At 38.8% G+C, this 72089-nt stretch overlaps 1 protein-coding gene and 2 non-coding genes across 3 annotated transcripts; 2 read left to right on the top strand and 1 right to left on the bottom strand.

The window, feature by feature from the left end:
* The first annotated feature begins 336 nt into the window (after positions 1–336).
* On the top strand, positions 337–410 carry TRNAV-CAC (transfer RNA valine (anticodon CAC)). The gene has a single exon. It is a non-coding gene; the product is annotated as a tRNA-Val (tRNA).
* A 28489-nt stretch (positions 411–28899) lies between these two features.
* Positions 28900–28973, top strand: TRNAV-CAC (transfer RNA valine (anticodon CAC)). Its single transcript has one exon. It is a non-coding gene; the product is annotated as a tRNA-Val (tRNA).
* A 27304-nt stretch (positions 28974–56277) lies between these two features.
* Positions 56278–58575, bottom strand: LOC143598380 (uncharacterized). The gene is made up of 5 exons (XM_077076611.1): positions 58355–58575; positions 57151–57265; positions 56911–57000; positions 56715–56813; positions 56278–56550 (listed from the first exon to the last, which is right to left on the bottom strand). The coding sequence occupies exons 1-5, from the start codon at positions 58420–58422 to the stop codon at positions 56452–56454; spliced, it is 471 nt and encodes a 156-aa protein (XP_076932726.1). The 5' UTR covers positions 58423–58575; the 3' UTR covers positions 56278–56451.
* Between the last annotated feature and the right edge of the window lie 13514 nt (positions 58576–72089).

Below are 72089 nucleotides of genomic sequence, written 5' to 3'. Positions count from 1 at the left end.
CTATCCGAATGGATCCTTTATATTACGAGACTATAAGTCTATAATCAAGGTGAATTAGACAAGCAAGTCTGGGTGGCGTAGTCGGTTAGAGCAAAACTTTTTAGAAACATGATTTATATTTTTTCTAAAATGAACTCCCTTGGTGATGAGATGTTAGGTGACACTTTATTTGCAAGCATTTTAAAGGCTTTATCTTGCAACAAAATGATTTTTATTTGTGGGCAGATCAAGAAAAAAGAAGCAAATCAAAAGTGTATTGTAACAACTAGTCAAGCTGGCATGCTGCGCCACATAATTCAAATTGATCTTTGGCGAAAGCGAAAGTTAAACAAGCTAGTCTGGGTGGTGTAGTCGGTTATCACGCTAGTCTCACACACTAGAGGTCCCCGGTTCGAACCCGGGCTCAGATATTTTGTTATTTTCTCTGTGTTATTTTGGTTGGGATTTCATAAGAGGTCCCCGGTTTGAACCCGGGCTCAGACATTTTGTTATTATTTCTGTGTTATTTTGGTTGGGATTTCATATGTGGTCACATGCGTGTTAACATTTGAATAATAAGAAATTTATTTCTGATATTTTGGTTGGGATTTCATATATGTGGTCGCATGCGTGTTAACATTTGAATAATAAGAAATTGCATTTGCATGTCTTAGTAACATAAGAAAATATGTTAGGGTTTTTAATTATATTTTCACATTATTTTATGATTGGTTAATGGTTAGGGGTGTTATTCGGGTTATATCTTTGGGTTTCAGGTTACTCAAGTTTCTCAAGTTGTGTTCCCTGGGTTTGACAACCTTATTTCGAATACTCATACTTAACCCTAATCTCCCCGGGGTTATTCGGGTTTTATGAGTACGATTTAATCACGCTTCGAGTATTTGAGCTAAAAACTAAAATATATATATAGAAAAAATGAATTTTAATAATTCAAATTATTAACTACTAGCCAATAATAATCTCAACTAACAATGTAACCGGTAAGAATCCCTACTTCAGTTTCATACTCATAACAATCTCAGTCTAACAGAGCGGTAATTGCGTTAGTTATTTCTTTTTAAGTGAGTGTGAAAGTGACCAAATTACCCTTTACGTTAAATAAATAATAAATAATCACTTCAAGTTTTGTTTTTTATTTTTGTAAAAATGCACACCAATGTTTGTTTAAATGTTGCTTCCAAATTTGGCTTTCTTATCAAGTAATAATCTTGGTACATGTTATTATAGTTGATATATAGATTTTTAATTTGATTTACTGATAAGACAACACTTTTTTCTTTAATGCCCAAATGCTTGGTACTCAGGTGTAGTGGGCTACAAATCTGGGCGAAAAGGGGCGCGAACATCGACCCCCAGGCGCGACAAAATGGTCAATAGGGGGGGGGGGTATATTTCTCGCCGGCTTGGTGAAGAGTGATGATGACGTGGCTATCAATTATTGGTGGGAGAGGCGATTTTGGGGCTACAACACCGCCCCCTGGGGCTACATATCGCCCATTTTTGTCACGTGTCAAAAATCGTCTCATTTTGTAGCCCCTCCACTACACATAGCGTTAGTGATTTGTAAACTGTGATGCTAGATTGTTATATTATAGATATTTAAGTTTAGTTTGTTAGTGACTTTATCTTTATATAATAATTATGTATCTTTATATAATAATTATATTGTTAAATATCTTACTATAAGACCAATAATGAAGTTATGGATGATATATGTTTCTTTGTTTTGTGATCTTCTTCATTTGGTTTTCTTTTAAGTTGCTGATATGAAATTGTTTAACTTCTTTAGGGGATGACCGAAACCGCCTCTCATGTAAATGATGTTTGTTGGACAAAACCACGGCGCGTTTGTCAATCAATCAATCAATCATGCCCAGTAAAATCCCACCGACAGCAAAGCTATAAGTAGGGTCTGGGGAGGGTGGGATGTAGGCACACCGTACCTCTATCCAAAGGAATAAAGAGGTGGCTTCCAGAGAGACCCTCGGCTCTAAGTACATGTGTATGAAGCAAAATAAAGGAAATCAAAGTTTAACAATTATATAAAAACTACTACTAATTATAATAATATTAATAATAAGATCACAGTTTAACAGCTATATAAAAGCTAATAATAATTATAATAATAATAATAATAATAATAATAATATATGTAAGGGAAATACCATTATGGTATGTGACCTAAATAAGTTAAGTCTCTAAAAATCCTTAACTTTAATTCTACTTCTCCACGAATTCCTATCCTCAACCATGTCCTCGGAGAGGTTTAGTGAGTGAGGTGACACATGAAATCGAGTTATCATATTACCAAAAAGCCCCTCGTCACAGTAGTGAAATTGAAACGGTGAACGTTTGAAAGCAGAACCAATTGCAGATTTAGACCTTTTCCTTGACATAGTTTATAGCTACTACTGTGGGAAAGGCCTGCAATGCATCATCATAAAGTGGATGGTGGAAATATAATGAGTATCAACGTCGATAAAAAGTTATTCTTTCTTCACTTAACCGTCTTATATAAAAAAGGATTATTGCAAAAAGATTACAAAGGAGTTGCTCGTATTCTCTTGATTGTCCGGTTTGATTAAAGAATAATTTCACCAGACAATATTAGACCCTAAACAATTACAAAGTAATCTAGCAAAATTGACCCTTTATATTTTAGGACTAAAATCAAGCTTGTATTCGGGTTTACCTTAAACCAATTAAAAAGTAATCTAGCCAAATTGACCCTTTATATTTTAGGACTAAAATCAAGGTGAATTAGACAAGCAAGTCTGGATGGTGTAGTCGGTTAGAGCAAAACTAATTTTGTAGAAACATGATTTATATTTTTCCTAAAATGAACTCCCTTGGTGATGAGATGTTAGGTGACACTTTATTTGCAAGCATTTTAAAGGTTTTATCTTGCAAAAAATTATTTTTATTTGTGGGCAGATCAAGAAAAATGAAGCAAATCAAAAGTGTATTTTATCAATAAGTCAAGTTGGTATGCTTTGTCATACTTTCTAATAAAACTTTGGTGAAAATTAAACAAAATAAGTCTGGGTGGTTTAGTCGGTTATCATGCTAGTCTCACACACTAGAGGTGCCCGGTTCAAACCCGGGCTCATACATTCCAGTTTTTTCTATGATAAGAAATTGCATTAGCATATCTAAAATCATAGAACATACGTAAGAGTTTTTAATAATATTTTCACATTAGTTTATGATTGGTTAGGGGTGTTATTCAGGTTGTATTTTCAGATTTCGGATATCTCGGGTTTAACAAACTTATTTCGAGTACTCATACTTGACCCTAATCTCTCCCGGGTTCGGGTTTTATGAGTACACACAGCTGCCACCACAAGAGCAAAACTGTTTGACGTAACACATGGCTACCACTCGAGATCTGAAGTGACAACCCTCGCAAGGCCTAGCTCAAACACTTTATTGGCAATATCCACCTAAACTGACACAAAGTGGTGATCGAACTTGAGTTTCTATTGGAAAACCAAAACCTTCCTACCATTAGATCACAAATGGGGATAAATAATTAGTTAATACATGATAAACAAGTCGAATACAAGCTTGACAAAACAACCTACGAGCTGAGTTCAAGATTTATAAAAGGGGCTATTAAAAATAAAATAACATTTTTTTACAGCGTTTAAAATTGCTATATTTTATAAAGACCCTCACACTCAAATCTCGTTCTCTCTATTTTGCTTGGGCTACACAATTCGTTGCTGAACTCTATTATGAATATAGATATTATTGTGTTTATTATTATGATTATTATCTACTAAATATAGATTGGCTTGTTCCTTAAGTTTTCCTCTCCTTATAAATATCTATTGGTATTTCATTGTATGATACACCGATTAATAATATAAACTTATTATCTCCCTAATTCTCTTTCATCTTTTTGCTAGTAGGCTTGTTATAAAACACGTTATCAGCACGACTTGCGAGGTTGAATTGCATATCATAAGGTATGTTCGACCAAAATATTTTACATGATTTTTTTTATTCATAGTACTCACGCCGTCGTTCATATATTAATCAAACTATTGTATGTAAATAATATTTAACTGTCATATTTTGTTGATATATGTGCTACAAAAAAGGGTTCGGCAATAAAAAAATAATCATTGTAAAAGCATTAACCCTTAATGTATGGTAGAGAAAATAATTTTCTTAAGTGATATGATATATTCTATTATTATTAGTATTTATTTAATGTTATTATTTAAACAATTATTATAACTTGGTTTCAGTTCCGGTAAATAATTTTCTGATATGATATATTCTATTATTATTAATTATAATAGTTATGGACTTCTGGTTGTAGATTTTATAATACGATAATAATATAAATAACTTGTCTAATGATAATATTATATTGTTAGTTGTAACTATATACATATTCAATTAGAAAAAATAAAGGTTATTTTCGTAAGTGATAATTGTTAATATATCAACTTGCTTGCTTACTGTAATGTCAACTGTTATTCAATACAAAATTCATATTAATCTAGAATACATATACACATACGAAAGTACATAAAAGCACCTAACATTGTTAATATATTTTAATTTACTTTTAGTTACAAAGCAAAGAACATGTTCGCGTTATTTAGCAATGATGTCCTTGAAGATGATGGAATTCTATTATTTTTTATAGTAAAATTTTCTTAACTTGCGATGAATGTTTATTATTAATTTTTTTTATATTTGTGTTACATTAATTAATCTTTATGTATTGCTATATTATAGTCCATTATGACGAATCTTGCAAAGCTTGAGTTTTTAGCTCTTGACATTACTGGAAAAAATTATTTGTCATGGGTATCGGATGCTGAAATCCACTTGGATGCTAATAATCTTGGTGATACAATTAAACAAGGAAATAAATCAACTATCCAAGATAAGGCAAAAGCCATGATTTTCTTACGCCATCATATCCATGAGGCTTTGAAAAATGAATACCTAACTATTAAGGATCCACTTGTCCTTTGGACAAATTTGAAAGAAAGGTATGACCACCAGAAAACGGTAATATTACCGAGAGCTCGTTACGAGTGGATTCACGTAAGATTGCAAGACTTTAAGTCTATAACCGAGTATAACTCGGCAATGTTTAGAATCACGTCACAACTGATTATGTGTGGTGAAAACATTACTGATAAGGAGATGTTGGAAAAAACATTCTCCACCTTTCATGCTTCAAATATGTTGCTGCAGCATCAATATCGTGAAAGGGGGTTCACCAAGTATTCTGAGCTTATATCTTGTTTGCTTGTGGCCGAACAAAACAATGAGCTTCTCATGAAAAATCATGAGACCCGTCCAGTCGGTCCAACCCATTCCCAGAAGAGAATGTGGCAACATATAATGGCCAAAGTGGAAATCGTGGACGCGGTCGTGGTCGTGATTACCAACGTGGTCATGGTCGTGGACTTGGATATAACCAGGGGAATCATCATGGTGTTCAGTTTAGAAACCCAAAAGCCCACCAAAAGTGGCATGGTAATGAAAAGAAATCTAATGATGAAAAGGGTAAAAAGAAAAGCGAAACTACACCAAATGCATGTCATAGGTGTGGAAGTAATAACCATTGGGCTCGTGCATGTCGAACGCCCAAACACTTGGTGGAGTTTTAACAACAATCCATGAAAGGCAAAGGAAAAGAAATTGAGACACATTTCACATATGATGATGGAAGTGTTGATACCTCCGGTGGTCAAAAATACCTTAATGAAGATACTCACATGGATGTTGGTGATTTTACTAATGATGCAACTAAATTGGATTATGATGATTTCCTTGCTGATCCAATTAATTTGGATTCTGGTGATATTTTGGTTGATATAACCCAGTTGGATGCTTGCGATTTTTTCACATATGAATGATTTGATTTAAGTTATGCTATTTGCTTAATGTTTATTTTAGACTTTATGTTTGATATTATGTTTTTGTTTTGAAGCACACTAGACATTATCTTTTGGTTTTTTTTATGCTTGAAGTATCTTGAATGTTTTATTTATGCAACTTTATTTTATTTTATTTTATTTTGAAGCATATGGAGTGCGTAACTAAACTCCCTGTTAATGGTGAAGATATATGTTTAATAGACAGTGCAACCACACATACAATTCTCAAGAAAAGGAACTATTTTTTTAATTTAGTTATAAAAGAAGCAAGCGTTAGTACTATATCTGGTAGTACAAAATTAATTGAAGGTTTTGGAGAAGCTTGTGTTGTGTAACCTGGTGGAACACAATTTAAATTTAACAATGCTTTATTTTCCCCATTGTCTCAAAGAAATCTAATAAGCTTTAAAGATTCGTCTACATGGATATCATGTTGAGACAATAAGTGAGGGGCATAATGAGTACCTTCAAATCACAAGTATGAAATCGGGTAAAAAGCATGTATTAGAAAAACTACCCGTGCTTGCCTCCGGTTTGTATTGCACTAAAATTATTGCAATTGAATCTAATATGGTCATAAACAAGAAGTTTATGGACAAAGAAAACTTTATGGTTTGGCATGACCGGTTAGGCCATCCCGGGTCAATAATGATGCGAAGAATTATAGAAGATTCATGTGGGCACTCTTTAAAGAACCAAAGGGTTCTTCAAACTAAGGACATTACATGTGTTGCATGCTCAAAAGGCAAGTTGATTACTCGCCCATCACCAGTTAAAGTGGGGAGTGAATCCCTTACTTTCTTAGAAAGAAAACACTAGGATATATGTGGGCCTATACACCCTACTAGTGGACCATTTAGTTATTTTATGGTTCTAATTGATGCATCAACAATATGGTCACATGTGTGCTTACTACCAAGTCGCAATATGGCATTTGCACGACTACTTGCCCAGTTGATAAGGCTAAGAGCACATTTTCCAGATCACCCCATTAAGAAAATTCGATTAGATAATTCTGGTGAATTTACATCCCAATCATTTAATGATTATTGCATGTCTATTGGGATAAGTGTAGAGCAACCTATACCTCATGTACATACACAAAATGGGCTTGCCGAATCGCTTATCAAGTGTAAGGCCCCGTTACTGGTAGCCCTACTTTGGCGTTGGATTTACTCGTAAACGCAGTTCTAAACATCAGAGTTAATTAAAAACATTCGCGGAGTATTAAAACTTCAACCATAATATATTACATAACCATCAAATCCTTTCTTAGCCAATATTCAGAGTTATTTAAACGTAAAACATAGTCTTTAGACATCACAACATTTCTTCGAGATGCCAGTATCTTCGATTCCCTGCCATGTGTCATCAATCATGCGAGCTGCCTCAACCTATTTGCCTGCGTGTATACTAAAAGTCAGCTACGCTGAGTGAGTTCTAGTTAATCACACATTATAAAATACATACACTTACCTTCAATTATGCAGCCGAAGATACATAATATTTACCTTACTAATTTTACCTTTATATCATAAGGTCATACATACGTTCGTACTTTATTACTTTCATACTATATATATTACTGTCCTTTTCTATCTCGGATATTATTAGGGTCCGATCCCTTCCTTTTCTATCTCAGATATTATTAGGGTCTGATCCCTTTTTCCTTTGTCAATCTCAGATATTATTAGGGTCTGATCCATTTCTTGTCTATCTCAGATATTATTAGGGTCTGATCCCTTTTTACTTCTCAATCTCAGATATTATTAGGGTCGGATCCCTTTCTTCTCTATCTCAGATATTATTAGGGTCCGATCCCTCTTTCTTCATCTTCGTGTATACTGTCTTTACGTACCCATAACATACATACTTTATTTAATCATTCATACATATTCATATATTGTAGATATATCTATCATACTCATACATCTATCCTATAAATACCTCCACTGATAGCACGCGCAATATCCGAAGATCGTTCACGTACCGCCAAGCTTACATTCACATTTAAGACATACATAACATATAAACCATACAAGGCATACACTTACCAGTTAAGGTAAGTGTATTAACTATCACGTCGAGTATGCACACAGCCCCGAAAACATAACAAGAAAATGGGGCTAGAAACTGACCTGAATGCGATTACGTTCACCGTTTATGGTTATTCCTCTCTTGAGCTGTGCACGACTAACTGTATAACAATTACACGTATCAATTAACTATTACTACTCGTATCGTGTTTCTATCTTTATATAACCCACAACGAACGGGGTTCCGGGGGTAGCGCCCCTGGCAGCGGGGTTCTAGGGGCGGCAGCCCCTAGCGGGGTCCAAGGGGCAGAGCCCCTGGCTGGGGTTAAGCATTTTTCATTACCATTTTAAGTTATTTTTCTAAGTTGGGCTTGTTTGTTAAGTTTAAGATAATGGGCTAGCTGATCTAAATTTGGATATGGGCTTAGTTGATTCAGGTCTAGCTGTCCATTATGGTATCTGGGCCCAACTAGGTTCAGGCCCAACAGAACTGGATGGCCGAGAACTCAAGGCAGAGAACCTTGATTTGGCCGAAAACATGTTCTGGCCGAGAACCCCTGTTGACCGAAATCCCAGGTTTGACCGAAATCCCTACTTGGCCGAGAAAGTGGACCGAAATCTCTAACTTGACCGAAAACCCTCGTTACAAGTGGGTTGGCCGAGAAAGTGGCCGAGAACCCTCAAACTTAGTCGAGAACACCCAGTTCAACTCATTTTTCTATCTTATGATTCTGCCTTGCCCAGATTACTTGTTTCATGGTTCAAATCATAAACTTTTAACCCTTTATCATCATCATTCATACCCGATTACACCCATTACTATCATGGCTTCAAGATCTATCCCGTTTAGGCATGAGCTTAGACCTTTATAGGTTTAAAACGTTCTAGGCTAGATCTAGGGTTCATCCTTGAGCCGTATACTATCATTAGACCATTAGGTTCCTTTTAATCTCCAAGTTTGCATTTTTATGATGTATCTAGACCCGATCTACTCTAGGGTTAAGTTTCATGGAAAAACGTTCATAAAAATGTAACCTTTAAACGTAAAGAACATACCTTTATATGGTTATTAGGTCACGGATTGCTTGCTATGAAGTATTGATCTTGTATCTAGATTGTATCCCAAAGATCTATCAATAAAAGGTTTGATTTTTTATCTCGGTTTTCTTGCTCTAGCTTGCGGCCGAAATTGGAAAGGTTGAGTGTGTGTTTTGGAGGTGTAGGGAGAATAAGATGGATAGGATGAATGGAAATGAAAAGATTTAGGGTTTAAGGGGTATTTATACTCCCTTAAGCCCATGGACCTAAGACCCAGCTTTCCTTTCTAGTCCATGATAGTCCCTCTAGTCTAGCCTACTTATCTTACCCCCTATTATTATTATTATTATTATTATTATTATCTTAGGTAAACTTGATTATTACAAGAAATAATATTATTACTTGAAATTTTAGGATGTTACATCAAGCGACTTCAAATGGTTGCAAGACCGATGATTATGAAATCAAAACTACCCATTACTTCTTGGGGGCATGCGATTTTACATGCAGCAACACTAATTCGCATCAGACCAACGAGTTATCATACTTCATCCCCATTAAAATTGGTTTTTGGTCAGGAACCAAATATTTCCCATCTAAGGATTTTTGGTTGTACCGTATATGTTCCAATCGCTCCACCACAACACACAAAGATGGGACCTCAAAGGAGGCTAGGAATATATGTTGGGTATGAATCATCATCTATCATTAAGTATTTAGAGCCATCAACGGGAGATTTATTTACGGCTCGATTTGGTGATTGTCATTTTGATTAATCAACCTTCCCAACATTAGGAGGAGATGAAAAACAGCTGGAAAACAATATAATTTGGAATGAACTATCATTATCTCATCTTGATCCTCGAACTAAACAATGTGAAACAGAAGTTCAAAGGATAATTCATTTACAAGAATTAGCAAATCAATTACCAGACGCATTTACTGACCCGAAGAGAGTGACTAAGTCACATATACCAGTTGTTAATGCTCCAACAAAAATTGGTGTCCCTAATGGACAACCACGTATTGGTAACGCGTCTAATTCCCGCCTAAAGCGTGGTAGACCAATCGGTTCTAAAGATAAAAATCCTCGAAAGAAAAAAGGAGCAAGTAATATAGATGGTCTTGTCGAGGTAACTGCAATGCCTGAAAATGAGCCTCTTGAAGAGACACTAGACATAATGGTTCCAGAAGAACCCCAGGTACCTGAAAATGAAGAGATCTCAATAAATTATATTATGTCTAGAAAGGTATGGAACCGAAATATAGTCGACGTCGATGACAATTTTTCATACAATGTAGCGCTAGAAGTAATGGAAAACAATGAGGATCAAGAACCAAAATCTGTCAATGAATGTAAAAACAGAAATGATTGGCCAAAATGGAAAGACGCAATTGATACAGAATTAAATTCCCTTGCGAAACGAGAAGTTTTGGACCTGTAGTCCATACACCTAAAGGTGTAAAGCCCGTTGGATATAAATGGGTCTTTGTGCGAAAACGTAATGAGAAAAATGAGATTACACGATATAAGGCACGGTTGGTAGCACAAGGATTTTCTCAAAGACCTGGAATTGATTATGAGGAGACATATTCTCCAGTGATGGATGCGACGACGTTTCGTTATCTTATTAGTCTAGTAATACAAGAAGGGATTGATGTGCGTCTAATGGATGTTGTGACAGCCTACCTTTATGGCTCACTTGATACTGATATTTACATGAAACTTCCGGAAGGATTCAAATTGCCAACATCATGTAAATCTAGTTCTCGAGAACATCTATCAATTAAGTTAAACAAATCTTTATATGGGCTAAAACAATCTGGACGTATGTGGTATAATCGCCTTAGTGAATATTTGTTGAAAGAATGATATAAAAATGATTCTGTATGTCCATGTATTTTTATAAAGAGGTCAGAATCTGAATATGTCATAATTGCTGTATATGTCGATGACTTGAATATAATTGGAACTCCGGGGGAGCTCCAAAAGGCGATTGAGTACTTGAAACAAGAATTTGAAATGAAAGATCTTGGAAAGACAAAGTTTTGTCTTCGGTTACAAATTGAACATCTTAAAGATGGAATTCTTGTGCACCAAGAAAATTACACTGAAAAATTACTCAATATGGAGAAATCGCATCCATTAAGTACTCCGATGGTCGTAAGGGCACTGGATGTTGAGAAAGACCCATTCCGAACTCCGGTAGATGGAGAAGAAATTCTTGGTCCAGAAGTACCATATCTAAGTGCAATTGGTGCACTAATGTTTCTTGCTAGCCATACACAACCGGATATATCGTTTTCTTTAAACTTATTGGCAAGATATAGCTTATGCCCGACTAGAAGACATTGGAATGGGGTCAAACAAATATTTCGATATCTCCAAGGCACAAAAGATATGGGTTTGTATTTCACTAACCAATCGAAAGCAAGTTTGGTTGGTTTTGCAGATGCAGGTTATTTTTCTGATCCTCATACAGGTCGATCTCAAACTGGATATTTGTTCACATACAGAGGTACTGCAATTTCATGGCGTTCAGTAAAGCAGACAATCACAACAACTTCATCTAATCACGCGGAAATAATAGCAATCTATGAAGCTAGTCGATAATGTTTTTGGTTAAGAAGGGTAATACAATATATTCGTGGATCTTGTGGTATTTCTTCCGAAGACGAGGGGCCGGCGGTTTTACATAAAGATAACACAGCATGCATTGCTCAACTTAAGGAGGGCTATATCAAAGGTGACAAAACCAAACATATTTCGCCAAAGTTCTTTTTCACACATGATTTGCTAAAAAGTGGAGATGTTATCGTCCAACAAGTTCGTTCCAGTGACAATTTAGCAGATTTGTTTACCAAATCACTTCCGACTTCAACATTTAAGAAATTGGTTCATGGGATTGGGATGCGTCGACTCAAGGAGCTTAACTGATTCTCATCAGGGGGAGAAAATACGCGTTGCACTCTTTTTCCCTTAGCTAAGGTTTGTCCCACTGGGTTTTCCTGACAAGGTTTTTAATGAGGCAGCATAAAGCGTATGAAGTTGATAATCAAGGGGGGGGTATTTTGAATATAGATATTATTGTGTTTATTATTATGATTATTATCTACTAAATATAGATTGGCTTGTTCCTTAAGTTTTTCCTCTCCTTATAAATACCTATTGGTATTTCATTGTATGATACACCAATTAATAATATAAACTTATTCTCTCCCTAATTCTCTTTCATCTTCTTGCTAGTAGGCTTGTTATAAAACAAACTCAAATTTGTTTGAATCCGTGATTTTCGGTCGATTTTTTAGAAAACTGTCGACGAAGCAGAATCACCACCCCATGACATTTGTCCAGAAACCGCGAGTGTCGTCTCAGTATCCATGATAAACTTATATATAGCTTTACTAAAAAAAGAAAAAGAATGTAGGATTTTTGTTATTATTTATATTTACATTCGTATTTGCATTATTTAATAATTTTCGCTGGTATGGTACATACACAAGTCAGTAACTTAATATCTTTTTAATAAGAAGTCACTAGATGCTGAGATTTGGGTGAAACTATGTTTGTAAGCATTTTTAAATTTTGTTTAAAAATGCCTTTTATTGTAGGCAAATTAAGATGAAAAAAAAGGGTGTATTTAACAACTTCAAGGTGGCATGCTTCGTTATATGGCTGTAATTAAGCTTAGGTGAAAGAATTGGACAAGCAAGTCTGTGTGGTACCCAACACGTCGCCAGGACTGGCTCGTAACCACTACAAACGCTTCAAGGTAACAAATCGGGGTTTTCTTGTTGTGTCATTTGATGTAAAGGGTAGAGCTAGGTGCCTAGGTGGGTTGTATTTGATGTAATTCACATAAAATTTACACAAAGTTGATTTTTAAGAATAAAAGTAAGGATAACATATGTTGTTGTGATTTACAGCATTTCTACGAGTTATAAAGCAAAGTGCTAAAGGTGCATTCTACGAGTTCCAAAATTCAAGCATACATGTTTATTTTATTTTTTACTTAATGGTAAATTCCTTTTGAATCATAAATACTTGTACTATATCAACATGATTGTTTGACGGTATGATGATTGGATTCATGCCTTAGTTGTCATAGACCTTCTATATAGGAACTGATTTTGATGGTTCATTTTTTGTGTATTTGCAGATGAAGTTTCAATCGGAATAAACTATGGTTTAACTACCGGTGAATGAGGGTCCAAAAGTAGCAGCATCAAGTTCAGTGACCGAGGGTCCAACTTACCAAAGGTGTATATGCATCATACAGATTCTAAGTGTCTTTATTTTAAGGTTAATTTATGACATTGTTCGTGTTATTAGATCCTGCAATTCTAATTATAAAGTTTATGCTGATATGGTTCTTCGGATGGTAATTCAAACTCTGTCCTTTGACCTTTCACTTTGCCTTTTTTGATTCATAATATAGAATTATAATTTTCATTTTATGCAGCCAATTTGCAGAATGACAATCCTGTTGTTAATATGACTGCTATGGATAAAGAGATGTGGCTGTGGAAATGCAATTTAATCCTTCTGGCGCTCAAACAATGGTGCCACCACCGACAAATGGGACAGTACACGAGTATATAAAATTTAAAAAACAATTTTTTGGATTTGTGTATGCCGTTATGGATTTAATGTTAATAATTAAGTAATGCAATTATCTTACCACAGGATGAACAGAAACTGAGGAGGTAGAAGAGAAAGCAATCTAATCGATACTCAGCTAGGAGATCGAGAATGCGCAAGCAGGTAGTTATTATACGAATCCATGAAATTTATCTTGATTTATGTTGTTTTTAATGACTGTCAAAGCTCGGAACCCATAAATGGGAAACATAATGCCATGCTAACCATGGGACCAGGTAAAGGTAAACCGACATAACCAAACCGAAATAACGAAACCCATCCCAAAACTGATGGTATGGTTTTGAACCTCACTAATACCAGACCCAAACCGAATCACCGACCCAAAAGTTTTTGGGTATGTGATTTTGGTCATCTCCATAGTTACCGAATACGCTCCAAGTAGCGCGAATTGCGTATTGGTACGCACTGTGCCGAAACGCAATACGCGTACCGAACGCTAATGAAATCGCGTACCAAATCCGATGGTACGTCGATTCAATATGGTAAATTAATCAATCAATTCGGTAATGAAATCGTGTTTCCATGATGTGAAATTTGTGAATTGGATTGTTATTTTAGCGTTCCCATCGATTAGGGTTCAATGTTTTTTAGCGTTCCGTCAAAAAATTGGGTAATTTTTTTTAAATTGTATAATATTGTAGTATGTTATGGATCTATTGATAATCTCTTTTGGATAATATGTTATGGAATTACTGTTTTGGTAATTTTTGTTTTAAATTGGGTACACCGAACTGGATACTATGGTACACCGTACCGGTTCGTACCGAAATGAACCTACCCCCTCCGTACTGAATACGTCACGTTGAGCGAATTGCGTACCCGTATTTCGTTCCCGTACCGGAGCGTACCGCGATTTAGGTAACTATGGTCATCTCCATGATTTAACCCAAGCTTCACTTCACACGTTATACAGTTCATCTCATCCCTCTATGATAAAATATGCTGATTTGGGTTGTATGTATTAGGGAAAGTGAATAAATTAAGATCTACATTCAAACCATTTTGAATTAGTCTCCGCCACAACTTTGAAATATGCATATTTGTAAACTGCATTTATTATGATTGCATAGCTGTAGCCTTAGATCAAGCATTCTCCATTTATTTCCCTCAGTATATTTATGTCAATATACAATAGAACAAAACATCTTTTACCAAACTATTATCTAATTCAATATGGTATCACAACCTATCTTTTTCTAATAAAAATCTCTCTCACTTCCCTCATAATTTTCGAGCAGCACATACCCCCTCTCTATTTTCATGGCAACCTCCAACAACCTTAATGTCAACAATACACCCACATCTAATGGAAATCGTCCATTCCTTGGCCGATGTCAATGGTGTCACACCAAAGGCCATACCATTGCAAGTTGCAACTCTTTTAAAAATATGTCTTCTAACGCGGTCATACCGCCATTTACCTATAATATGCAGGTCTCTAAAACATCCCCACAAGTGAATATGTTAGGCATTCAAACTAACCCAACACAAGCAAATTGGCTTCTTGATAGCGGTGCGTCACATCATGTGACAAACAACCTAAACGCATTGTTTCATCATGCAACCTATGATGGTACCGAGAAACTCATAATCGGTGACGGTTCGTCTCTTACCATAACTCATATTGGTTCAATCATAATCCACACACCAAACAAACCACTAATCTTAAAACACGTTCTTTGTGTTCCCTCAATTTCTCGAAATATTATTTCTATATCCCTATTATGTCATGATAATAACTTTCTAATCAAGTTTTATGATTTTACCTTTGTCATAAACAATCGAAGTTCCAACATACCTCTTCTTAAAGGAACGGCACGTAACGGGATATATGAAATCCGCTCTTCATTCTCACCACATCCTCCCACAACATTCTCACTACAAAAGACAACCTACAAGCATTGGCACCATCGTTTGGGCCATCCAAATGATAAGACTTTGCAATCTTTATCCTCTATCATTTCTTGCATATTTGATTCCAACAATAATTGTAACTCTTGTCATATAAACAAGAGCCATAAACTACCCTTTTATCAATCTAGCCTATCCTCTCAAGCACCTCTAGATCTAATATTTTCCGATGTATGGTCATCACCAATTACATCATTTGACGGATTCAAATATTATATAATTTTCGTGGATCATTACACTAAATATATATGGTTGTATCCACTTAAAAACAAATCCGATTCTTTAGAAATCTTCATCCATTTTCAAAATCTAGTTGAAAACTATTTTCAAACCACCATCAAACAATTTTTCTCCGATAACGGTGGAGAATACATAAAACTTACATCACATCTAAAATCAAAGGGGGTGTCCCACCTTACTTCTCCTCCTCACACACCCTAACACAATGGTTATGCTGAACGTAGACACCGTCATATTGTCAAAACCGGTCTATCTCTTCTGTCACATGCCAAATTATCTTCTCGATATTGGCCATTTTCTATGACCACTGCCGCCTATCTAATAAACCGCCTTCCCACCCCAACTCTTCAAAACACATCCCCATATCATCGTCTATTCAATAAACATCCAAACTATGGTAAATTAAGGAATTTTGGTTGCCTTTGTTATCCATGGCTTCGTCCCTATTCCCCACACAAACTTCACCCAAAATCCAAACCATGTATCTTCGTTGGTTATTCTTCATCTCAAAGTGCGTATTACGCACTCGACCCCCTCACTCATCTTCATGTTGAATTCATTGAAGATGAGTTTCCGTATGAAACTATCTCGAATAATACCAATCAATCGAACTTAGACCCCACCTTCTGGTTTCCCATGACCATTCCTATCATTGTTAAAAATACCTTACCACCTTCTAATCATTTAACAACCAATCCAATACAAAGTCAAATCAATACCTCACCCAATCCAATACAAACTCAATTCAATACCCCACCCACAACCTCTAATTAACTTGACAATTCACAAACCACCCCAACATCTTCTGTCCAAATCGATACATTACCTAACACCATCAATCAAACATCATCTCCCATCACCCGATCCGCACCACATGAAACTCAACCGATACCACCCACCACCTCATCTCCCATCACCCAATCCGCACCACATGAAACTCAAACGATACCACCCACCACCTCTACCCGAATTCGCAAGCCTAATCCGCGATATCACAATGACAACTTTCAGTTATATACCGCCACAAACAGTCCGGTAAATGACCCATCCACAATCACTCAAGCTCTAAAACATCCTTCGTGGAAAAAAGCAATGACCCAAGAATTTGAAGCTTTGAAAAACAATCAAACATGGACTCTAGTTCCACCTACATCTGCCCCAAATCTTGTTGGAAGCAAATGGGTATTCTGAACAAAATATAATCCCGACGGGTCAATTGAGCATCTCAAAGCGCGCCTTGTCGCCAAGGGGTTCCATTAAAGGCCAGGCATCGACTTTGCTGAAACTTTTAGTCCCGTTGTCAAACCCGCAACTCTTCGTTTAATTCTATCTCCTGTCGTCTCGCATCATTGGAGCCTTCGCCAACTTTATGTTAACAATGCCTTTCTCCAAGGCACCTTAACAGAAGATGTGCATATGGCACAACCTCCCGGATTCATAAATCCATCTTTTCCATCCCATGAATGTAAACCGAACAAAGCCATTTATGGATTACGACAAGCATCACGTGCTTGGTATGAAGAACTCAATACATACCTTCATTCCAAACACTTTAAAGCCACAATATCAGATCCATCCTTGTTTATCCAAACAAATGGTTCTTCTTCAACTTTTATCCTTGACTATGTCGATGACATCATTATCACCGGCCCCTCTACTCAAATCATTGATGATTTTATCTCAAATCTATCCACCAAATTCTCTCTAAAAGATCTTGGCAATTAATCTTACTTTCTTGGAATCGAAGTCTTGCCTCACCCTCAAGGTTTTTTTCTATCTCAAACTAAATACATAAACTATGTCCTCAAGCGTGCCAATATGAGTGAATGTAAACCAAATGCCACGCCGATTACGTGTTCCGAAACCATCACATTGCATGGAGGAACGCGCCTCTCCACACCCACAGAGTATAGAGCACTTGTTGGTGCGTTACAGTACTTATCTTTAACACGGCCGGATGTTGCCTTCACTGTTAATAAACTTTCACAATTCATGCATGCACCAACTTCAACACATTGGAGTGCCCTCAAACGGTTATTGAGATACTTACATGGTTCAATTCACAAAGGTCTCTATTAAAAAGGACATCACCGTTACAACTTCATGGCTTTACCGATGCCGATTGGGCAGGCGATAAAGATAACTACCGAAGTACTACAGGTTATATTGTCTATCTCGGCTCGAATCCTATTGCATGGAGCTCCAAACGACAAGGTACACTAGCGCAGTCATCAACTGAAGTTGAATTTCGTGCCGTGGCCTCAATTACTACCGAAATCATGTGGATCAAATCTCTCCTCAAAGAATTCGGTTTTCAATCCACAACAACCCAACCATCTTTTGTGACAACTTAAGTGCAACACAGTAATCCGCAAACCCAATTTTTGACTCTCGAATGAAGCATCTTGCACTTGATTTTCACTTCGTTCTTGAAAAAGTACATGACCGACTCCATAAGGGTTACTCATATATCAGGAAACGATCAACTAGCATATGCTCTCACAAAACCACTATCAAGAACACGTTTTCATCTTCTCATATCCAAGATTGGACTTGCAACAGGACCGTCCATCTTGAGGGAGCATATTAAGGAAAGTGAATAAATCAAGATCTACATTCAAACCATTTTGAATTAGTTTCCGCCACAACTTTGGAATATGCATATTTGTAAACTGCATTTATTATGATTGCATAGCTGTAGCCTTAGATCAAGCATTCTCCATTTATTTCCCTCTGTATATATATGTCAATATACAATAGAACAAAGCATCTTTTACCAAACTATTATCTAATTCAATAGTATGTATCTCCAATGGATTAAATCCTTAAACACAGATAAGAAAGGGAACTATCCAACCTTTATTATTTTGACGAATCGTATATAAATTACTTTATAGGCCATCCAAGTATCAATTTCGGCTCAAATAAGTTAGACTGCCGTCCTCAAAATCTTGGGAGACAAAGAGATATCTGAAGTGGAATTAACATGTTAGGCTATGTGAGACGGTATCACCAAAAGCAGTGCCACGTAGGCAGAGTGGTTCTACTTTTTACACTTGTGAAATGTGCCCGTTTTACTGATTTTTAAAAGAATTATGAGTTGGCAGAGTGGGATTGGGTGATAAAGTTAACTCAACACACATCCGCTGTTAGGCTTTTAGAGTAAACCTAAAAACTCCCAAGAAAAAGAAGAAGACCAGAAAAGTTTTTGGAACAATTTTCTCATATATTTTCTTAATGAAAATGCAAGCTTAAATAGACAAAAGGGAAAAATTAACTACCTATACTACGTGCACTTTATTTTAGCAACAATAAAGGGAAACATGGCCTACTTACATGCATGCATAAAGTAAAACAAAAACTAATAAACTGCCCACTACTTCAGGTTTGATAACTTGCAGCTTTCCCCACGTTCAAGTTTGCTTGGGTCTTGGGTTTGGGCCGAATCTTGGGCTACTGGGGACTGCTGGGCTTGTTGTGCTTGTTGGGTCGGGTCCAAGACTATATCAATTCCCTCCCCGTGAGAAATGACCTTGTCCTCAAGGTCGGCAATAGTAATACCAGTTGGAGTGGTAGGAGAGTATTGGTTTGTTTCCTTGCAACGTAACAATGCGATCCTTGTGACAGAAGGTGAGCGATGGAACCGAAAAATCAACGGTTATGGGGCCTAAGGAACAAAGCCAATCAAAACCCAAAATGAGTGCATATCCCTTAAAGGCTAAAAGAAACAGTGGAATGTGAACGGAAATCTTGTCTAGTGTAACTGGGACATTGGGACAGAAACCTTGACATTGGATAGGCTCACCATTTCCGACGAGAACCAGAAACGGGGGTGTGGGCTGAACGGTTAGCTTCAATAATGAGGCGACATGGGGCTGAATGAGGTTGTGAGTGCTACCCGAATCAACGAGAATGCTAACTGGGTGGTTGTTGTTGAACCCGGTGAGGCGTAACGACGTCGTCGTAGCCAAACCAAAAAAAAGTGATGGGGTTAAGCTAAGGAAACGAGGGACTGTCGTGTTATCTTCAAGCAAGGGAAGCTTAGTAATAGGTGGTATATCTTCCAAATTATCGACGATAAGCAGAAACTGTGGCGGGTTGCATCGGTGACCCGGTGCATACTTTTCGGGACAACAGAAACACAAACCCGCAGCGCGGAGTTGTTGTAGTTAATCTGGCGTCAAACGAGCAGTGGGTAAGGTGGGTGTAGCAGCAGTTGGTGTAGTTAATAGCGGCGGATAACCCGACAACGAGGGTGCATGGGTGGTAATCATAGCAGGTGGAGATGGCTGAGAAGTTTTGGATAGGTAAAAGGTGTTGGGTTTAGAAGTCTGCAGATGTAGTTTATCCTCCAAAAGTCTAGCAAGTCCACATGCATCGTGCAGTGTGGTGGGCTTAAGGATTGCCAATTCAGATTGGATGTCCGGTTTAAGGCCCGAAATAAAGCAATTGAGGAGAGTTTGTGGGGATAAACCGGTGGTTCGGTTACCTATTTTTTCTAATTCAGTTTGGTATTCGGAAACAGAAGATGTTTGTTGAAGTTTAAAGAGGGTGGCTTCATGGTTCTCGTAGGTTGACGGACCAAAACGGAGTTCAACCTCTCGTTTAAAATCAGACCAGGAACCTAAAAGGTCGTTAGTAGCAAGGTGTTGGTACCATGAAAGTGCATCTCCGATGAAGTGAAATGCGGTTAAGGAGACACGTTCCCCCGGGGGCACGTTGTAATACGCAAAGTAATTATCGGCTTGGAAGATCCACCCGAGAGGATTGGAGCCATTAAAAAGAGGAAGGGTGATTTTCGGTTGTCGTGGGTGGCGGTTAACGTTGATGGCAGGTGGGTCTTGACGACCGGGTGGTGAACGGGGGCGTTCATTGAATGGAGTTTCGGTGTTAATGGAATCGGATAGTTCGGTGACATGGTTAACGAGGCGAGCAGTGGTGGCGGATTGGGCATCAAGTTTAGTATTAAGGTTTTCCGTGGCTGTAATTAGGGCGGCGAATTGGTTGTTGGTAATGGCAATCAGTTGAGCAAGTTGGTCGGTGACGGTAGGTGGGAGGTCATCAGAGGTGGAGTAGGTGGCGGTATCTTTGCGTGGAGGCATAGCGGAAGGTAGAGACGTGAATGAAATCACCAAGTGGGTTGTTGCTACTTTTAACCTATCTCATAACGTATTTTGATTTCATCTACCTGAATGGATCCTTTATATTGCGAGACAATAATCAAGGTGAATTAAACAAGCAAGTCTAGGTGGTGTAGTCGGTTAGAGCAAAACTTTGTAGAAACATGATTTATATTTTCCTGTTAAAAATGAATTTTATTTGTAGGCAGATTAAGAAAATAAGAAGCAAATCAAAACTGTATTTTATCAGTAAGTCAAGTTGGCATGCTTTGTCGTACTTTCTAATTAAACTTTGATGAAAAATAGGCAAGCAAGTCTGGGTGGTGTAGTCGGTTATCATGCTAATCTCACACACTAGAGGTCCCTGGTTCGAACTCGGCTCAGACATTCCATGTTTTTCCTAAATTATTTTGCTTTGGTTGGCTATATTATTTTGCTTTGGTTGGGTTTTCATATGTTGCCACATGCGTGTTAACATAATAACATTTGAATAATAAGAAATTGCATTAGCATATGTAATAACATAGAAAATATGTTTATATTATTTTGCTTTGGTTGGGTTTTCATATGTTGCCACATGCGTGTTAACATAATAACATTTGAATAATAAGAAATTGCATTAGCATATGTAATAACATAGAAAATATGTTTGTGTTTTTAATAATATTTTCACATTAGTTTATGATTGGTTAGGTTAAGTAATTAAAATGACGGTTTGAAAAATAAGTCAATCCAAAATCGTGTCTCGGTGTTTTATCCATATGTTTAATGCAATAGTACACTACCCCTTGATAGATAAATACCAAAACGGGATTTTAACAAGTGTTCGGTTTAGTCGGTCCAGGTCTTGATAAGTTTTTAAGTCCGAACCCAAAATTCCAAAGTGATAAATATCATGAGATTTAAAACAGAATCTTAACTAAGTTAAAAGTTCTATTAGGAAGAAACTTCAAACGTCAATGTTAAGCGAGTGTTCGGTTTTATCGGTCCAAGCTTGTTATAAGATCACGTTGGATCCGACATACCAAGTATTTTGAGAAAACATTTATAAATCAGTTTATAATAAGATCTTAAAAAAAATATGAGATTCGGTGCCCGAAACACAACTAGTGTGTTTTAAGCGAGTGAACTCGATTTAGTTTGGTTTAGTTAGTTCAAGACTTGGTATATAACCAAGTTTGGTTCCAAAAAATCCATATAATAACAACAAATACAAAAAGTAAATAAAAAAACTTAGAAACTTAACTCTAACATGTAACTTGTTTTAAATCATTAAAATACAAAGTTAAATAGGAGTTCGGTTTCGGTTTGGTCCATGACTCGGTATGAGACTGAGGTTGGTTACTAGATACCCAAAACCATATAACTAATATAGAATCTTAAAAACTCAGATCTTAAACAAAAACAGTAAGCTTAAATGAATTAAAGTGTTGAAATGGACTAAAATAGCCCTTTCATGTAAATTTGCCTTAAGATGGCATAAACACCTAATTCAACCATTTTTGAAGAAGGGAAAACAAAGAAGTAAAGTACTATAACGTAAACAAACTGAAAATGCAAGTTTTAATTACCAACAACGGATTCAAATCAAATGTAGCTTCTGTTGACTTCAAAAGGTTAAACTGTCAAGAACATGGGAATGAAGCTTATAACTCTAATTTGAGAAAGTGTTTGAAGTGTGAGCAACTAGGAAATGGGTTAGTATTTATAGAGGAATGGTTAGGGTATTGCCACTAGTCTCCATCAATAGAATTACATGCATTTTGGTTAATTGGTGGATTTAAAATCAAGTTAAAATATCAAAAACGAGTGGGAATCTGCTGCAGCTACGTAGCCGCCACCCGCGACCATCCTACCCCCTCCTGGCCAGGCGGTGTGGCTTTCCATGGGGGTGGATTGGTCTCCAGCTTTCGTTCTTTAGAGAGTTTAGTTCCCGAAGTTCGTTTTAAGTCGTTTTTATCAATAAAAGAGTGTTTTAAAACACCGTAAAGAAGGGTGTTATCTTCATCCGACAATTGTAAAACATAATTGAAACATAAAACCCAATATTTTATTAATAGCGAAGGATCCTAAAGACAAAACGGGTCGGGTTTACAATACAAATACAAATACGAATTAAACCAAAAATCACGAATGTCACAATTTATAATAAGATCATAGGAACAATATTATTAATCAAACAAATAAAAGTGTGATGCTAATTTAGAAAGATGTAAGGTGACAGATTAATCTGATAGGTCTTTTTTTATTAAGATTACCAGATTTAGTTTTTCGTAAGGAGTTCGTCTATGTTTGATCGCCTAACATTGTCTATCGAGTCAACTGAATTTATTAAACTACGTTTGATTTCCGTTCTGTAAGGTAGAATTTCGTAGAAAGGTACACGTTCATAATTAATTAGGTAATCTTTAGGGAGTCTAATATTTAAAACTGGTGTGCTTAAAAACTCATTAGAAACCAATAGGTGTCTTATTGAGAAGAGTCAGGGACCTGTTCGTGTTTTCTTTTAAGTGTCTATTTTTTGATCCCAGTTCCATAACAAATATTTTCCGATTAATTGATAACTACAACTTAGGGAATTCTAGCCTAGGTGGTTTTTCATTATCATCTAAATCAGTCAAATCAACTTGTCTAATTTACTTGTCTTTACTTAATTAGTTCTAATAATAGTTTAGTCTTAGTATTTTAGTAACCCCCCCCCCCCTCTCAAATAATTTAAATAAATAGTCGTGTTAGTTAATCGAGTCTAATTAGATAGTTTACGTATTTAAAAGAGTCTTGTGGGTTCGATATCCAGACTTACTTAGATGTACTAGAGTCGACCGATTCACTTGTCGGTTAGTAGTTTTAGTTAAGTTAAGAGTCTAGAATTATTACTAAGTGCCCAAACTAGCATAATTTTAATTAATAATTTTATAACTACTTTTAACACATCTATCTTGTTGAAATGGGAACAAATCCCTCATAATAACACCCTGGCCCACTATCTAGAAACCCTCCATACAAATTGTATTGAGTCATACGAGTCATATGACTTTTTTCCATACCTAACAGTAACAAACTTGTGAGGGTGATTGTTGCCCAAACTTTCATGCGGGTCGCATGACCATATATGAGTAGTATAGTCCTATAAGAGTCATATAGACATATACGAGTATAGCCCAAATAGATTTAAAACAAGTATCATATTATCAGCAACAAGAAAAACAAAACAAAATCTATTTTTCACAATTTGGTTGTCGGGAAAAAACATAATGAGTTTCAGCATCGATTAAAATCATAATAAAAGTATCCTCTATTCACTTACACTAGCATCTACGAGTCTTATACAAAAAGGGATAATTGCAGAGAGTTTAAAAGGAAGTTGCTCGTATTCTCTTGATTGCTGGCTGGTTTGATTAATAATTTCACCAGACAATATTTGGCTTATACTACTCACATAGGTGTGTATGTATAACGGGCAGGGTGTGTGTACAAATGTAGACAATTGTATACAACACTGTTGAAATTTTTTATGCATTGTTTGTTATCAATTGAATTATAGAAAGAATTGACGTTACCGGCGATGGTGTCGTGGCGGAACCACAGGAGGGTCCGGTCGGCCATATTCTGTATTAATCGAGCCATGGAAAGGAGAAATTGTATAGTGATTCGACCCTTCAAATTCTCTCAAATAGAGTATTTAAATTGAAGAAAAAAAAAGAGTGGGTAAATATAACACAATCGGAGATTTTTTTCAACAAAAGATGGGAACAGGCGAAGACAGGTTGCAATATACTTAAAAGACTAAATGGGTTGGGCCATTTTAAAATTATAAGAGCTTTATCAAAAAGCCCATTAGTTGTTAAATCCTAAAACAATAAGGTCTTGCTATAGACATCGTCCAAAAATTAGGGTGCACCCTTCAATACGCGTGCATAGCCCTATATGCCGCTTATTGAGGGTTTTGTCATTTTCTTCTTGTGCCTTACATGTTGCATACATGGATATAGGCGGCGTATTGGTACCAGATGTCAGTGGATTTTGACACTCGAAGGTTGTCGGTGTACCTTATACGCCCCGTGTAGAGTCATATTTGATTTTTAAGTCATTTGACTTCTTCTCCATATCACACAAACTACACGAATATAACCAGAGAATGTAGGATCAAAAAAATATCTCATTTTTGTGCACCAGTTTCACCACTAGAGCAAAAAATTGTCATGGTGGGACTATATATTTCCGGGTTCAAACGACTAGTCACATCATCATCAAATAGGCCACGTAGGACATATAACAGAAACTCCCCTCGCCATTTCATTCTTAGAATAAATGAAAATGCAACAGAATTAAATGAGAGAAAGTAAAAGAGTTTGAGAGAGATATGTCGACGGCAATGTTCAAATGAGTTAGCCGTCGTGCCACCGGATGATCAATGTGTTTCTGGCTGCTGTTGGCCAGATGTCGGAAAAAACTTGTGAAACCCCGGGAGCGGTCAGAGCCAGAGGTGATCTTTCAAAAAATCATCGCGCGTGCAGCGTCGACGGGAACTAAAAACACTGAAGATGAAGTGCATTAGAGGTTGCTAGTTTTTATATAATGGTGTGGTTACGAAGTCGCGAAGCTTCTAAATAACAGAGTGCCGATGTCACCATGTCACTGCAGATGCAACGCCGGCTCTGGCACTAGCACCCATGCCGGTGTTCTATAAGGACACGGTGAAACAAGCATGCATTGGTTTTGGATCTCTGGGGTGTGAAGTGGCTACTTTCCTGGTCAAAAGGTGAATGATCTAATAGGTTTGGTTTTATTTTATGCATAATAATAGTGATGAATTACATGATTTGTATCTCACCTCAATCTATTAGGTTTTCAACTTTTCATGATTACTTGTATCTCCTCTATTAGGTTATTAGTTGTTCATGATTACATTACATATTGTATACATACTATTTTCAGTTTGCAATTCATATCAACGTTATTGTATTTTGTATGAATCTACTCTTATCAAAGGTTAGTTTTTATCTTTAGTAGTGGTTACAAGCCCCGACGTCATGGGGGACAAATCGAAAACCAGCTGATATTGAATCTTGTATACTAAAAAAATGTAGTTGTGTATGCACTAGGAGTTCACAACAGTGTGTCACGAACTTGTAACAGCGATGTGCTTAACACAATTTCAACACCTTACAATGGTTCCAAATACGCGCTTAACCCAATTTATCGTTGACCACTATAAGTAGGATTTTATATTAGAGGGGCATTTCATATATACCTTAAAAATATTGAAATATCATATACTAGCTTTACAAACCCGTGTATTACACGGGATAAATTAATGTATAAATTATAATGAATAATTCAATACAAAAAAAAGATAATTAAGTCTCTTTATATTATGTAAAAAAATGTATTACAAATATAGTCGTTTTATATCATCAAACATATTTGAATTTTAAATTGAGAATGAGTTATTCTACTATCGGTATACAATAATGAAACAATAAGCAACATTAAAAATAATGAGGCATTTCGATGTGAAAGATGTAGCTAAAGTCTTTTACAAAAATGTTATACGTTCCAAACCCGGCCATATACAAAAAAAACACAAGATTTTCCTTTTTAAATAATTTTCATGTTGTCCTTATAAACACATTGTTGTTCAACTATCACAATAGTCTTATAATAAATATACAGAATGAAAAATTTGTCTATGATTTTTAAAACTAAATATTTGTAAAAAAAATATTATAGCTTTCTTCAATATGAATATGTCTCAAAAATGAATTTAATGTACTCTTTAAACATAAAATCTACCTATACTAATAAAAGAAAATTATTCCAGACACATGACATTTTAAGATTAATTCTCACATACATAATTATTATATTAATATTTTTTTATATTAAGTATGTTTAAAATATAATTTATGCCATGAATAATTCTATCAATGATGTTTGACCAATTAATATTGTATATTGAATTTATAATTAATACTATATTTAGAACAAAGATTTTTTTTTCCATCAATAGAAGAGAAATGATTTTGAAGGGAATTTGATAGTAAAAATTAATCTCATAATGCCATGTGTCCAGAATTATTTTCTTATATTAGTATAGGTAGATATCTACACAAAACTAAAAGTATCATATATGCCCTTACAAAGTTATTAATATATCATGCATACCCAGTTCATTAAAAACAATTTAAAAATCACCATATTATGCGATAAAAAGTTACGATGTAGACAGTTCGATGCGATAAACCTTCGAAGGATTTGCAATTTTGAAGAAGTGACGAGAGACTATTTGGTTGTCGTCATAGATGAGAAGAGAAGCGTCGATCAAAATTAAAATAATAACATATAGTATAAACATATTATATAATGGAAAAGGGTAGATAGGTCTATTAGTTAAAAAAATTGGCATATATGAAAGTCAAAATTTTATAAAAATAACAGTAAAATGGTTATTTATTAAGATGTTATTAATATTTAGGGGTATGAATGATATTTTAACTATTTGGTAAGGACATATATGATATTTTAATTATTTTATAAGGATATATATGATATTTTAAATTTTGCTAAAGTATATATGATATTTCTAATGTTTTTAAGGGTATATAAGAAATTAATCCTTAATATTAAGACGAAAAGATATACATTTAAAACGGGTTAGATAACGTTACATTACATGACCAAACTCAATAACCAAAACTAATTCCAAACTCTTGAGACCTCTTTTCGACTATAATAACAAGCAAATACCAGCCTATGAGATCAAATCACTATGTATAAGTTAAATGTATCTAACGACGTTAAGTTTTTCCGAATTTCAAACTAATTTTTAGGGTTTTTGTTCGGAAGAAGGATGCAAACCGATTGATGTAAAACTTAACTCGAAACGATACTCCAGACATCTTAATTTTTGTTAATTTGAAGTTAAAAACCCGATTTGAAGCACTAATCAAGCCGTTTGGAGCATCGTTTCGAGCTAATTTTAACGTTAATCGACTCGTATCCTCCTATCAATCAAAAGCCCTAAAAAATCAGTTTGAATTTGAAAAAAACTTAACGTCGTTAGGTTTTTTTTTAACGGAGGACCATTAAGATCTAACTTTTTTAAATTTGGGACCAGTGGTGGGAATAAACTAAATTGAGATTATTATCGGCTAATAGTATTTATTTGGGATTATTAAAATCCAATTTGCCTATTTAAAAAAAAACATGATATTTTTCAACTTGTTAGAAAGAGTTAAAAAATGGAGACATGCCTTTAAGTTCAACCATAAAAGCACAGAGGGTTGGGTCATAGTCACCTAATTCACGGTTCGCTCTGGTATGTGTAGTAGTTTAACTGAAAAATAAAAAACGTCGTATCACGTCACTATCATGTAAGCATTAAGGCTCTCACTAACTTTTCCATAAAGAATATGTAATACTAAAAATAATTTGATTGGTTAAGAAAAGACCTAGCCCCACAACCAAGCCCTCACACCCACCAATAGATTGGCGCTCTTGCCCTTTTTCGTTCGTACCTGTTGTGTAATGGTGATTAACGTCATAAAATGTTGAGGTGTAGTGGGGCATTAGCCCACTACATTCGGTCATCACCAATTGTGTTGTCATTACTCCCATCGTCCCTCGTAAGCGATAACCCATTTCATCATCAAAATGGATCTTTTATATTTCAAAAACTATAATCAAGGACTTAAGGTGAATAAGGAGGACTTTAAAGTAAAGCTTAGAGCAAAACTTTATAGAAACATGATTTATATATTTTCTATAAAGAACTCACTAGATTTATAGTTGACACTTTATTTGCAAGCATTTTAAAATTTAAAGGCTTTATCCGGTTAAAATTGAATTTTATTTGTAGGCAGATTAAGAAAAAAAATAAACAAATCAAAAGTGTGTTTTATGATTTTATCAGTAAGTCAAGTTGGCATGCTTTTCCATAGTTTCTAATTAAACTTTGGTGAAAACTAAACAAGCAAGTTGGGGTGGTGTAGTTGGTTATCACGCTAGTCTCACACACTAGAGGTCCCCGGTTTGAACCCGGGCTCAGACAAATTGTTTTGTGGTATATTATACTTTTTGTCCATAGTCCATACTCAATTTTTAGTCCATAACGGGTTGAGAGAGTTTTTCTTTGGCCCTTGACATCTTATGGACGACTTTAATAATCAAATCCCATATTATATGGCATTAAAAATATTTTTACATGGTACTTTAAATTTGTTATAAACTTAGACCTATTAAGATTCGGAATTGTTAGAATTTGATGGTTGAGAGAGTTTTTCTTTGACCCTTGACATCTTAGGGACGACTTTAATAATCAAATCCCATATTATATGGCATTAAAAATATTTTTACATGGTACTTTAAATTTGTTATAAACTTAGACCTATTAAAATTCGGAATTGTTAGAATTTGATATTTTAAAGTGAATTTGACAAGTTTGAGAGCAGGTTTCGATGATTGAAGTCCCAATGATTAGTTTAGCTACCAAGACATAAACGAGGATATATTAAGCTTTTATAATGGTTGAAGAAACACGGACCTACTCCCCACTAATGGGTCCTAGATCCAATGAGTCCACAGGGTAGGATACGGTAAACTGCCAATACGATAAGAACGCAACTCCTAAAGTCCAGTGACGTGAATCCTGCAAAACAGAACACCGTGAGCTCGTTACGGGAAGGACAAGAGGGGGGGGTCTTCCCGTAACCACCCTCCGGTGTGAGAATAAGTACTGTCCTTACAAAGAGATAAAGTACTTAAGTCAATTGAGAGAGTACAGTGATGGTGAATGTGTATGAATGCCTACCTCATGATGATTGGGAGGGTATTTATAGCCGAAGGGTGTGGGAAGGTGATTGGGCCAGCTGTCCCTTAGGAAGATGTCTGCATAACCGTCTGGACACGTGTCCTTGTGTGATAGGTTTAGCTTATACGTTGCATGTGCATGTATAACAACCTGGACACGCGTCCTCTTTCCATTTGTTAATGGGAGAATATTGGACATGTGCACGGTTATAATGACCTTGCCAGGTGTCACTAGCTGATTGGCCAAAAGATCACGTATTGCTCAAGAAAGCATCTTGGTAAATCTTCTAGAAGGTAATTGGTTATTGACAGCTATCCCAGAACATTTCCTCGTGGTCATTTACGCAGAAGGTTATTCCTTCTTGCGGATGACTTCTGAGGGTGCTATGATGCTTCCGCATGTGCTATGAGAGTGTTTCTTCCTCAAATGATTATGCAGATGACTTGTGTGCCCCGCGGGTGTCTTATGAGGGATTTCTGAGTGACCCGCGGGTAGTCCTTAAGGGTGTTTGGGTCTTTTTGGTACCCTACCTCTATAAGTCCCCCCAGTCCAGTGTTTCTTCCGTGTGAAGTATTTTATGCGGGTGAAATTCTGGACTTAATGTGGATTTGGGGGTTTTTGACTTTGCAAGTTGGTGAGAAATATCTTTTGTGGTTTGTGGATAATCATGAAAAAGGACAAGTTGACTACTCGTAGGCGCGTGTGCCGGTGACAGGACGTTTTTGACGGCTGTTACTGTACCCGACTGTACCACTTTTTCTCTTTTTCGAATTTCCCGCGTGACGTGGCGATCTGTTACTGGACGGTTTTTTCTCTATCTACTGTTCATATCCCATCGCATTAATTGCGGTGAGTATAAATAGAGAGAGTTAACTTCTTTTTGAAGTTTTATCGCCTTTGAATCTTGATTACGAACTTGTTTTCTTTCTTCTATCTTTCAATCTTTCATTTTGAATCCTTTGAACTAATCCAAACATTTTTACCAAGTGTTTTCAATGGTGCCTGCCCAATCTGAGGTCGATGAGAAAGAAGTCTGTTGGGACCAAGGGGAATACCAGAAACTTATTACTGTCACACCCTCAAAATCCACTAACGGAGTTTTACCGTCAGAGGGTGTGAACTAACAGGATCGGAATCATTAGTTATAATCAAACCGTAAAAACGTTTAAATAAAAATAAGTGCGGAAGCGTAAAAACCAAAAGACAAAAGTTGCGTCACGCAAGACGACTTAAAACCCAAGTAATAATAGTTAAAAACATGTTTGCATATCAGAATGTTCAAAAACCATGCATGATCCTATACCGCGTGCCCGCCTCGGCTACCTGAGAATAACATACTAAAAGTGACAACATGAGGTTGGTGAGTTCACAAGTTTATATAAAATAAAGCGTTTAATCGTTTGCGTCAACTCGTTTGCGTTTCGGTGCAAATCCCGAAAGACTACACATGTAGTAAGTGTCAAGCGTCATTTAAACCCTAGTTTAAATGTAATGAGGTGTGCGTTATAGATTCGGTGATCTTTAAGTTTGAATTGACGGAGTTGAGTTAACGGAGTTAACCTGAAATTGACGATTGTCACATCATTCCCATGTTAAAGAATTTTCGTCCCGAAAATTTGAGTCAAGTCGTGATGAGTGTCTGAAAAAGTAACAAAAAAAAATTTCAGTTTGTCATATCATCCCCTAGTAGAAAGAAATTTCGTCCCGAAATTTAATTCATACCTCCGGTGATTTCTGACGGTTTGCCGAGTTTCGCGGTTTCCGGTGTTTGGTCAGCCCTTCAAAAAGGTGAGGATACTTTTTCATCATTTGATCCTCGCGTTCCCACGTTAACTCCGGTCCACGTCTTGAGTTCCAACGAACCTTAACGATTGGAATTTTGCTGTGCTTGAGTGTTTTGGTTTCCCAATCCAAAACTTCGACTGGTTCTTCAATGAAGCGTAGCTGTTCATCAACTTGCAGTTCGTCCAAAGGGACTACTTGGGTTTCATCAGATAGGCATTTCTTCAAATTGGATACGTGAAAAACATTGTGTACACTGCTGAGTTCCGTGGTAGGTCCAGCCGGTACGCCACCGGACCAACGCGTTCCGTTATCCGGTAAGGACCAACATATCGGGGGTTGAGTTTGTTTCGCTTACCAAAGCGAACCACACCTTTCCAAGGTGAGACTTTGAGTAATACTTGGCCATTCACTTGAAATTCGAGAGGTTTTCGGCGCTTGTCGGCGTAACTCTTTTAGCGATCTCGTGCTGCTGCCATGCGGTTTCGGATTTGAACAATCTTTTCCGAAGTTTCGAGTACTAGTTCTGGACCAGGGATTTGGCTGTCACCCACTTCTGCCCAGCAGAGAGGTGATCGACACTTTCGTCCGTACAGTGCTTCAAACGGCGCTGCTTTAATACTTGCGTGGTAACTGTTATTATATGAAAACTCTACCAATGGTAAGTGAGGTTCCCAACTTTTTCCGAAATCCAACACGCACGCACGCAACATGTCCTCCAAGGTCTGAATAGTTCGTTCACTTTGCCCATCCGTCTGGGGATGGTATGCTGTGCTCATATCAAGACGTGTGCCTACTGCGCTCTGTAGCGACTTCCAAAAGAGCGAAGTGAAACGGGAATCTCGATCAGAAATAATTGAGACAGGCACTCCGTGTCTAGACACCACTTCTTTCATATAAACGCGAGTCAGTCTTTCCATTTTGTCCGATTCCTTAATCGCTAAGAAGTGTGCCGACTTAGTCAACCGGTCAACGATCACCCAGATGGTATCGCATCCCGTAGGTGTCTTATAGGTAAACCCGTGATAAAATCCATTGAAATGTGTTCCCATTTCCACATTGGAAGTTCCGGTTGTTGTAGTAGGCCAGATGGTTTCTGGTATTCTATTTTGACTCGGGCGCAAGTCAAGTATTTGCTCACGTAGGTGGCAATGTCGGCTTTCATGTTCGGCCACCAGTAAAGTGCCTTTAAGTCACGGTACATTTTATCTGAGCCAGAGTGGATAGAATATCGGGACTTGTGAGCTTCGTCCATCACTAGAGTTCTCAACTCTCCGTATCGTGGAACCCAAATCCGGTTATCAAAATATCGGACCCCGTCCGATTTGGTTCCAAGTTGCTTGTTCATGCCCCACATGAGTTCTGATGGAAGATTATCATCCTTCAAAGCTTCAAGTTGTGCATTGCGAATCTGATCGGGTAAGTTGGTATGAATCGTGAGTTGCAATGCTCGCACTCGCCTGGGTTTATCTGTTTCTTTTCTGCTGAGAGCGTCGGCCACTACATTGGCCTTACCAGGGTGGTACTTGATGGCACAATCATAATCCTTAAGCAGCTCGACCCAACGACGCTGTCGCATGTTCAGCTCCTTCTGATCGTAGATATGCTGGAGACTCTTGTGGTCGGTGTAAATGGTAAACTTGGTACCGTACAAGTAATGCCTCCATATCTTAAGAGCAAACACCACAGCTCCGAGTTCCAAATCATGGGTCGTGTAGTTCTTCTCGTGAACCCGTAGTTGTCTAGAGGCGTAGGCTATAACCTTCTCGAGTTGCATCAGCACACAACCGAGACCTTGTATAGATGCGTCACAGTGTACCTCAAAGTTTTCCGTTCCCTCGGGGAGGGCTAAAATAGGGGCGCTACAAAGCTTGGTTTTCAATAGTTGGAAAGCGGATTCTTGCGCGTCACCCCAGTTGTACTTAGTGCCCTTGTGAGTCAAAGCGGTGAGGGGTTGAGCAATCTTTGAAAATCCCTCGATGAAACGCCGATAGTAGCCGGCCAGTCCTAGGAATTGTCGCACTTCAGTCGGAGTCTTAGGTGCTTCCCAGTTTTTGATGGCCTCTACCTTACCGGGATCGACATGGATACCATTCTCGTTGATCACATGTCCTAAAAAGTGAACCTCGCGAAGCCAAAATTCACATTTCGAGACTTTAGCATACAGTTGTTCCTTCTTCAGTAGTTCCAGAATTATCCTTAAGTGCTCTTCGTGGTCAGTCTCGTTCTTGGAGTAGACAAGAATATCATCGATGAAAACAATCACAAACTTGTCGAGGTACGCCTTGCATACTCGATTCATGAGATCCATAAATACGGCTGGTGCGTTGGTTAGGCCAAAAGGCATAAACGAAAACTCGTAGTGACCATACCGAGTCCTGAAAGTCGTCTTTGAAATATCTTCTTCGCGTACTCTTAGTTGATGGTAACCAGACCGCAGATCGATCTTCGAGTAGTAACTCGATCCTTGGAGCTGGTCAAACAGATCATCAATTCGGGGTAAAGGATAACGGTTCTTGACCGTCACCTTGTTCAACTCCCGGTAGTCGATACACATGCGGAAAGTCCCATCCTTCTTTCGGACAAATAAGACGGGGCTCCCCATGGCGATGAGCTAGGTCGGATAAAACCTTTATCCAATAAATCTTGCAACTGAGTGGACAGTTCCTGAAGCTCCGCCGGTGCGAGCCGATACGGGGCTCGTGCTATAGGTGCTGCACCGGGGGTCAATTCGATTTGAAACTCGACTTGTCGAATAGGAGGGAGTCCAGGCAAATCCTCCGGGAAAACTTCCGGAAAATCTCGCACAATCGGTATCTCTTCAATTCGCTTCTCTTCCGCGGGTTTCTCAACAATCTGCGCCAAAATTGCCGGATGACCCTTTCGTAGATACTTCTGCGCCTTCATGAGGGTGAATACGCTGGTGGTCATGCCGCTTCTCTCGCCCCGGATCGAAATGATCTCGCCGGAAGGGGTAGTAATGTGGGCTATCTTGTCGTGACATATAATCTCCGCTCGGTTCTCGGATAACCAGTCAATGCCGACCACGACATCGAAACTACCAAGCGTAAAAGGTATGAGGTCGATATCAAAAATATGACCTGACAGTTTTAACTTACATCCCGCAAGTACATGAGTCGTTTCTACAGACTTTCCGTCGGCTAATTCTACTGGAAACTTAGCATCTAACGGGGTTGGAGTTAGGTCTAAGAGTTGACTAAAGGCTTTCGACACAAAGCTCCTATCAGCTCCCGTGTTAAACAGTACAGAAGCAAAACAATCGTTCACAGGGAACTTGCCAGTCACCACGTACGGATCATTGAGGGCTTGACCCGACCCAATAGCAAAAGCTCTTTCTTTACCATTGTTTCCACCACCACTGCCACTTCCATTACCTCCATTGTTGTCGTTCTGTTTCAGCTTGGGACAATCTTTCCTGAAATGACCTTCCTGCCCACATTCGAAACATCCCTTCGTCGTCATAGGTGGTTTAGGAGCATCCTTTTCCGCAAGGTCTCCTCTACATTCCTTTGCCTGGTGACCCATCTTTCCGCATCTCAGACACTTGACACGGTCACACGGCCCAGCATGATGATAATTGCACCTGTTGCATCTCGGATATTTCCCAGCATATCCGCTCAAACCCTGCCCGCTACCATTGTTATTGTAGTTGTGACCCTGATTGCTGAAGCTCCGGGTGAATTCGGGCTTTCGGTAGTGTTGCTGCTGTGGGGGGTTCGAGGATGAGGATCTGGTATTGTCAAACTTTCTCTTTCCGCTGCTCGGGTTGTTGTTGCTGTTGTTGTCAGTGTTCTGGTTGTCACGGGCTTTAGTGGTTGAACCCCTAGGTGGTAGCGCACCTTGGGTCACTGCTTGATCCGTTAGTTTGTGAGCTAACCGAATCGCTTGTTGAATCGTGGCTAGTCTGGAAGACGTCACCATGCCCTGAATTTGCGGTGCTAACCCATCAATATACATTTCAATCCTCTTACTCGGTGGGTCTACCATCCGTGGACACATCACGGCCAACTCGTGAGAACGGGTAGTGTAGGCCTCGATTTCTGAACCCACCATCTTCAATGACCAAAACTCGGATTCCAACTTTGCAATCTCCTCTCTCGGACAATACTCTTCTCGCATCATGTTTTTGAACTCCTCCCAGTTCATAGCGTTAGCCAGTTCCAATCCAAGAATCTGTATGTTTGAATTCCACCAAGTGAGGGCAGAATCTTCAAGTGTTCCAGCAGCAAATTTGACTCTACTGGCAGGGGGACAATTACACATCTCAAACGCCGATTCGGCCTTCTCCGCCCAACACAGGAAGCCTATAGCTCCCTCAGTGCCCTTAAACGTATTGGGCTTGCAGTCAAGGTAGTTCTTGAAGGTACACGTTCCTATTGGACCTCCAACTTGGTTCTGTACATGTGCGGCTAGAGCGGCCGCCGCGTGGTCGTTCAGCAGAGTTTGGAGTTCTGCTGCAGTCAAGTTGATGTCACCACGTCCGTGTCCAGCGTTTCTTCCTGCCATTTCCTTGTCCGAGTACTTTCCGGCTGCTCCAAGTACACTCAACTCCTCTGTCAGTCGCCTAGGATTCGCTTACCGATCTTTGCAACCTTGCATGTGTATAAGATTTTATGAAAGTAGCTAGTCCATCGGTAGCATCTTCACTAGCCTTTGGAGTCGTACACCATGTAAAACAGTAGCATCCATCTAGTAGAAAGGGAACATAATCCTAGATATCTACTATATCTTGAAACAATGACTGCTTGACCGGGTGGATGATGGTGACCGCTGGTTGATATGGATCATGAAGCGGCTGGATGATAAGAAAACGTTGCTAGTGCTATTTCTGTTCGGGTCCTTGCTACTTGGAGTTGCTCTTGCAAGTCTATCATCTCGGCTTGCATCCTTCTCATAATTTTCATCCGTTGGTCGCTAGCCTCTTGCATCTCCTTCATGGCCGCTGTCATGCAGGAAATTTCCTCCTTAGTTTCGGTTCCATCTTTTAACAGTCCGGAAACGTTCGCTCTCGTATAGCGCATGTAACCAACATCACGCTCCAAACAAGAAACAACAGCTGCGAGCACACGCTCTACATGTTCGGTTATAGGTGGTAGGGTGTTGGGGTAAGCAGGATGGCTCGGGTGAGGTAGCGGGGGAACTTGTTCACGGTAGACCATACGTCTGATCATATTAGGGTACCAATCCCAGCTAACTTCGTTTTCGTACATGCCTCCGGATAAGCGGTACCTCTTCGGTGCGGGAGCTTCGAGTTCCGGGACTACTCGGGGTAGCGATGAGGTAGGTAACTGCGGTTCCTTCCCATGCGCATGAATCATCTGTTTGGATGATGATGATGATGGCGTCGACATCCCTTCAGGTAAGCCGTGTATGCGCGCGCGTATGAGTGAAAAGGGGTAAAGAGATAAGATAACAAAGACTACACAAATCTATGCAGTACGTATCATTATAACTAATGGGTCGTCACGGTTATAGTCTAGTATGCATGCAATTTCTAGTTCGCTATAACCAATGGCTCTGATACCAATCTGTCACACCCTCAAAATCCACTAACGGAGTTTTACCGTCAGAGGGTGTGAACTAACAGGATCGGAATCATTAGTTATAATCAAACCGTAAAAACGTTTAAATGAAAATAAGTGCGGAAGCGTAAAAACCAAAAGACAAAAGTTGCGTCACGCAGGACGACTTAAAACCCAAGTAATAATAGTTAAAAACATAAACATGTTTGCATATCAGAATGTTCAAAAACCATGCATGATCCTATACCGCGCGCCCGCCTCGGCTACCTGAGAGTAACATACTAAAAGTGTTAACACGAGGTTGGTGAGTTCACAAGTTTATATAAAATAAAGCGTTTAGCGTTTGCGTTCAGCGTTTTGCGTTTTGCGTTTTGCGTTCAGCGTTTTGCGTTTACCAGATAGTGTTATGTCAATTATATATCTATAGGTAGCTAGCCTATAAAACAAGTATTACAAAGTATTCGACACCGAAACTGACTGTTTATCATTTGCCTTGCCACCAGGTCTATCCCGACCATGGTATGTGTTTAGCCAAGATTACACCCACTCGACCTCCAGTCGAGTTTAGTGTTGGGTGGGGTTTGTCAAACCCAGTAGTACTACTCAACAATGACTCGCTATTATCCAATATTAAACGGTTCGATGTGAATGAAGGACTTTAGTTATTGCGTTTGCCACTTAGTCTTTACAAGTGATATATAATCTATATTAACAAAATCTTAAATGCGTTTTCGGAGTATGTTATCTCCCCAAGTGAAAAGCGTTTGAAAACAGTTTAAAAGGGGTAAGTGAACTCACTGCTTGCGAAGTATTTCCCAAAATAAATCACCAAGGGATGCGTGTCACAGAAAAACTCTCTCTAGCGTTCTAAAACAACAAAGAGATTTTTCAAAGTGTCGGAAATATTATCGAGTCTCTAGACTCGGCACATAATACCTATGCACATAATATATTTCGTGTTTCGTTTGTGAATCGTGTGTGACTTTAACAAGTACATCTGTGATACGTTGCATGTGTGAGCAATTATTTACGTGTCATGTATTAATAATGTACATCACTAGCAATTACTCCCCGTAAGGGCAATTTGGTCAAAACACGACAACTATTTAGCAAGTATTCCCCGCATGGGCAATTTGGTCAAAACATAACAATTAACTAGCAATTATCATGTTTCATGCATTTTCACAAAATTCAGCAGCTAGTTTCACCGAGACATAAATTCTACTTGAAAAATTGTACTATTCCACCGATCATAGCATCTCAATTAATTTACCAAAAATCATCACAAAAGCATGCATGTGTTAGGTTTCCAGAACATATTTTATTTTATTTTTATTTCACATAGATTTTTCATAATGATCAAAACATTACAGCAAACTCATAACAGTCAAATTAATGCGCAACAGAATGTTATTGAAATTCCCATTAAACTAAAAATCCAACAAATGCAAGACTACTTGGGTTAGGTTCCTAACTCAACAAGTCAACTTCCAGAAGTGGAACCAACCCAATTGGTCTCGTAGTTCATGAGATATAATATTTACAAAACAACCTAACAGCAGGTCTAACAACTCAGCTTTGCACAACGTTTTTGTAAAATCATAAAGGTTAACTTTTACACGTCAAAAAAATTGCAAATTTATATTCTTTAGAAACTTGACTCAACCTAGTTTACTGTAGTATCAATAATCTCAACCAATTTTCACATTTACACCTCGATACAGTCAATTGAACATCAACAACACAATCTGTCCAGAAACTGTTTGCAACAAAACTCAACATATTAACCATCTATAGACCACAATTCATTCATATAACATTCTAGACCCCATAACCACTATCCATGCATATTAATTACACCATTCATACATGGTTAGGGTTTTATTTGATCTCAAAATCAAAGACACAACAATTAACATGTAACAATATCAATTCTAGTCATCAAATCATCATCAATACATCATCAAATCAAAATAAAACCTATGAACACATATACATATGAAAAATCGGACCTAGGGTTTTCAATTAACCCATTCAAAATCAAGATTAAGCATAGAGGATGCATAGGATAGATGTTTATACCTTCCTAGCACCTTAATCTCCAATAAACTTGAACGATTCTTGTATGTATGTGTGTGTGTGATTGACGGCAGCCAAGAACAAGGGAGAAGGGGGGCTGGCCGATTGGTTTTGAGAGAGAAAGAGAGGCTAGGGTTTTAGCTTAATATTATTTAATAACAATCATGTTACATCTAGGTCCCTCCACTTTCAAATGTTACTTTTCTAGCTTAATTAACTAGTTCTAGCACATTGAGTTAACGTTTATAACAATGTTATCACATAACACATAAGTCTAACACATAATTATCACATAATTATTGTTTTGGCGTTTTTCGTTTATTCACCAATCGTTTGCGTCAACTCGTTTGCGTTTCGGTGCAAATCCCGAAAGACTACACATGTAGTAAGTGTCAAGCGTCATTTAAACCCTAGTTTAAATGTAATGAGGTGTGCGTTATAGATTCAGTGATCTTTAAGTTTGAATTGACGGAGTTGAGTTAACGGAGTTAACCTGAAATTGACGATTGTCACAATTACAACTTATGGTATTCCACCGGAGTGGGGGCCGGAGTTCCCTTCTACTGGTTCTATAGCCAGCTTTCCACCTCCAGGAAATATGGCGTTATATGCCTATAACTTTGAGCATGGGAACTTCTGTCTTCCCGTCACAAAGTTCTTCCAACGGGTGATTAAGGCGTTTGGGATTCACTTGTCTCAACTTCACCCGCGTGCTGTCATGAGAATTCGACATTTCAAGTTCGTGTGTATGGCACATGACTTAGTACCTCGGTTGGATCGATTTGCTGTATTTTACAAGATGGCGAATCGGAACGGGTGGTACACTTGCCATAGCTTGCCGAATAGAACTATCGGTGATGTAATTGAAGAAACTTCCAAGGATTGGAAAAAAAAATCTTCTGAATCTCCAAGGATGTGATACCGGAGGTCATGGTTCGTCGCTCTCCGAACGACGCTCTTACTAACATCACGCCGGCTGTCCACGAGAAGCGTGATTGGTTTCGCAAGCTTACTATTCCTTCAAAACCAATGCGGGCACTTCCCGAGGAAGCCCTTGTGTGGGCGGGCATGAGTCGCTTGTGGTCTTCTCCTTTTATGGAGCTTGTCTTTATTGGGCTAAACGGTCGTAAGTCTTAACATCTTGTTTCCCTATCTTTCTATGGTTGTGTTTTGTTGTTAACAATTGCGTTTATGCTTCAGGTTTTGGATCAATGTTGAACGCCCTAGATGATGGTAAGGGCTGTGTGGGCAAGGCTATCCGTGACGTAAAGGATGTGCCTATTCTTGAGAAAACTGCTCAATATTTCCTTTTTCCTGTCAAAGTGTGCGCCAAACCTGTTGTTTCGGAAGCTATCTTTGAAACAGGTGTGTATATTTTAAACCCTCCTCCTCTTAATGTGCTGACCTCCGACGTGATAATCGTCATTCCAAGTGACGATTCTGCCATTCTTGAGGAGGAAATCTCAGATGATGCTCCTGAAGTTTCATCTGTCTCTCATTTATTGGCAGAGCTGTACCGGAAGAGGTCTCTCCGTGCATCGCAGGCGAGTGACGCGGGTACTAGCACTGCGGATGCCGGGAAGGAACCGAAGACCAAGAAACACCGGACGTATCGTCCGAGGCAACCACCTCCGCCATCTTGTGGAACGTTTGGGGACAGTGAAAGGTACGTTTTTACTTGATAACTTTTGTCAACCGTAATAATTAGATCTGACTATGGTGTTCTTATGCAGACTCGTCCATTGTTAAAGGACGCACATTTGGTACGTTGTCAATGCCGACACCAAATGTTGAGAAGCAACCTCCGCCTCCTCCGGAGAAGGAGGTTGACAACCCTGTTACCCCTCCTGTTGAAACGACTGTGGAGGGGTCTGACGCTCCGCCAATGGCCACCGGGTCATTGGATTATCTTTTTCAAGGTGGGGATACCACTGGTTTTCAGCATGGTAACTCTGAAGTCACTGCAGGAGGCTTCAGGGTTAATGATCTTCCTTCCCAATCGGGTCCTCAATTCAATCCTACTTCTTCGCCCTTTGCACCGGGCGGGGAAGATGATTTCTTTTTTGGACCATCTATCCATGAAGCTGGAAGGGGTTCCTCGCAAGGCGGACCTCAACAATCGTCCTCTACTCCTGTTCGTCTCAGTACTTCCAGTTCTCAGTACTTCGAGAACGTTCAATTGGGAGGGGACTATGATTTATTCGTCCCGTCTTGGGACATTGTGTCACACACCCTTCTAGGGCCTAGGAGTGCGACACAATAGTTGGTATCATGTTTGTAAATAATTCAGAGTTGCGTTATGTTTCGGAAGACTTATAAAACTTTCAGGATCGAAAATGTAATTTATATATATATTCAAAGACGGGAATTATAAAATACCAGTTTAAAGTTGTTTACAAAAGATTACTTGTTTATGTTTACAAACCACCATGTTAAATTTATACAAAAAGAATCCGAGCCATCGGATATTAGTACTTCGTCATTTCCAAGCTATAGCTTTGTTCACCTGCAAAATGTAATAAAATACGTCAGCAACGAATGCTGGTGAGCACGCTGACGCAAAAATATTTCTTTTACTTTATTACCCCTCGAGACTACGCCTGCCTCGGCCCAACGTGGCTTAGGAATAACAAAGTCAAATAACACATTATAAATATGAGCCTCTACGCTAGGTCACCTCAGCAAACACCGCAACGTTCGACTTAGTTAAGTACCCGTAAATATACACAACGGTCGTACTCCCTGCAGGAGAGCATCCTACGACCAAGGGTGGTGCGATCATGCCCATACATCGCATAGTACCACCTATGTAAGGATCCAGACATACGTATACCACAGTCTGAGGGTTAGGATTATACCCTTTATTTATAACGGTTTTAGAAACACATAGTTCCTTGTAAACAATTTCAAATAACATGTTTGACTCATTTTAAAATAAGTAAAAGTTTGAGGGCGTATTCACCTTGTCTCTTTAGGATCGGTTTCACTCACCGTCCAAGGGTCTTTCCCTTTCTTTATCTCGCACCTATAGTACGAGTATAAATATTTGTAAGTCGGATACACGATCCGGCTTAAGACCTTTAGTCTTATATCTCAATCCTCGATTGAACCTTTAGTTCAATTCTTATTTACTTGAAAACCTTTAGTTTAAAAGTAAATTATAAACCTTTAGTTTATATTAAAAACCCGACGTTTCTTCTTCTCTAAGAAACGTAATCTTTTTCTTTAATTATTTAAGAATACTCTTTATTCATTAAATAATATTTCATAACAAAGAATATTTACATATATACTTACACACATATATACGTATTCAATCAATATTCATATTCATGCTTTCATTCGTTTCTTTGTTGTGTTTTCTTTTCTTTTCTTTTCTTTTATCGAGATATTGAGTATATCCTCAACTTAAGGCTTAAGCCTTGAATATAATATTAAATTATATTGAATTCGATATTACGCCTAACCTTAAGTGGCGTATAGAAACTCTAGAGAATTGAGCAGCACTCCGACGCCGCTTTACTTTTCTCGATCAACTTTGATATGCCAACTTCAACACTCGTCGGCACGTCTTTCGGGACTCTTTGCCATAACACGCCTTCTTTATGATTGAGGGTGGAGGGTGGCACAAACTTCGAGGAAACGGTGTACACAAACAAAGAATCGGGGCACGCTTATCAAGGTATTATGGCACGCTTATCGAGGTAAGGCTAGAGAGAGTAGAGAGATGTGAGAGCTGATGTTTGGATGAAAAATATAAACACCCCATGGCTGCTATTTATAGGCGATTTTTGGAACCCCATCGCGCTACGCGATAGGTCCCTGGACAGGCCTATCGCGTACCGTGATATAGACCTGATGATGCAGAGGTATAGGCCTGCCACGTGCAGTAACCGCTCCACGTGGCAACATGTGGCGGCAGTGTTGCCACGTGGCAGCACATGGTGCTACCGTGTGCCACGTGGCACACGTGTCACACTGTGTCAGACTCCCCATCGCGATACGCGATGGGAGTCTTTTCTTTCTCATCGCGTTGCGCGATGGGTCAGGAAAATCAGAATTTTTATTTTAGACTCTCAACTTTGGAATTTGGCAATTTTAGTCCCTAGACTTTGGAAAGTTGATGCTTTGAACTCGAAATTTTCACATTGTTACATCCTCCCCACCTTGAAACAAATCTCGTCCTCGAGATTGCTTTACTCGAACAAGTGGGGGTATTTCTTTCTTATTTCTGATTTGAGTTCCCAAGTATATTCGGGCCCTCTACCCGACTCCCATTTAACTTTCACAATTTTCAAAGTTCTTTTCTTTAATTTATTTATTTTCGAATCTTCAATTTTAATTGGACGTTCTACAAATTTTAAGTTCTCATTTATTTCAACGTCTTTTAATGGCATAGCCAACGATTCATCGGAAAAACACTTACGCAGATTCGAAACATGGAATACATCATGTATCCCTTGCATTTCCTCAGGTAGTCGCAAACGGTATGCAACAGTGCCGATTCGTTCGAGTACCTCAAAAGGTCCAACGAATCGAGGACTTAATTTTCCTTTCTTACCGAAGCGAACAACGTCTTTCCAAGGCGAGACTTTCAATAACACTTTGTCGCCGACATTGAACTCTAATGGCTTACGACGGACATCAGCGTAACTCTTTTGGCGATCACGTGCCGTCTTTAGTCGTTCTCGAATTTGGATGACTTTGTCGGTTGTTTCTTGGACTATCTCGGGTCCAAACAATTGATTATCTCCGGTTTCAGACCAACACACGGGCGTTCTACACTTTCGACCATACAACGCCTAAAACGCTGCGGTTTGAATACTTGCATGATAACTATTATTATACGAGAATTCCATTAGAGGTAAGTGGTCATCCCAACTTCCTCCTAGATCTATCACAGTAGCGCGGAGCATATCTTCCTACGTTTGAATCGTCCTTTCGCTTTGCCCATCGGTTTGTGGATGATAAGCAGTGCTAAGGTTCAACTTTGTACCGAGAGCTTATTGGAAGCTTTTCCAGAAATGAGACGTAAAACGATTGTCTCGATCAGATATTATAGACAGCGGTACTCCATGCAAAGCAACGATGTTGTTTACATAATACGCGCTAATCTATCCATAGAGTACGACTCATTAATGGGAATGAAGTGTGCAGATTTGGTTAAACGATCCGCAATCACCCATATTGCATTGTGTTGTCGAGTCGTCTTCGGGAGTTTGGAAATGAAATCCATAGTAATCAACTCCCACTTCCATACGGGAAGTTCGGGTTGCTGTAGCAATCCCTAAGGCCTTTGGTGTTCAGCCTTGACTTTTAAACAAGTCAAACATTTCGCAACATGCGAAGCGACATCCCTTTTCATCCCATTCCACCAATAGTTTGTTTTAAGATTGTGGTACATCTTATCACTTCCGGGATGCATCATATATTTAGACTTGTGAGCTTCGTTGAAGATTTTCTTACGCAAACCTCCAACGATTGGTACCCAAATCCTATTACCGAGTCTAAGGATACCATCATCACCCTTGACTAGCGAGTCAATGGTGCCATTTCGTTTTTCGTAAGAGATTTGGTTTTCATTGATTGCTTGCATTTGCGCGGATTTGATTTGCTCAAAGAGATCAATTTGAAGATCTAGGCGCAAAGCTCGTACTCTTTTGGGTTTTTCATGTTCTTTACGACTTAAGGCGGCCACGACATTGGCCTTGCCTTCATGATACACAATCTCACAATCATAGTCGTTAAGAGTCTTCATCCATCGTCGTTGGCGCATGTTGAGCTCTTTTTGATCAAAGATGTGTTTCAGGCTTTTGTGATCAGTGTACACAGTAAATCGTACTCCATAGAGATAGTGCCTCCAAATCTTAAGTGCAAAGATTATGGCGCCTAACTCTAGATCGTGAGTCGTGTAATTCTTTTCGTGTACTTTCAATTGTCGAGAGGTGTAAACAATTACCTTCTTGCGTTGCATTAGTACGCATCCCAAACCCGAGTGAGATGCGTCACTAAAGACTACAAAATCCTCAGTACCTTCTGGCAAAGCCAAGATAGGTGCTTGGGTGAGTTTTTGTTTAAGTATATCGAACGCCTCTTGTTGCTTCATTCCCCATTCATACTTGATATTTTTACGAGTTAACGAGGTTAAAGGAACGGCGATTCGAGAGAAATTTTCGATGAACCTACGGTAGTAGCCGGCCAATCCTAAGAAACTTCGGATCTCGGTTGGCGACTTCGAAACCTCCCACTTCGATATAGCTTTAATTTTAGCGGGGTCCACTTGAATACCGTTTACGTTAATGATATGACCAAGAAATTGCACTTCGTGCAACCAGAACTCGCATTTCGAGAACTTGGCGTACAACTTCTCGGTTCTAAGAATTTCAAGTAAAGTACGGAGGTGGATTTCATGATTAGCCTTAGATTTAGAGTAAATGAGAATGTCGTCGATGAACACAATAACAAATTTATCTAAGTAAGGCTTGCAAATACGGTTCATCATATCCATGAATGCGGTCGGAGCATTAGTAAGTCCAAACGGCATAACCGTGAACTCATAATGTCCATACCTTGTTCGGAAAGCAGTCTTTGGAATGTCTTCGGATTGGACTTTAAGTTGGTGATAGCCGGAACGAAGATCGATTTTAGAAAAGAAGCTAGCACCTTGAAGTTGGTCGAAAAGATCATCAATACGAGGGAGTGGATATCGATTTTTGATTGTAACTTTGTTTAACGCACGATAGTCGATACACATCCTCATGGAACCATCTTTCTTCTTGACGAATAGAATTGGTGCTCCCCAAGGCGACGAACTCGGTCGAATGAAACCTTTTTCAAGAAGTTCATCGAGTTGTTTCTTAAACTCCTTCATTTCGGTTGGCGCTAAGCGATACGGAGCTTTCGCGATCGGAGCAGTACCGGGAATTAGATCGATCCTAAATTCTACTTCGCGATCGGGAGGAATACCAGGGAGTTCATCAGGAAAGACGTCAGAAAATTCATAAACGATATGAACGTCTTTGATTTCTTTTGGCTTAGGATCTTTGGTGATGTAGGCCATGAATGCGAGGCATCCTTGATTCAAACATTTGTTAGCCCTAATCATGGAGATTATGCTAACTTGGCCAACGTCTTTGTCCCCTTCAATTCGAATCGTTCGTTTATCGGGGGCTTGAAGTTCCACAATTTTGCTATTGCAGATGATACGGGCGTGGTTATCGGATAACCAATCCATACCAGGTACAATATCAAAACCAGCCAAACTCATAGGTAACAAACAAATAGGCAACAAATAACCAGCTAAAAAGATTTTTCCGTTTTCAAGGGCTTCGGAGATCTTAACGATTTCACCGCTAGCAGTCTCGACGCTTAGAGTTTTATCTAATTTAGTTAATGGTTCGTTTAATAATCTACAGAAACTATAATCTATAAAACTCAAGTTGGCACCCAAATCAAATAAAACTCTAGCATAGGTGTCGTTGACTAGAAACGTACCGGTTATGATTTCTGGCACGTCAGCGTCCCTTTTTGTGTCGAGTACGAAGACTCGAGCGTTTCCTTTCTTATCTTTGCCATTACCACCCGCACCACCAGCAGCAGGCTTGTTCTTTGGGCATTCAAAACTTAGATGGCCCATCTCCTTGCAATTAAAGCAAGTCATCCTCTTCTTCCAGCAATCAGCGGCATCGTGACCCGTGCGATTGCATGATTCACATACTTTAGGAGGCGGGGCGAAATTGTAACGCCCCTTGTGATACCTCCTACAAGTCTTGCATTGTGGGGCGTTTGAATTAAATCGGCTTTGTTTCACGCCCTTTCCCTTAAATCGATTATTCCCTCCACTTGTTCTTCCTTGAGTCGTTGGTGGTGTAACCTTCTTGTCTTCTTCCTTGTTACGAACCATTCCGCCCATTAAATAACCGGCCAACTCCATCGCAGAGTCAGCGGTTTGTGGTAGGTGAGACCTTACCATGTCGCGGATTTCCCGCGGAAGTCCCCAAATATATCGCGTGACTTTGCTGGACTCAGGGTGAACTAGCTGGGGAACAAGGCGACAATACTCATGGAACTTAGTATTGTATTCGCGGAGGTTTGTCCCAACGACCTTGAGATTCAAAAATTTCGTTTGAATCTGATCAGTCTCGTGCATGGGACAGAACTTAGCCATCAGTAAGGCTTTAAAATCTTCCCAACTCAAACCATACATTACATCTCTCCCTTTGCTCATCAACAGAGCATTCCACCACTCCAACACTTCACCCTTAAACATAAGGGCTGAATACTGAATTTTCTCAACATCAGAACACTTACTAGTAATCACGATTGTTTCCATCTCTTCGAGCCACCTTACAGTTGAAATGGCTCCCTTATCACCATGGAACTCTTTCGGTCCATAGTACTTGAAGTCCTTAAACGAACAACCGCTTATCTTGAGTTTCTTGAACTCATGTCTAACTCCACCGTCGGCGTTAGACTCATGCACACTTTCCTCGACACGAGACAGATTCGGTCGAGACTTTTCGGATTTTCAAGAGGGATGAACGGAAGGATTAGCAGTTTGAGAATTTCGAGATTGCTTAGAATGAGATCTATTCATAGATTCTTCCCTCACGGCATCTTTTATCATCTTTTGAATTTTGTTCATATATCTCTCGGGAATTTCATCCTCTCACTCGTTCTCGGGGCCTTTCCCCTTGTCTCTCATTTCTTTTTCTTTACGAGCATTCTCATTATTATTGCTTTGTTCAGACAATTTCTTTTATCTTTTTCAATTAGTCTGAAAATTTTAACAACGTTTCTTTCAAACATACTTTTTATTTATTACACATTATATATATATATCCCAAGGATATATATATTTTACAATACACATACATATATATATCGTTCCCACGATATATATATATATATATATATTGTTGATCCTATCATTACTAAGAACGTTTCAAACGTTCTTTTATTCATACACATATCATACAACACTAGTTTTTCACATAAAAGTCTTTACATCACACACCACCATCTTCAGTCCTTCAAGAATTTCTTCACAACCTTCGTCAGTTTGTTGCATTTACGAAGGAGTGATTCTCCAACCTTCTTCTTTTTCTTCTCTTCCTCGTCTACCTTCTTTCTCCAGTCGTCGGTCTCATGCAATGCACGATCCAGATGTTCCTCATACGACTGCGGGACTACGTTGGGGTATCTGTACTGCGTAGGTGGGTCGCGATAACCCAGTGTTACCATCTCGTAATGGTTTCTCGGTTCCGGATACGGAACATAAGTCTGATCAGATGCAAGGTAGAGGTAGGTCTTGGCAGCTTGATTCTACTCGCGAATTTCATCGGCTTGTTCTTGAATTGAAGGAATTCTCCCTTGAAATGGCGGGAAGCTTGACGAAGCTTGGTTCCTTAGTTGCTCCAAATATTGAACATACGGATCAACGGAACCGTAGCTTGGATTCTTGGAAGTGAGTGATCCATTCATTGAGCTTGACATCTCGTTAGGGTTCTCAGGATGCTCTTCTTCCATTGAGCTTGACATCTACAGGGTCCTCATCTTCTTCGGGATCTTATTCTTCATCAAGATCCTCATCTTCAGTGGGTTCTTCTTCCTCGGGTTCATCTTCATCTTCCTCCATTGGTTGTGCAGTTTCGTTCTCCATTGGGGGCATTTTGAAGCTTTCGTAGGGCATCATTACCCTCATTTTGGGCTTGCAGGACGGCCCTTCGTTATTATTTGGTTGCGAGTTGACTTCATTCATGGTGGAGCTTCCAGTAAACCATCGGCATGGGTTGGAATGACACTGCATCCAGTCGGAGGATGGGATTCGTGGTTCTTCCTTGATAGGTAAGTTTGACAGAAAGGCATATGACGGATGCCGATTTGGCGGTACATAACCAGTTGGGAAATATTATGGTACCTCCGTGGGTTGATAAGTAGGGATTTTTGATGGGTGATACGTTGGTACTTCTGACGGTTGATACATTTGCATAGTCGGTGAATGATAGCTTGAGTGCCTTGATGCCTCAACACTTGGCTTCGGTGGACTATCGGGGACGTCGATCGGGTAGTGCCTACTTCCGGGATAGTATAGGGGTTTGGACAAGTCTCTTTCCACGTCTTGATCAAAGAATGCTTCATAGTATCCATCACTCATGTTGTCTTAGGGGTAAGGTTCAGCTATACCGGCTTCCTTGGCCTTGCGAATATAGTTTTCCATATGAGCTTTAAACGACATCTAACATTAATAGGTGGTTTAGAATGTAGAGAGGGATAGAAAGGTTACCAGCCTATCTTATCCTTAAAACAAATAATCAATTAATTTCCTATACTAGGATCGAAGCTTGGGTATTGTTTTATGATACCCAATTCACTAAGATCGATGGCTTAAAAAGTAAAAGATGAACAAAACTGCTATATATAACATTTCTTCAATTGTGCTGCGTTCCAAGTTAGAGGGACCTCAGTCCCATCCAACTTCTCCAACTTATAGGCACCTTTTGCTAGTACTTGTTTGATTTTGTAAGGTCCTTCCCAAGTTAGGGCTAGTTTGCCCGGAGGCTCTTGGCCTGAAGCCTCGTTGTTGCGGAAGACAAAGTCTCCCGCATCAAACTTGCAACTTTGGACTCGCGAGTTATAATATTTTTCAAGATGTCGCTTATAATTGTGCTCACGAATCAATGCTAGCTCTTTTCTTTCTTCCAACAGATCCAGATTCATCCTGAGTTCGTGATCGTTGTCATCAATCAGCAGAACTCTCGCGGATGGAATCCCGATCTCTGCGGGGTCATGGCTTCAATTCCGTATGTCAGGCTAAAGGGTGTCTCCAAATTGCTGGAGTTCTTTTGGGTGCGAAAAGCCAAAGTACATAAGGGAATTCATCCACCCAACATGTTCGTTTCGTCCCTAGTCTTACCTTAATCCCATCCTTGATAGTTCGGTTGGTCCTCTCGACTTGACCATTTGCTTGTGGATGAGCAACGGATGTAAAAGTTTGAATGACTTGGAGTTCTTTCAACCATGCTTGCAATCCACTATCAGCAAATTGGGTCCCATTGTCACTTACCAATTCTTGCGGGAGACCAAACCGGCAAATGATAAATTCCCAAAGGAATTTTTTCACACTTGAAGCCGTGATTGATGCAACTAGTTTGGCTTCTACCCATTTGGTGAAGTAATCAATGGCCACTATCAGGAACTTGACTCGTCCCGGGGCTTCTGGGAAGGGTCCCATAATGTCAATAGCTCACTTCTGGAACGGCCAGGCAAAAGTTACTGGAATCAATTCGTTCTTTGGACGCAGGGTGTTGGTGGCATGGCGCTGGCACGAATCACACTTTCTGATTTCTTGCACAACGTCTAAGTGCATGCCGGGCCAATAATACCCTGCGTTCATGATTTTTGCAACTGTCATTCTTGGTCCCGCGTGTAATCCGCAAATGCCTTCATGGATTTCTCTGATTAGGTAATTTGCGTCTTCCGTGTCTACACAGCGCAAGAGCGGACCAAGAAATGATCTCCGGTAAAAGATACCCTCAGTCAACAGGTAATTCAGAGCTTTGTGCTTAATCTTCCGAGCCTCAGCCTTTCCTGCTGGAAGTGCTCCGGAAGATAAGTAAGCTATGATGGGTGACATCCAAGACTCGACACCAGTTTGAATTACTAGGACTTGATTTTGTGGAACGGATGGATGGTCTAGAACTTCTACACGAATATCTTTGGCGAAATGCTCAAAATTCGTTGAAGCCAGCTTGCTAAGAGCGTTCGCCGATTTGTTCTCACACCTCTTAATGTGGACAATGTTGAAGGATGAAAACTGGCGAATCAAGGCCTTTGCTTGTGACAAATAAGAAGCCATGACATCGTTTTTAGCTTCGTATGTTCCGTTTATTTGTCCCGCAATTAGCATCGAATCCACCCGAGCCTCTAAATGTTTCACCCCAAGCTTTTTTGCTATCCGCAGTCCAGCCAGGAAGGCTTCGTATTCCGCCTCATTATTGGTACTTTTGAAGTCCAATTTGATGGCGTATGTAAATTCATGCCCCTCGGGGTTGACTAGCCTTAAACTTGCACCAGACCCTTCTGTGTTGGAAGCTCCATCCGTGAACAATGACCAAACTTGTTCTTGTTCCGGAGGTGCTTGGGGTTGTTGTTCGATTAGGCATTCTTGCTCTTTGTACTGCGGGACTTCCGTGGCGAAGTCCGCGAGTACCTGCCCCTTAATCGCTGGTCTTGGCTTGTATTCAATCGAGTGTTCACCCAATTCGAAAGCCCACTTTGCCAGTCGTCCGGACAGCTCGGGTTTACTCAACACATTCTTGAGTTTGTACACGGTTAATACATTGATGGGGTGGCCCTGGAAATATCTGCGGAGCCGTCTGGCGGCGTAAACCAATGCCAAAACCAGCTTTTCCAACATTAAGTATCTTGTTTCCGGGTCCGATAGCGTTCTACTGACGTAGTAAATTGGTGTTTGAACATTTTTCCTATCCGTCAGTAAGACCGCCCCCACGGCAATGTCGGATGCCGACAGATATAGTGTTAATGGTTCACCCGTGTGAGGAGCAGTTAGCGTGGGTAATTCCATTAAACACTTCTTGACTTCCTGGAATGCTTGTTCGGCTTCCGGAGTCCATCTGAACTGCGCCTTTTTGAGGCAATTTCTTAATGTTGAGATGAACGGGTAAGATTTAGCAGCGTGGTTTGCCAGAAACCTGTTTAATGCTACTAATCTGCCGTTGAGTGTTTGAACTTGTTTGAGAGATTCAGGGGATGGCATGCGGGCTATTGCTTGAACCTTGTCTGGGTTATCTTTAAAGCCTGTGCCTGTAACAATTACTCCGAGGAACTTTCCTTCCTCCATCCCGAAGGAGCATTTTGCTGGGTTGAGTTTCATGTTGATGCTTCTCAGTGTTTCAAAAGTTTCCTCTATATCCCTCAACATTTGATCCTCTTCAGTGCTCTTGATTACCAAATCGTCCATATAGACTTCAAGGTTCCGACTTATTTGTCCTTTGGAAGCCTGATCCATCAGTCGTTGGTATGTGGCTCCCACATTCTTTAACCCGAAAGGCATCATTCTGTAACAGAATGTTCCTTGATCAGTGCGGAATGCTGTCTTGTCCTCATCATTAGCTGCCATATGGATTTGATGATAGCCCTTGTAGGCATTGAGGAAGCACTTGAATTTTAATGGGGCCACAGCATCTACTTTCAAATCGATCTCCGGAAGTGGGTAACAATCTTTCGGACATGCTTTGTTTAGATCTTTATAATCTATACACATCCTCCACGTTCCGTTGCTTTTTGGGATGATCACTAGGTTGGCTACCCATGTTTGATACTGATTTCTCTTATAATCCCAGCATGAAAAAGATCTTGCACTTGTTCATTCATGGCTTTCGTTTGTTCCGGGCCCATCTTTCTCTTCTTTTGCACAATTGGGGTGATTAACGGATTCACCTTCAACTTGTGTTCTGAAATGCTCCGCGGGACACCAGTCATGTCCGCGGACTGCCATGAAAAAATGTCGATGTTTTTGATCAATAGTTGCTTTAGAAAGGTTCAGACGATTTCAGAGATGGACGGACCAATTATTACTGTTTGGTCCGGAAACTTTTTATTGAGGATCCATTTCTCTGGCTCAATCCTCTGGGCCTGTCTTGGGACCTTGCTTGGCCTTGAACTTTCGGTTGTAAAACAATGTCGGTTTACATGAATTATTGTCACACCAGTGCGAGTTGGAATTCCTACTGCACCATGTGCTGTGGACGGGTGGGCATTGAAGTCTCCAATTGCCTCTTGTCCCAAGATAATGTCATGTTTGGAAGTTGCTGGTAGGACCAAAAAATCTACTTCTTCAATTCTTGACCGTACTCCGTCACTTAGTGTGACCGGGAAAGTGATAACACCACGCGGGTGCATTGTCTCTCCTCCGAAACCAGAAACAGGAGCATGAATTGGTTGTATTCTTTCTTTGTCTTCCTCATCCAGTTGTTCGAAACATTGTTCGTACGTAATATCGGACGTACTGCCCGTGTCAAAAAACACATATTGTGATCGGTAGTGGCCAAATTCGGCCGTAATTATCAGCAGGTTTTTGTTACATGACCACTTTTTATCCGAGGAAAGATCACTGGTTCACTCTTCCATTCTTCGTCCAAATATTCCCTCCGTTTTCCCTTACCTGAATGTCCCCCTTGGATCATGTGGACATTCAAATCTTTGATTTTCCTTTTGTTCGGGCCCTGGCTATCCTTTGTGGGAGGTTTGCCAGTCCCTCCTCGTACACCTTTGACCAAATGTTCGAGTTTACCGTTTTTAACAGCTGCTTCAATTTCATTTCTGAGAGCCACACACTCGTTCGTGTTGTGTCCAACATCATTATGATATGAGCAATGTTTTTTAGTATCAAGGAATGACTTCCGCGGTATTGGTTGGGGTTTCCGGAAAGTCAGATTTTCAGTAGTGAGAATTTCTGAGGGAGTCTTTGACAACTGGGTCCAACTGTTGGTGGAGCGAGCTGAAAAATTACGTTTGCCTTTGTTGCCGATCAAAGATCTTGCATCAAAAGGCTTAGATGTTTCTACGCTTGGCTGGAGTCTTGACCATATTGGTCCCTTAGCCTGCCTGTTTGGTCTCGGAGTTTGAAACTCGATCTTTGGTGATTGTTTTTGACTACCGGAACTCAAAGTTTTTTCAGTTCTTGCGTATAACTTTGATGCTTTCATGATTTCATCCCATGACTCGGGCATCCCGTCTCTCCCCGTGAGTGTGCGGATTAAATCATCACAATGAACATTTTTACAGAATGCTCCCCTTAGCATATCTTCGCTTACCCCTCCGATGTTAAGGCTCTCGTTAGTAAAACGAGTAATGAAGTCCTCAATGGACTCATTATTTCGCCTTGTAACATCCAGTATTTCTGAAGGGTCGCGGATGTTGACTAAAATGCTGGGAGAATTTTGCTATGAAATCATTCCAACTTTTGATTTCTCCGGCAAGCAATTTCTCAAACCACTCTCTCGCAGCTCCCGTGAGTGTGAGTGCGAACATGTGGTACCAGTACGGAAGAGTCCAACCACTGACTCCCCCGACTGCCACAAATATCAACAAGTGATCGCTAGGATCTGTCATTCCATTATATGTTCCAACAGATGTTGGAATCTTCGCGTTTACTAGAAATGAAGCTTGTGCGATACTTGGAATAAATTTCGAGATTTCTGCCAAAGACTCCGGACAGTATGGTTTCGAAAAATCATGCTCAGCATTGCTGTGATATTCCGCATGGCAGACAACTGGTCACGGGTAGCTAGTCCCTCCGTAAGAAGGAAAGAGACTATCCCCGCTATAAAAACTACCATCCGGCCGATAAGATGAGTCGTACCCGTCCAGTTCGTCCTCATAGGATGGTACCTGCATATCAATGCGGGGACGAGGACGCAACCTTCGGGTTTCGCTCATGTTCCTCCGGTGGCAAACTGTTTTGGATGTGGCTTCCCCTTATGGGAGGAGAAATAGATCTCCTGGGAGGCTCATCGTATGTCAGGGTACGGCTATGGAAACGCTCATTCCGGACCCGACGTTCATACTCTGCTTTTAAACTTTCTTGCTGAACACGAAGCCACTCGTCCGGAGACAAAGTTTCTTCGGTCCTGAGACTATGATGGTGAGCTCTTCTTGGGTTAGAGTCACCGGAATCTTCTTCCAAACCTAACTCCGATTGAGTTTGGTGGATTTCTCTTGCAACACGTTCTAGATTTCTCAAGTTAGAACCACCTGGAGCTGTGACATGCCCCAAGTCGGTAACTGGCGTAACCACGTTATTAGTGTTCACTGGAGTGACATTTTCTTGTTGAGCAAACAACCCCCGAGCCGCTGAACCACCCAAGGTAAAACCTCCAGGGTTCATGGCATCAGTTCGTGTAGCAGGGGGTGTAATTCGATTAAACACGGATGTTGCTCCTTCACGTGTTTCAAGGTTCAGATCACGTGGAGGTTGTGTTTGATTCTCCGTCGGCCCTTTAGGTAACTGAGTCATATCGTAAAGAGAACGGGAAAAAAAAAAAATTTGCTGTTCTAACAAAAGTACGGATGGCGCCAATGAAGAAACACGGACCTACTCCCCACTAATGGGTCCTAGATCCAATGAGTCCACAGGGTAGGATACGGTAAACTGCCAATACGATATGAACACAACTCCTAAAGTCCAGTGACGTGAATCCTGCAAAACAGAACACCGTGAGCTCGTTACGAGAAGGACAAGAGGGGGGTCTTCCCGTAACCACCCTCCGATGTGAGAATAAGTATTGTTCTTACAAAGAGATAAAGTACTTAAGTCAATTGAGACTGTTCTTACAAAGAGATAAAGTACTTAAGTCAATTGAGAGAGTACAGTGATGGTGAATGTGTATGAATGCCTACCTCATGATGATTGGGAGGGTATTTAATGCCGAAGGGTGTGGGAAGGTGATTGGGCCAGCTGTCCCTTAGGAAGATGCTTGCATAACCGTCTGGACACGTGTCCTTGTGTGATAGGTTTAGCTTATACGTTGCATGTGCATGTATAACAACCTGGACACGCGTCCTCTTTCCATTTGTTAATGAGAGAATATTGGACATGTGCACGGTTATAACGACCTTGCCAGGTGTCACTAACTGATTGGCCAAAAGATCACGTATTGCTCAAGAAAGCATCTTGGTAAATCTTCTAGAAGGTAATTGGTTATTGACAGCTGTCCCAGAGCATTACCTCGTGGTCATTTATGCGGAAGGTTATTCCTTCTTGCGGATGAATTCTGAGGGTGCTATGATGCTTCCGCATGTGCTATGAGAGTGTTTCTTCCTCAAATGATTATGCGGGTGACTTGTGTGCCCCGCAGGTGTCTTATGAGGGATTTCTGAGTGACCCGCGGGTAGTCCTTAAGGGTATTTGGGTCTTTTTGGTACCCTACCTCTATAATGGTATATGGGCTGCAAATATTAAAACCCATCCCAAACCCGACGAATTACCATCTTTGTTGATGATGATATCTTAGACGCCATAATAGATAGTCGCAGCTTTACAACTTTCCATGCACAACCTACATGCCAGCGTAGCAACATTTGGTTTTTGACAATTGCAGCTACGATTACCAAAATAAGGAAATAGTACAACACCGACAATAACATCAAGCATTCCATTTGTTACAACTATGAATCACCCTCACTAGTCCTCTAATGTTGTATGGGGTAATTAATTAATACAAATCACCTTTTGGATAGTCAAATATAAACCACGGTTTAAGTACCAAGGTTTGAGCTAAACACTTGATAGACTAGCTTGTTTTGGCCTTGGGAATCTTCCTTGATTTCCGAAGTGATATCGAGTGTTTCATCCCTATGAAAAATAACGCTGCTCCCAGCAAAGCCATATTCTGCATTCAACAGGTAAAACCAGTCCAAAATATATTAAAAAAATACATAAATTATTGTAAAATAGGCTACTTATATCTTTGTTGTTTGGTTTAACATGGGACTACAGTGACAATAACTAAAGAAAAACATTTTACTAGAAGTAATGAAGCAAAAAGAAGTTAACCTGAGTGAACTTTGAAAAAAGTAGACTGAATTCTGTGTCTTCAGCATCATAGTTATAGAAATCATACAATACAGGTGTAAAAATAAGCTGATGCAGAACCTGTAGGCAGATCAAAAAATTAAAGAGACTGAAAGAAAAAAATGGGACGTCAAAAGGAGGTTTTACTTTTTAGTAACACAAACATATGGTTATTTACCAGCAAAATGGCACCAAGGTCGCTACCAAATATGAAACCAACGCCACCTAAGCCTTGAAGAACAATCATTGTCGCAACAACATGTTTGGTCTGTTCAAAACAATGCTAGATTTTAGTTGCATAAATTAAGTACATATATTATTATAATTTGAAAGTAAATGAAGACTCAGAAAATATTAAAAAAAATATATATTAATTACTTAAACTGTTTATACATAAATGCATGGGAGAGATCCTTACATCGACTTCAGGAACTTTTATGCCAACTTTGGAGGTAATCAATTTAGTGAACACATTAAGCTTTGGCTCAAGAACCTTTACAACTGGTCCTCCATCAGATCCAAATTCCTGATACCTAAAAAAGATGGAATCATTCCAATAAGTATAATATGCAATTAGAATTTTTTTTGTATTTATTTACTACTCTTTCTGTCATCAGATATTCAGAACCAACTCAAGCATGGCTAATTGTACAGTCTTATCAGTAACTAATGTCCTGATTTAGTCGATAATATATTAGGAACTTGTACTATTACAAACGCACCATAGTTCCTCAAAAACAACCAAAAAGTACCTACCTCACAAGAACAAGCAATTTGCATTTTCTTCTGGCAGTCACATATTCACAAATCACAACTTGTCTAGAACAGTAGAACTACTACTTCTCAGCAATGTATAAAGTTTTTTAGGTTTTTTTGGTTAATATGCATCACATCTCCAATTGATGTCCAAAAAATCAATAATGTAAGCAGCATTAACAGTAGAGTTAGCAATTTATGACATGGACATGTTAACATGACACGAAACGACACAGGGTTAAACAAGTCTAAGTTTGAGCTTAACACGTTCCGTGTCTTAAACAGGTCGACACGATTAACTTCGCGTCTGAACAGGTTGGTTAATGACCTGTTTATATTTTTACTTAAAAAAAATACAATATATGGCCTATGACTTAGTTGCCTTACGCCCCGGCCCGGCCCATTATATCCTAAACTAAACCATAAATTTACTTTTGAATCCAGTTCTCGTGCTCCAATTCTACACATGTGATATTTATCGTGTCCCTAAACAGGTTCGTGTTAGTGTCTAACACCACAGATAACCATGTCTTATCGTGTCGTGTCTACCATGTTATACCAGCCCAAATAGTAGCAACAAACCGGTAAACAAGTGGAACAAACTAATTAAGTCATTAGCAACCTATAAATCAATACGAGTACGAACCACATACTATCCGTTACTTTCACATATTCGCAACAACGAGAACCAGCTCAACATAACAAACTCATTCTAACGGCAAAATCTATCATATCAATTATTAACAAAACTGAAGCGATATGCAATTATTACAGAATAACAGCAATTAACAGGATAACTGAACCGTTACGAACCGGATCTGTGAGCATAAAAGGAGTAGTAATCAGAGGGTAAGAAGAGTAGTTACAATTGATAAGCAGATAATATGAAGAACGAAGCGAAGAGAAGCCTTCCGATGAACAAAGTGAACGCCATTAAACCCTAGGTCAAGCTGAGAGGAAGAGACTATTAGTATTATTAATATTAGTGTTATCTAAAACTTTTATTAATATCTTTGCCGTCATCGTCGTGGTCATCGACGTCAATCAGCAGTCGGATAAAATAAAATAAATACTTATGAGAAAGAGACGGGGAATGCATCTAGTTTACTAGGGGCGTTTAAAGATTCGGCTAATGATTTATTCGATTTGTTTGATTTGATTTGTTCGATTATGAGATTTTTGTACCTCTAAGAAAATCGAACCGTGATCAAACCGAATTCTGGTTCATTTACAACGAACAAATTGATTCAAACCGTATTAATCAAATTCATCCAAAACAACAATTTGGCTTGAATTTAATTTTTGTTAGTGTTCCGGATTCGAGCAACCGTTAATGGCCATAAGAAACAAACACAACATATACATCCTAAAACTAAAAGTTAAAGGCCACAATAACTACATGGAACTGTCGCTGAGTCGACGAATGATTAGTGATTATGATTTATGAGTACATAAAAGATTTAGAATTGTGGGCATGGGCATTGAGCTAAATATTGTCAATGGTCCATATCTACTATTATAATAAACAAAAATGATGGTTCAACCACATATCCTCTAATTAGCCTAAATTTTGTCAAGCGTCAACCCTAACTTTTCATATTTAATTCATAATTATTTTATTAAAATAAATCATTTAAAACCTTCCATAACTAATCCATTTTTATCCGTATATCATATCAAAATACTAGAATTCTAATATGTTTTTTTTCATGTAATATTTAATTTTAACAAAAAGAATGTTTCGTAATTATGTCCTTTTACAATATTTGTATTAAATTTTTAGTATAACATTCCATTGTTTTTTACAATTTAATGACTTACACAAAGTAATAGTCTTAATAATTTCATGTTAAAAAGTGAATACTTTAAATTTTGTATTTTATCTTATTTTTAATTTAAATTATAAACTATAGTTTACACTTTAATTCTTGAAAATCATTCATAATTTTTAAAATCTTTCACTTCCCAACTATAACTATAACTTCTATTATATTCCAAATAAAATCATAATAATAATAATAACAACAACATGCTAAAAGGCATAAAAAATAACTTTTATATAATCTTACTATTCTATGTTTTATATTAAAATTGGTTTATTTTACATTTAAAAAATACAAATGTTTAATTTTGGACAACCATCCAACAACGGTAATTTTCATTGTCAGCCATGCAGTATTACATGTTCATGTGCATCAAATCTAGATAATTACATTTTCAAGGAAAATATATGTTAATATAACAAAATATTCTATGGTCGTTGTTATCCAAAACATATAATGGTTTCATGTTGTATGGGATGCTTTTTTTACTTTGAAAAATTGAATATGTTTTTTATATTTAAGATAATGTTTCTTATGTTTTAAAACACTTTTTCAATTTTTGTGGATTAGCATTGTTTTAAACTTTTAATATCTTGTGTTTTGCTTATATATATATATATATATATATATATATATGTGTGTGTGTGTGTGTGTGTGTATATATACTAGTTTTTAACCCCTCGTATTACGGGGGTTGTTTTATATGTTTATTCTAATATTTATTTATTTTTTAAATTTATATTTTTTTATTGTATGAAAGTTAATAATATACTTATGGTTTCTATTTTATAGGATTTTTACATCAATAATTTGTTAAGAATAATTTTTAATTTAATGAGATGTTATAATCCGTTTAAGGAATATCTGGGTTTGGTAAGACCCATACCCATGATTTTGGGTCAAATGTATGAGAAGCCTCAATTTAAAAATCTAAGCAAATCTGGTGACTCTAAAAAAAGGGGAGCGACCACATCGCGACACGTAGGATTTTTATATCTTCGTTTATATATATTATAGATATATGTATATATATAGGGTTAGTATCCTTTAAGAACTCTAATTTGGTTAAGAACTCTGAAAACTAATATGAACCACATATTTTGGTTAATATGAAAGTTTTAAAAATAAACAGTTAAGGGTATGATGGTAATTCATGTAATTGTCTCTTACCAAATTAAATAATTAATTCTCTCTCTTCTTTTCTCTTTCATATTTTCTATATTTAGACCACCCGTAGAGGTGGCTTTGCCACCAGCGTTCTGAACCAAAACGCGGGGGGTACACCGCCCCCCCCTGCGTTATGTTGATTTCATTTTTGCAAGCGTTGTATATAAAACGCTGAGAATGGCACCAAAAAACAAGTGTATAACTCTGGAAACACCGCCCCCTCCACGTTATGGAGGCTTTATGACTACACTTGTTTTTTGTACAAAACCATAACTCTGACTGGGCGCCACGTGGCGCATAACCCCTGAATGTGGAGCTTTACGACTACACATGGTCTTAGTTATTTACGAACTGTTTTTTTATAATGGTCATATTTACAAACTTATCCAATTAATCATTTCATCTCTACTTTCTCATTGCCAAGGAGGAAGACTTCGAACAACCTGGAACAATATTTACATATATAACAAACTTACATATATGTAAAAAGGAAAACAAGCTTCCACATAGTATTTACATTTCTTGTTTAAAAGTGAGTCTTTTTTACGTATATGTATATATATAACAAAAAAAAACGTATTGCACGTGTATAACCAAAATGTATATTTACACGTGTATGTAACAAAACAAAATCTACTAACTCAAAAACATTTTTCAAATTGATAATTACACATGCGCACAAAATCAAAGATGTTGATTGCCATAATATAAATGTTTACATACGTTCATATTTTCAAAACCATTCAATAATAAAATGGATTTCTTCATTATTTCTGGTATATTTCCGTAGTGTTTCCAAAACATTGTGAATGCCTTAGTTCGATTTGCATGAAATATATTTGTATGTACGTAACTATTTAAACATATATAATATACATGGGTTGGTATTCTTTCAGAACTCCAAAAAAGTTAAGAATTTCTTGTAACTCATAACAATCAAACATTTTGTTTTTAATTTTTTTTTTCATATATTAACATTGTCTGATACTAGTTTTACAAGTTTACATATATGTAAAATTTATATAATAACATATTTACATATATGTAAATAATATTTAGATATGTGTAAAATTGATTTTCATAATTGTAACCGTGATATTAAATATAAAAAGTGATAAAACTACACTCAAATAACGTTAGCATACAAATTTTTTATAAAAAGCATCAATTATTAAGAGTTCCTTCAAGTCCCTAAATAATTTAAGAGTTCTGTAATGATACTCATCCTAATATACGTAACATATTTACATATATGTATATAATGCAAGAATGTCATGTTATAACCAATTTACATATATATATATATATGTATATAATGCAAGAACGTCGTAATAAAAAAGAACACCTAAATATAAAATATGAATACTAATGTTTAGGTGTTGAGAAACATGAATATGAATGAATTAGTTCCAATCTTCCATGAGTTTGATATTGAAATTCAGTACTTGTTGTGTATATATCTCTATATGAAACATCATCAAAGACATGGGATCAGGGACTGACGACACAGTTGAGAGAGAGAGAGAAAGTCATATTATAAAAAGGCATTGGTTATTTATACATTAATTTGGGATATTCACACACCCTCTTAACACACATATTATCTTTATATGAATAACACACCCCTATAAAAAGTGATGATAGAGACTGAGTAATTTTCAAAAATATTAACTATTAAGAAAGAGAATAAATTTATTCCATATAATACCCTTTTCTAATTTAACTGTTATCCATAATCTTTTATTTAATTAAATAAATGCCATCTATTTTAAACCATTAATCAAGTAATTTGTGGTTTGGATTAGTTCTCAAAGTTCTTAAAAAATATGTGAGTTCTCAATTGATAACAACCCTATATATATATATATATACTAGTTTTTATCCCCCGTATTACGGGGGTTGTTTTGTATTGTTTGTTCTAATATTTATTTAATTTTTTAATTTATATTTTTTTATTGTATGAAAGTTAATAATATACTTATGGTTTAATGATAAATTGTTTCACAAATAAATGAGATGTTATAACCCGGTTTAAAAACTATATAGTTTTGATGAGACCCAAGACCCGTTTATTTTTTTATTATGAAATTGGTTTTTTAATTATAAATAATATTTATGAAAGTTAATAGTATACTTATGGTTTGATGAGACCCAAGACCCGTTTATTTTTTTTACTATCAAATTGGTATTTTAATTTAAATAATATATATATATATATATATATATATATATATATATATATATATATATCTTTTTTAAAATAAATAAGATATTATTTTTTATTATATTCTATTTTATAGGATTTTTGTAGTTTCCTAGCCGGATCTACACGGAAGTATCTCGTACTACGTAGGTGCGGAATCCCTACGTAAGACGATACGAGCGTAGGATGCGATATACGTTAAACCCAAGTACAAATACACGTTACAATACTTAAAAGACACGTTGTATTGCAACTCCTTTAACACGTGATATGCAAATCACAATTACACGTACTAATCAACTCTCTCAAAATAACCCGTACATCAAACATATATAGTTATCGACAACTTCGCCTAACAGGCTAGGCGAAGTTGTTGATAACTTCGCTTGTTCCTCAAGTTCGCTTATAAGAGGCGAACTTGTGAGACAACTTCGCTAAAACATAACAAAACCAACTAACACGATTACAAACACTATATACTGAACTACTGACATCATGTACCAACAGACTCCCCCTTGGCAGTAGCTTCATATCTCTAACTTCAATCACGTGTCTTGTTATCCCAAAACTCTTGTCTCTCTCGTCTTCAAGCATGAACTCCCTGTCTTACACAGACAGAGACGACTCTCTGGTATTTCCTGGCTTCTTCTTTCCATGTCGGAATATAGAATATCTTTTTCTCGTTCAGCACCTGCAAGTCAGCTTGAGACAAATTCACCAAGTGCATAGGATCATACACTCTCAGCAACTCTTGTTCATCTTCATCCTCCATCACCGCTTCAGCTGTTTCACTATCGACATACCACCATTTCAGATTCTTTAGGACATCCTTGGGCATCTGTTTCATCGGCACTTCTTTTAAACACCGGATCGGCTTATACTTCATTATCATCCAAGGTTTGCCATCAGCTCTCATACCTCTGTCTTTATCTTCAACGAGCTTTCCTTTCTGCAGCTTTAATAACTCGAACTATTTCTCTTTGATGCTTTCTTTCCACACGATCTTTCCAATAATCCTAGCCATATTGTCATCACTCCTGTTTATCAACCCCAACTTGGCTAAGTCCTTCACCTCACACTCCGGCAAGGTATTCAACGATCTCAACAATCTCTTGAAATACTGAACTCCGTTAAAACGTTTAATCACAAACAGCCTCAACTGCTCATCGTATAACCAGCATATAATCCCCTTCTTCGATTCAGCATATCCTTTGATGTTGTAACTCTTCTTGAACATAGTAGGAACCGCCGGTTTCTTTGTCTTTACGAACCATTGAGCGTAGCCTTCTTTCCATCTCGGCTGCTCTTCCCATTCAGTCTCATCGCTTCCCATATCTTGACCCATATCTGACTTATCAACTTCGGGAATTTCATGCTCAACGTTTTCTTCCACAATCTCTCCCTCTTCAATCTCACTATCAATTACAATATCAGCCCCTATCTTCTCAATCTCTTCACTTGGTAACACATCGTCATCACCCACAATATCAGTATCATCATCCAACACCTCCTCAGCATCCACTACCACCACATCATCACCCCCTGATCCACCAGTTGCACCCGTTGACTCCCCCTGAGATGTGGAAGTCCCAAGAGCTTGTTCAGTTCTTGGCAACTCACCACCTGCACCTTTCGATGCATTGGGATCATCGTCTCGATCATTCCTCTTCTTCGTCCTCAACTCATCGCCCTTGCAGCTCGTCTCCCCATGAGATGCTAAGAACTGTTGTAAAGCATCAAAAAGTTTACCGTGCTCAATCAGGAGGGACGACTGAATTTGATTTTCGGCAACAAGGCGCTGGATAGCGTGAGTCTGGATCAAGTTTATTCTCGACTGTTCTGCCACGACCCTTTCAAGAGCTGCTATCCTGTCTGAGTCAGATAAGGTTGCATCAAAATCAAACCTCATATGAGAAGTGTCTTGAGCATATGGTAGAGGGATTCCCAAAGAAGCCGATACATCAGAAACAGGCATAACAGTAACCGCAGGTGGTATCGAAACAGATAACCCTGCAGTGGCAACCAAAGTCGACTCTACGAATCTTGCAACAACCTCCGATGGAGTAAGTGTAGGAGGTGGCAAGGAGACAATTTCTGGAGTCGAAAACTGGAATGTAGTGGGTGGAATGCCAAATGAAGATGATGTAGATACCACGGGAACATCCGAGGTGATTGGTCCTGTCACAGTCATGGACGCAGGGACCATAGTCATTCCAGATAAAGAGGGTGGAGAGAAACGAACCACCCTCGAGCTTTCACCAGCTCCCGATCCTTCACCCGTTCTTGCCCTTTTAGATTGACGAATCAAACGACCCAACTCCTCCTCAAAATCAGACTCACTGTCATCTGTATCTTTCTTTCTTTTTCCATGAATTCTTTCTTAAGCGACCAGTATCTGTCTTACTTCAGCAACATCGTCAGCTGAGGAGTCAGAGTCGGTTCTTTCAGAATCAGCTACCGACGTAGCTACCAACGACACATCAGCACTAGAAACCTGCGCAACTGAGACCTAAACTTCTTCCTCAGGATCAACTCGTTCCATGTCGAAAAATCCTTGGCCACCAAAAGCAGCTTCAAGGTCTACGTGTTCCTCCGGTGCCACAACAGGGGCAGCACGCAAAGCTTGCTGTACCACAGATGGTGGTTGAGGTGCTTCAACCTGTTGTGGTGCCGGATCCCGAAACTCGTCCCCACGAGGAGCAACATACGCTGGGTTGATCAAATAACCAAATAGCGGAGTATGTCATGGACAAAGCTCTGGTTTACTTCGAGCACTCGACGCTCTGCACTGTGCGAATATCCTCTTGCTGACACTCTCTACATAACGAATCGGACGGCGCTGAGGTAGCGTAGGAGCCACGTGATTCAAGATCATTTGTAAGAATCTTGGATACATCAAGAATCTTTCACGAGCCACCGCTCGTCTCTGACTGTCTATCTCATAAAACACCATCTGACTGAAGCTGTAACGCTTGTTGTATGTCAGTGCTGTCATTGCAGACTGCATCGTCGCACCCATCCCGTCCGTACCAGCCTTTCTACCCGACATGCACACGATCATCACGTGCATGAGAAAACGCCATTGATCCAACAAGAATCCTTTACGTCTCTGAGTGTCACCCAATGGACCAGAATAGCCCATTCTTAAAAATGCACCGTCTCTGAATGGAGCAACAAAGTCTATAGGGTCATCTCTCGTTTCGTTCCCAAACTGCAAAGCGACCCTTATCTGTTCCGATGAGAACTGCACCACCTGATTGTTAACGGTGGCGCTCATTACCGGGGGCTCGTCTCTGCAATTGTATTCAACCGTCTGCCAGAAGTCTTCCATGTTCGGCAGAGAGATGGGCAGAGTTGTAGAAATTGCATGGAAGATACGCGAGCGAATCAGAAAGTTGATGATCTCGCGATAATCATCAACACCGCTAGCATCCGGGTCCAGTGTTATGTACATATTGTGCCCCGGAAAGAATTGGCGGTTGTTATCACCACCTTCGTCACCACCGGCTCCTGCTACAGCTGCCATATCTGCACCACAAACGGTCTAAGTTAGAGAATCGTCAAGGCAGATCGTAACTTCGCTTATTACCATGAGCGAAATTAAGATAAACATTAGTGTGCAAGCGAAGTTAGACATAGGGCGAAGTTGAGCACAACTTCGCCTATACAATAACTTCGCCTGACAACAGATTAACTTTTAAATAATATTTAAAGCATCAGGCGAAGTTAAGCCTAAGGCGAAGTTAAGGATAACTTCGCCTAATCATAACTTCGCTCCTTGAACAACTTCGCCCCTGATTAATTAAAATTTAAAGTAACAGGCGAAGTTAAGCCTTAGGTGAAGTTGAGAACAACTTCGCCTAAACTATAACTTCGCCTGAACTGAAACGGCAAAGGTTTAGACGGCCAAACGAGATGTCTTTTGGATAATTTGAAGATTGTAGACTCTAAAAAACATGTTTTTATGAAGATCTAGACGATCAAGTTGGTTACGACCACGTTAAAACGAGTTTGGAAAGCGGGTGTTTAAGGTTTGCATGAACGGGTCACTAATTGGACCAAAACGACATCTAATTAACGTGATCGACACGAATTATGCATTATCCCGACCCTACACACCTTTAATACGGATTGAAATTGAGAAAAGATAACAAGTGTTGATTCGTTTGACAAGTTCGTCGAGGGTTATATTATGATAAGTTCGTTGGAATAACTTCGCTGGGTTTTTGAAAATAATAAAGAGTTTGACCAAATTAACCCTTATATAGGTCTGACTTTGCTCAGGCGAAGTTAAGGTTAACTTCGCTTATCCTTAACTTCGCCCCTTAACAACTTCGTCCCCTGCACAACTTCGCTTAATATTAAACTTACAAAACAGTCCCTCATAAATTTGAACATAATGCACATGTCTCTTAAAACTTTCTTTGAAGAGTTAAATGTTACAATCAACGACCCAAGTAACCAAGTTTTAAGCCATAAAACGTCATATGCAATGAAAATTTTAGAAATAAAATACACGGGGTCAAATTTCAGTCTTGACAGGGACTAGTATGTTTTAGAAAAGATCCGAACAGGAATCATACTAATTAGATGGTTGTCACATAGATCCATGTTCAGCTGTAGTATGACATAAAGAAACAGGTTGTAAGCAGGTAAACAACTTAGTATGGTTTTCATCGCTTCTGTGATACGGGTTAGGTTCAATTAAGCTCAAAATATAAATGGACAACACATCAGAGATTGTGATGCCTCCTATCTATTCTCAAAGCGTATTTGGCTTTTCCCAAGTCACCCCGAGTTGACCTCGACCCGTAGTGTCTGATTAAACAGTAAGTACACTTCGATCTTTAGAATCTTCTTCCCGTTCTCTTTCTTGCTTCTTGATTGATAAGTATAATATAATAGGCTTCAGAAGGCTTAATTTTTTTTTTAATGATTTCAATTTTTTTTTTAATGCTAAGGATTTACATAGCTTCAAACAGTAGACTACTGCAAGTCCCGAATCTGGATCACTGCAGTTTCTTGACACGTTATCTTCTCGGGAATCAGAACACTCACGGGCTCGTGTATGACTGGGTAATCACTTTTCTGCCTATCATTCGGAAAGATATATATGGAGACATACGCAACTCTTAATGAGTTGTCCCTTTAAATCGAGAAGATTTAGTTAGTATCACTTCTACTTTTACGCACCATAAAAAGCTACCATAACATACAATGACTGTTCTAGAGTCTTTTAGGCCTAATAAGTTCACTAGTTAAGCACATAGAAATAGTTTGTGTATCACTTTCCAGGGTTGGATCAATTTTCATAGAAACATTGTATAGAAACTTCTTACGAAGTAGTAGACTTGAAAAATTATTTCATCTTCCTTAAAAAAAAATTCTATCGCCCCGATCAAGTCAAAGTTATCAGGTAAACGGCTATCCTGAAGATCCAATGGATCAGCTGGACCGACCACATACGAATATGCGTCCTTTTAACTAAGTATGAACGACTACTTTTCAACGAAAGAATAAAAACACATCATAAACCGCCCCAGTCGCTTTCAGTCATCTGGTTAATGGTTATCCTCATAATCTACTGGTAGAAGTGAGGACCAAACACATCCGTAGATATGTCCTTCAAACAGAAGTAACCGACATAATTCTAAGCGGTAGTGACGTTTTTTTTTTTAAGTAAAAACGAAAAATACGGTTACTCGGGATTGATCATCCCATTAAACTCAACAAGGTTTTGAAAACGAGTTCTGTCAAACGCTTTAGTAAAAAGATGAGCGAAATTATCTAACGAATCAACCTTTTCGAGCACTATTAATTTCTTCTCAGCACAATCCCGTATAAAGTGATGACGAATGTCAATGTGTTAAGTTTTGCTGTGCTTTACGAGATTGTTAGTTACTGAGATCGCTGCAGTGTTATCAATGCAAATAGGAGTTTGAGTGAAATTCAGACCGTAATCGCGCAATTGCTGTTGTATCCAAAGAACCTGGGAGCAGCAGTTTGATGTTGCCATGTACTCTGATTCACAGGTAGAAATGGCTACAGAAGTCTGCTTCTTGCACTGCCATGACACCAGTCTTCCTCCCAGAAACTGGCATCCACCGGTTGTCGATTTCCGGTTCTGATTGCATCCTCCATAGTCAGAATCCGTGTAAGCGACCAAATCCAAGTATCCCCCTTTCGTGTACCACAATCCCAGCTTAGGCTTGCCTTTGAGATACCGTAATATCCTCTTTACTCCCTTCATGTGAGATTCCTTTGGGCTTGCCTGAAATCGAGCACAGAGACAGACAGCAAACATAATATCAGGTCTAGATGCAGTTAAATACATTAAAGAACCTATGATTGCTCGATATTGGGTGGGGTCCACATCTGCATCACTGTCTGAATCAGCATCCAGTTTGTGGTTGACGCAAACCGGAGTGTCAAATGGAGTGCTGTCCTCCATCTTGAAGCGTTTGAGAACGTCTTGGACATATTTAGTTTGATGGATGAACATCCCCTCCTTCTTCTGATCAATCTGCAATCCTAAAAAGAAAGTTAATTCACCCATTGCACTCATTTCAAACCTCCTTTTCATGACTTCTTCAAATTCCTGACACATGGCGACTTTTGATGCAGCAAAGATGATGTCGCCACGTAGACTTGAACAAGAAGAAAATCTCCCCTCTTTCTCTTGACAAATAGCGTGCTGTCGATCTTTCCTCTTTCGAACCCATTCTCAAGTATGTAATCAGACAAGGTTGCATACCAGGCACGAGGGGCCTGATGTAGTCCATATAGCGCTTTACTTAGCTTGTACACATGATCAGGAAAGTCTGGGTCAGGAAAACCCGGAGGCTGTTCAACGTAAACTACCTCATCGACTTTACCATTAAGAAAAGCACTTTTCACGTCTAATTGGAACACCTTCATCTCATTGTGTGCAGCAAATGCCAAAAATAGTCGAATCGCTTCCAATCTTGCCACAGGAGCAAACACTTCATTGTAGTCGATTCCTTCCTGTTGATTAAACCCTTTAACTACCAGCCTCGCCTTGTTTCTATTGATTATTCCTTTCTCATCTCTCTTACACTTAAAGACCCACTTTGTGCCAATAGCATGTACATTCTTCGATTTTGCTACTAACTTCCAGACTTCCATCTTCTCGAACTGAGCTAACTCTTCTTGCATGGCTTCTACCCACGAGCTATCCTTGAGAGCCATTTGATAATTCTTTGGTTCAATCTGGCTGATGAAGCAGGTGTACAAGCATTTATTTATGATACCCGTTTCTTTAATGCTTGCGTAAACACAAGTGTGCTCATTCAAACTTCTTCTTGTTTGAACACCGTCAGACAGATCACCTATCACGTTCTCCAAAGGGTGATTTTTGTGAATAGCAGTAGTCTGAACCGGACCGACTTCCAGATTATTTTCCAAATTCGAAGAGAGTTCTTCAATGGCTGATTGATGTTGAGAGTGAAAATGGTTGTAAAATTCTTCTTCAGTAGAGGCGGCAGGAGTATTAACGGCACTTGACGTGGAAGGTTGACTTTCTTCGTATCGTGGACGTTGCACAATATTTTCCTCCTCGTTATACATGATCTGTGAAGCAATTTTCTCATCAACTTCTGCAAAATCCAAGTAAGGCACATTAAAAGATTTGAACAGTCTATCATAGTCAAAAGCCTCAGCGGGTCCCATGCTAGGCTTTGGTGGTTTGTAACTCGTGATGTCAGTGTTACATACCACTTCAACCTTGCTATTCGATAAATTAAAGACTCTTCTGTTGGGTGTCCCAACTACATATCCGACTAAAATATCTTCTTCGGCTTTCTCACCAAATTTTGAGTTTGTCTTTAATATCGTACATGGGGACCCGAATGGTTCGAGACCATTCAAGTTTGGCTTTCGACCATGCATAAGTTCATAACAAGTTTTATTTAGCCTTTTAATAGTTAAAACACGATTAAGGATATAACAGGCTGTGGCAACTGCTTCAGCCCAGAACACCACGGGAAGTTTAGCATCAGCCAGCATGGTTCTGGCTCCTTCAATTAGCGTCCTGTTCTTCCTCTCAGCCACCCCATTTTGTTGCGGAGTATACGGGGCGCTGTATTGATGGTCTATCCCTTTCTGTAAACAGAACATCTCCATCTGGAAGTTCTTGAACTCCGTCCCATTATCACTTCTGATGTACTTGACCTTTCTCCCAACAATGTTTTCAACCTTGGTAATCAAGTTAATTACCAACTGAACCGTCTCATCCTTTGCCTTCAGAAAATACACCCAAGAGTATCGAGAGTAATCATCGATTACTACCAAGCAGTATGTCGTTCCACCTAGACTCTTTACATTCACTGGACCGAAGAGATCCATGTGAAGTAGGTCTAGTATACTGACAATTGAGTTAACCTTCTTGGAGTGATGAGGTTTCTTGTGTTGTTTTCCCTTCTTGCACGATAAGCATTGATCTTCAAAGTTGAAATTCTTCAGGGGAACACCAAGCACTAGCCCATTCTTGACAATATAATTCATTTTTCGAAGATGTATATGTCCCATTCTCCGATGCCATAATTCGGACTCAGATTCAGTTGCCTTTGACAGAAGACATGACTTTTCTGTTGCCATCTCGGTTGACCTCATATCCATTACATATGTGTTCTTCTCTCTTGGAGCTTTCATCACCACCCATGCCTCTGGTATGTTGAAACCAGGATACAGAACTATTGCTTCATTCTTAGTAAAGTGCACCGTGTACTCTTTGTCACAAATCTGAGACACACTCAACAAATTATGCTTCAACTCCTCAACAAAATTCACCTTCTCTAGTTTCATTTTACCATTTGTCACAGTTCCAATACCCGTAATCCTACCACCGCTCTCTCTAGCGAAACTTACTCTTCCTCCTTGAACAGGTTTCCATTCATGTAACAAATCCTTGTTACCAGTCATGTGCCGGGAACAGCCACTATCCACAACCCACAGATTGTTTACAGTCCTGTTCAACTGTTCCTGCACGATTAAAACAAATGATTAAAATCTGGGGACCCAAGACCTATTGGTCTTGGGACGATTAAACCTGTTAAACGGTATCCCGTACATTGATTGTCTAAAGTCAGTTTGAGAATGACTTCTGTAAGTTCTGAAAGGATACCTTCTTGTGGATTGACTATGAGGCCAACCAAACCTTCGTGAATTAAATGAATTATAACTAGTGGTTTGGTTGTTAACAGGGAAAAACTGAGATCGATTTCTTTGAAATCTAGGATTAGTCCAATGTCTGAACTTTGGTGAGTTTGCATTCCTATTAGTATAGTAATTACCATTCGATTTATTCTCATTTTTCTGAGTCCTCATACCTCTGAATCTCTGAATTAGAGGGCAATCAGCAATCAAGTGTCCTATTCGATTGCATCTGAA

Source organism: Bidens hawaiensis, unplaced genomic scaffold (assembly GCF_021521415.1).
Source record: "Bidens hawaiensis isolate Kalapana, Puna unplaced genomic scaffold, B.hawaiensis_p1.1 tig00050010_1, whole genome shotgun sequence".
In the NCBI taxonomy this organism is placed as follows: Eukaryota; Viridiplantae; Streptophyta; class Magnoliopsida; order Asterales; family Asteraceae; genus Bidens; species Bidens hawaiensis.
The sequence above is the reverse complement of the archived record's forward strand: the minus strand, read 5'-3'. Positions and strand labels throughout refer to the sequence as shown.

Bases quoted from the DNA above. Each gene is read 5' to 3' on its own strand.
- LOC143598380 (XM_077076611.1), bottom strand. From the start codon at position 58,422: ATGGCGTTCACTTTGTTCATCGGAAGGCTTCTCTTCGCTTCGTTCTTC. The intron at 56,814-56,910 runs GTAAATAACCAT...ATCTGCCTACAG, and splicing joins ACCTTGGTGCCATTTTGCTG to GTTCTGCATCAGCTTATTTT. The intron at 56,551-56,714 runs GTTAACTTCTTT...TGTTGAATGCAG, and splicing joins TTTTTTCAAAGTTCACTCAG to AATATGGCTTTGCTGGGAGC.